Here is a 72,089-nt window from a genome sequence, read left to right as displayed (position 1 = left end):
GAGTAATAACTGAGGAATTTAATCAAGGACTCGTCGACGAATATAGGGGATTTGTCGACGAGGATAACATGTGGTCTCGTTAATGAAGGTATGTTTCGTCAACGAGAAGATACTGAGAGAATATTTGGGGTGACTCTGAATTTCATCGACGAAGGAGAAAGCTCGTCGACGAATTTCCTATTGGCCTCATTGACGAGGTGACGTGGCTCGTCGACGAAGCTACTAGTATAAATTGTGTGAAATTCGGGTTTAAATGTAGAAATTGGAAAAAAAAATCATTTTCTCTCTCTCCTCTACGGTTTCTCTCTCCTCTCTCTTCAATTTCGGCTCCGTCGTTCACCAGATCGACAATCTAAGGCCACCACGACGCTATTGGGGAAGTTCTCTCCAAATCTGTCGGAACGGATCATTGGTGGAAGTAAGTTGAAATTCATCCCTGAGTTGAGGTAAGACTTTTTATTCGAAATTTGATCTTTCCACAGTTGAAGGAAATGATGTACTCGAATAAATACAGAAGTTTAGTTCTGGAAATTATCATTTTCAGGGTACTATCCAGGGTTTTCTACGGGTGTAAGACCAGTACTATAGAGGGGCTTTTCAATTGTCAGGTAAGGGGATAGATTAAAACAGTTATTTTTCATTGAAATTACTATTATTTAATAGTAGAATAATTTTCAGAAAGCATGTGATTATATATGAGTATAATTAAGAAAATGTAAGTTTGGGAAAATACTGCAATTGTATAGGAAATGTGATTTCAGAATGGAATATATGGTTTCATTCAATTCGTGTGGCGTGAATATTATCTTATATATATATATACATATTATACCATGTTAAGTTAGATTTACAAAATAAAGCATGTTTACAAATATTTTTCGGAATAACATGATAAAAATAGTAAATTATGATTTCAGAATATATGATATATTCGGCGCAAGGCCGTAATTGGTGATCTGCGCAAGGCCGCAATTATTCATGTTATTCAGCGCAAGGCCGCTTTTATTTATGTTTTTGGAATGAGGCCATAATTATTATGTCAATGTAGGATTCAGAAAATGTTATTATTTGATTTATGATAAACGGTATACGTTTATGTAGTATATGTTATCAGAACTCATATGTTAGTTTAGTTCAGTTTCAGGAGCACGGTACCGTAGCTTATAGACCAGATATCTATGATCAGATTGGTGCTAACCACCCCACGAGGGGGTGGGAGATGGATAGCCAATGTGGCTTTCAGTGTAAAGTTGTAGACGACCACCTGGCAGTCCGGACCAGGGTGTGGTGGACCCATCGTACTTACAAACATTTTTGACTTGGTAGTGATCGGCCAGCTATTGTCGGGTCCCGCCTTCGGGCTGCACAACCCATCATGGGGGTAATACATGACATCAGCTAACTATACATCCTGGGTAGTTTTCAATATTATAGATTATATCATATAATACATGATTAGTATGATTACTTGGAAGTATGAAATTATATGTCTATCTAACCATTTTACGATTTATGTTTTATGGTATGTGAAATGTACGGTATATGTATTACAACATTAAATATTCATGTTGCCACACAGTTGATTTTAATTTATCTACCCTTACTGAGAGGTGTCTCACCCAATGTTTAAATTATTTCAGGAAACCCAAAGAGACCGGCGAGTGAGGGCTGCCGCTGAGTGAGTTGAGTTTCCCTACTAGAAGGGTAAGTCTTGACCTAGGATTAGGAGATTTTTGTTGTAAGATCCTAGGTCTATTTTGATATTTTGGAGATTGTATATAAATACAGTATCTTTGAGAATATAATAGACTCTGGTATTATGTAATTTATGGTTGATGAATGTAATTTATATTTATTGCTGCCTAGGTTCTGCTATGTATGACAGGTGTCCCCGCTGCCCACGGGTTCGAGTTGACTATTTTATTTATTCCATTTTTATTATTTGAATATCAAAGCAGATCGTTACAAAAATGTTATATCAGCCCTGAGCTCTGTAAGCACGATCACACGAAGGTCCTGAAAAGATGAAATTCAACTATCGGGTGAGACATATCTCAGTAAAGATGGAATACATTAAATCAGCATATGAAAGTCATGAGGTTTAAGTACGACATATATGTATATTCATTATTTTCAAATAAAACCACAATTACGAAATCATTCTCAGTTCCTACTCAAATAGATGCATGATATTTTACCAACGAGAGTTCCCAAGGATATAGGTGATTACTTGCCCATATAAGTAGCAGCCCTCTGCTCTGATACCTTAAGCAACCTACGGTCACAACTGAAGCATATCAGAGCACTTATCTTACTCAGCAAGCCCTCGGGTGGTTAGTTTATCTCGTACTCATGCATTCACACAAAGGTTTACTGGCAAAAGTCCCTCAGAATGGGGAAGATTACCTACCCATACAAGTAGCTTCCTTTTACCCTAATACATTATGCAGCCCATAGCTACATCTAATACCTATCAGAGCACTCGCCTTTCTCAGCAAGCTCTCGGACGAAGAGTATACTCTGCCCCAAATATATGTAATACTACTATATTTAATACTGATAATACTTTACTACAATACTCTTTATGCTGTTATCTCAATTTCATTCATTACATTCACATTCATATTCTATATTTCTCATTTTTGTATTAATGTCTTTTTTCACATATTCTGTTTTCATATCATTTCTATACTTATATCCGTTGCTTCCATATCTTCTATTCCATATATGTTGTTCTCATATTATCCATGGTTAAACTTACAATTATGCCTTTAGAACCCTTTATATCGGTGAAAAATCATAATCATGCTTCCGCCCCATAACGGGTTGTGCAGCCCGAAGGCTGGACTTAACCCTAGTTGGCCCTCCAGAGTTAAATCAACCACATTCTACACTATGTAGGTCCAATTGGTTGTTCCCATACTGGTCTAGACTCCAGGGGGACCATACCCTTCCCAGCACAATCGACTATCACGTATCCACACTCTATCTAAGACGTGTGGGTGCACTAGCGCTACCATACATATCCACAATAGTACTATGCCCTTTTATGGTCCACAGGAGTTCTCAAACCATACATTGTAATTTAACATTACCAAACACATGCAAAATAAATAATATCACATTTTAATTCTCAATACATTTCCAGTATTTTCTGCATCTCATACATATGTCATAGTTTAACATAAAAACTTCATTTTACTCATGTCACACAATTTAAAAACATATTTCATACGTTTACTGCAAAATAAGCCAACCCACATTCATCATTCATATACTGAAAATATACATTTAATTTCTTACACAATTATCTAGAAAATTTGTTGTTTTTAACTTTCCATTTTCACAAATAATGTCTAGTAGCACAACCCTAAGCTTAGAAATTTATAATTCAAATCGTCGGTTTTTCAAAACCCACACGAAAATCATATGCATATATACATAATATTTCCATTTTTCATTGGTTATTTCCTCAAAAATCATGATTCAATATATTCTCCTTACCTGGTTTCTTAAACTACGCCAGTAGGGACCCCAAAATGATGCATGTGGTGCTCACCTAAACCCTGATTCAATAACCCTAGTTTAATCAAATTAACCCTAAATAAAATACTATTTTAACATTTATTAGGCTCATAAATTTCAAATAACAATTAAACTCCCAAAAATAACCAATTTCCTTAATTCCCTAAATCTCACTCTCGCTTTGGAGTGTTGCTTAGGACCCCCAAATTGAAAATTTATTCTGGCCAAAATGACGACGATCAAGACTACGACCCTGTAGTGGTGCCCAATCGTTGATTTAGCTGAAGATTTAAGGAGAAATTAAGGAAAGAGAGGGAGTATACCTTTTCCCAGCAATGGTGCATATGCCGCTCCTACGACAAATTCACTCCAATAGGAACCCAACGGTATCTTCTATTTTCCGATCGACCGAATATTTGCCAAGAAAATTGAGTTGAGAAAGGAGGAGGGACGGAGAGTACAGGGAGAGAGAGAGAGAGAGAGAGAGAGAGAGAGAGAGAGAGAGAGAGAGAGAGAGAGAGAGCACGCAGAGAGTCTCTGGCTTGAAATATAATTCAAATGTCCTGAAGCCTCTAGAGGCTTCAGGATTGATATATGTATATAATACTTATATTATAATAATATACCTTACTATATACCTTTAACATATTTATATACATAAATATAAAACTTATATTATAATATTACATTATATTATAATATATTGTTAATAATAATAATTCTTATTAATTAATGAATTTAATTTAATTTAAAATTTTAATTAATTATTTATTTATTATTATTATTTATTTTTTTTTTTCCTGAATACCATTCTCCCCTCCTTAAAATAATTTCGTCCTTGAAATTCACTAACTGTTCATTTCCACATTTCTACAATTTTCTAATTTATTATATCTCATACAATTCAATATATATATAGCTTCATATAAACTTCTACATCATCTACAATTAAACAAAATCATTATTTATCTTAAATATAAACTCGTACATGTGCTCCTGACAATATCTACCTCAGTCGGGATCATCGAGTACATTCGTGCTGGACCACCTCCACCTCGGGGTACTTGCTAGTTTTCCCAGATCTGGTTTGGTACAAGTGCAATAGGAAAACAGTTTATGACAGTTCCTATAAATGTGCCTCGGTTTACCGTACCTATAGCAGTTAGGAGTCCCGATCTAGTATTCACCCTTATGCCTCTTATTACATTTCTAACATAAAGAGTTAGGCTGATTATCCTGATAACCAGAATAACCCCGCTCTGCTCCTCAGGCCCACAGTATCCTTCTCTCTCTTCCACAATCCCTGACTACCCTCAACTTGAAAACTGGAAGGTGCAGGGCTCTTCCTCTATTCTATCGGCTCTATACCGCCCTGAATGCTCTTCTCCAACACCGAAGCCTTATCTACCAAGTCAAAAAAGTTATGGACCTGGAACCCTACTACAAGCTCATAAACCCTTCATCTCATGCCTTTTTCAAACTTTATGACCTATTGGCCTTACAAGGCTTAATATCCTATTTTGATGCTAACAAACAAGTAGAACTTAACATGTTTTGTTTAAGTGATATATTTTTAGGACTCAAGGATAGAGCGTTAAAGAATTGACGAAAGCTTGTATTTCAAAGAATGAATTCAATATGAAGCTTAAAGCATGGATTCAAAAATGGATTTAAAGTTTAAAGCCTGAAGATCATGAGAGCATTGATATTAAAGAAAAAGCTTCAAGAATAAAAGCCCAAGTGATCAACATGGAAAGCTCAAAGAAAGATGAAGCAAGCATAATGACCTCAAGGAATTCAAGGATTGAAAATTTAAAGTCTAGGAAATTTCATGTAAGTACTTCAAATAATTTCAATATGGATACATGAAACTCTTAGGTTAATATATTAGACCTAGATACCTTTTAACATACTTGGAAAATATTTTTATAAGGTCAAAAATTATTTCAAAAAGGTTAGAATCATTTTTGGAATGAAAAGCATCAAAAAGAGGATTTTCAAAATGCTGTTAATTTTTCTACATCTGCATTGAGATGTATTTTTATATATCAAAAACTCTTTATTTTAAAAAGTGTTCAAAATGAAAGTTTTAGGATTTTCCCTTAGATTTCATTTGACACCAAGATCATCAAATTCAGAATTATACAAAAAAAATTATTATCGAAAAACAGAAGGGTGCTCGAAGGTGACAGCAGCATGTGTGCAATCAGTAGACTGCCTGAACTAGGATAGGCGCCTGGGTGGTCACACCAGGTGACTGGCTTAGTTCTGGCATGCGACTGCAAGGCTACTGCCCCTGTTGTTCCTTTAAAAATAACATGGCAGGCGACTGGAGGATTGGGGCAGGCAACTGCCACGTGGTTGTTTTGATTTTTCTCAAAACAGTCAAATTTTTAAATGGGGTTGTTTGTGGCTCAAAATTTATGGAAACTTGGGGGATATTTCAACACACTTGGGGACCAAGTTACTTACCTTTTAAAGTCTATAAATAAGCCTCAAATATTATTAAATCATACACCAAGAATTAAAATTCAGCAAAAATTCAGCATCTCTCTCAAATTGCTCTCAAACTCTCAAGTCTCTCTCTTGCTCTCAAGCTCACATATTGTGCACGAATTCAATTAAGTTTTTGTTGATCTTCTTCCACCAATCTTGTGCTACAAATTCTCAATCTTTCAATCATTGAAAGAATTAATCGATGATATACTTCATTGAGCTTCAAGTTAAATTCCATATTGTTATTTACTTTGAAGTATATTAGTTTCTAAATTATTGTACTAATCAGCTCTTTGTGTGAGCAAGTTCTTGTACACAAATATTTTATTTTTATCTTGTATATTGATGATTCCAAGGGTTATTTGGATCGTTGGCTAAGCAAGGGGATATTGCTTAGAGAGGAGGGCTCTAGCCTATGTAAGGAGTGACTGAACGAGGGGATATCATTTGGAGAAGGCGGGCTCTAGTCTTAACCAAGGAGTGCTGTAAAGGTTTGTTCCACCCATCAATGGAATAGGTTTAGTGAGTCCTTTGGTGGTTTTGCCAAAGGCGAGGACGTAGGCTGGGTATAAACCGAACCTCGTAAAAATCTCTGTCTCACTCTTTCTTTCCCTATTCTTTATTTTCAGTTCATATACAACTGCGTGGATGTTTTAAATATCTAAATTATACATACTACGTATATTTGGAAATCAAGTAAACTTAAAATCCAATTTTGATTTGGGTTGAGGAAACCGAAAGGGAGTACGTTGGTTACACCATATCTTGTGGAAACCATACGGGAGTACGTTACTTGGTTAACATCCCAAAGATGAATTTACCAAGAGTTTATTTGAGTTCTAAATAATTGGAAAGAGTAATTAGATTCATTTATACAGGGTTTTACATCAGCAAGCATAAATTCTCATTCACTACAGGGCTTGGTTCAAATTGGGCTAATATCAACAAACAACCATTTTGAGTTTTTATATTACATAAGTGTTGTGTATTGGCTTGGTTGTTTGCTTTCTAATTATAGTTGATTGGTTTGATTGAATGATTGAATGTTTTGTATGGTTAAGAATTAAATAAAGAAACTAAGTTCTTGAGTGCTTAACAAATTAAACAAATTAGTTTAAGAATTCTACAAAGGAATTAAAAGAACTTAGCCGCATATTCCCCCACAGTCATATTCCCCTGTGTTAAATTAGTAAATTTCTCAATCTTTTCCTCTCTAATAGATAAGGGGAAATACCTATAGAAGAATAGCTCCTTGAATCGGTCCCATATCAGACCTATCTTTACTAACTTTTGTTCTTCTAGCAACTTCACATAAAGCCACCAGCGTTTCGCATCACCAGTCATCTTAAATGCAGCATAGTGGACCTTCTGCTCATCCGTTCAGCCAAGTACTTCCAGTATCTCATGAATTTGTTGAACCCAATTTTCTGCAGTCACTGGATCAGGTCCTCCCTCAAAAGTAGGATGGTTCAACCTCATAAACTCCTTGGTGCTGCAACCTTGATCTACTACTAGACAGTTCTACCCTCTAGGATCCTTTCTCATTTCTGCCCTAACATGTCAGGCTATATCTCGCATCATCATGGAGGTATCAATGTCCTCTTCACTAGAAATATTTGAATCATCCTTTCCTTCAGCCTCTACATCCTCATCCCTAGGATTCATCTTGAAAATATAACAAAATAGGGATAAGAATTCCATTATCATAACCCTATCAACACAATCATTAATCTAAATTCCAATATACACCCAACTTTTCAATTTAAGACCATTCTCACAGCTTAGAAACGAAATCATCTAAGGTTTATTGTGGCTTTTCTGAGGTCGTCGATTGCTTCAGAAAAATTACGGGGAATCGTCGATGTATTTCCGCCTTCAGGCTACAAGAAAAAATCTTATACTTCTTAACACCTAACCTACCCATTTCCTATCCTCATTATCACCTATTCCTATACTCTAGTATTAATCATCCTTGAGTTTTCAGAATCCCAAAACCTAATGCTCTTATACCAAACTGTAATGCCTCGAACCCGACAAATGGGGCCCGAGTGCCACGTGTTCCATTTACCTAAACCTGGTTCTATATCAGTTACGCAGCGAAAATAATAACAATTCTTCCATAATATACCAGAGTTTCTACTTCCATACAACCTCAAAAGTATAAACCAACATCCAGTATTCACAACCATTCACAACTCTGAAAACATAAATATATTACAACCCCAAAAATTATAACAAAAGTTTATACCTTCTCTTTCAAAAATGCTATATCAGCCCTGAGCTCTTTAAGCTCGATCACGCGAAGGTCTTGAAAAGATGAAATTCAACTATTGGGTGCGACACATCTCAGTAAGGATGGAATACATTAAATCAGCGTGTGACAGTCATAAGGTTTAAGTACAACATATATGTATATTCATTATTTTCAAATGAAACCACAATTATGAAATCATTCTCTATTCCTACTCAAACACATGCATGGTATTTTACCAATGAGAGTTCCCAAGGATAAGAGTGATTACTTGCCCATACAAGTAGCACCCCTCTACTCTGATAGCTTAAGCGAACTACGATCACAATTGAAGCATATCGGGGCACTTATCTTACTCAGTAAGCCCTCGAGTGGTTAGTTTATCTCATACTCACGCATTCACACAAAGGTTTATTGGCAAAAGTTCCCGAGAATAAGGAAGATTACTAGTCCATACAAGTAGCTTCCCTCTGCCCTAATACGTTATGCAGCCCACAGCTACATCTAATACCTATCAGAACACTCGCCTTTCTCAGCAAGCTCTCGAGCAAAAAAGTATACCCCACCCCAAATACATGTAATACTACTATATTTAATACTGATAATATGTTACTACAATACTCTTTATGCTGTTATCTATGTGTCATTCATTACATTCACATTCATATTCTATATTTCTCATTTCTGTATTCAAGTTTATTTTCACATATACTGTTTTCATGTCATTTCCGTCTACTGTTCTTATATCCGTTGCTTCCATATCTGTTGTTCTCATATTATCCATGGTTAAACTTAAAATTATGTGTTTATAACCCTTTATACCGGTGAAAAATCATAATCATGCTTCCACCCCATGACAGGTTGTGCGGCCCAAAGGCTGGACGTAACCCTAGTTGGCCCTCTAGAGTTAAATCAACCACATTCTACACTCTGTAGGTCCGATTGGTTGTTCCCATACTGGTCTAGACTCTAGGGGGACCATACCCTTCCCAGCACAATCGACTATCACGTATCCACACTCTATCTAAGACGTGTGGGTGCACTAGCACTACCATACATATCCGCAATAGTATTATGCCCTTTTCTGGTCCACCGAAGTTCTCAAACCATACATTGTAATTTAACATTACCAAACACATGCAAAATAAATAATATCACATTTTAATTCTCAATACATTTCAAGTATTTCCTGCATCTCATACATATATCATAGTTTAACATAAAAACTTCATTTTACTCATGCCACACAATTTAACAACATATTTCATACGTTTATTGTAAAATAAGTCAACCCACATTCATCATTCATATACTAAAATAAACATTTAATTTCTTACACAATTATCTAAAAAATCTTTTGTTTTTAACTTTCCATTTTCACAAATAATATCTAGTAGCACAACCCTAAGCTCAGAAATTTACAATTCAAATGGTCGGCTTTTCAGAACCCACTCAAAAATCATATACATATATACATAATATTTTTATTTTTCACTGCTTATTTCCTCAAAAATCTAGATTTAATATATTATCCTTACTTGGTTTCCTGAACTACGCCAACAAGGACCTCGAAACGATGCCTGCGGCGCTCACCCGAACCCTGATTCAATAACCCTAATTTAATCAAATCAACCCTAAATAAAATACTATTTTAACATTTCTTAGGCCCATAAATTTCAAATAACAATTAAACTCTCAAAAATAACCAATTTTCTTAATTCCCTAAATCCTACTCTCACTTTGGAGTGGCGCCTAGGACCCCCAGGCTTCGGGATTGATATATGTATATAATACTTATATTATAATAATATACCTTTGACATATATATATATATATATATATATATATATATATATAATATTACATTATATTATATTATATTGTTAATAACCATATTATTAAAATAATAATTCTTATTAATTGTTTAATTTAATTTAATTTAAAATTTTAATTATTTATTTATTTATTATTATTATTATTATTTTCTCGGATGCTACAAGTTACTTAATTCTATTTTGTAGGTATGCTTGAAGGCCACATCCAAGAGGAATAAATTCTTGATAGTGGTTGTCCAAGACACATGATAGGTGATGCTGGTAAATTTGTCTCTCTCACCTACAAAAAGGAAGGATTCATGACATTTGGAGACAATGCCAAAGGTAGAATCATTCGCAAAGGAAAAATAGGTAACTCATCATTTACTATTAATAATGTAGTACTTGTTGATACTTTAAAGCATATCTTATTGAGTATTAGTCAATTATGTGATAAGAGACTTAATATTGTCTTTCAATCTACTCAATGTCTCATAAATGATTTAAATGGAAAAATTGTCCCATTAGAACAACGAGAATCAAATATTTATACCATTGAGTTAGATAATATTGAAACTAGTGATATTAAATGTTTGGCTGCAACTCAAGAATCTAGTTGGCTGTGGCATAGGAGACTTGGTGTAATGACCTACTTATTTTACCATTTTTTTTCTATGATAATAAAAACCGATATAATAAACCTAACAGATCATAATCAACCTGAACCCGTGGGTACTAGGGATACATCATAAATACAACATGGAAGCTTAAACAGTAGGAAACATAAAATTATATGCATCTCATATTACCATTCAACACAATACCAGAGTTTACTACATCCATCGTATACATCCCAAAACAATCAAAACCAGTCCTAGGGTCGTCACCTAAAAATCCATCTGACCCTAACAAAAGACTTACCCTTCAAATAGGGTAGAACTAACGAACTCTCGCGCTGCGGAGCCTTACCCGCTCTCCTATCTGGGGCTCTTGAAATGTTCATATAATTTAGGGTGAGACACCTCTCAGTAAGGGAAGATAAACTAATACCAGTGTGTGGCAACATGAGTATTTTCATGTTATGCATATAACAGTATATAAACATATTTGGTGAAACTGCCTTTATCATATCTGGGAAAAACATATATACAATCATATCATGATAGAACATACTGGATTTCCATAAACATAATTCATCTTATATAATAATAATACAAAAACAACCCTAGAAGGTTAGCTGGCTAGTGTTATGTCTTACCCCCACATGACTGGGTTGTGTGGCTCGAAGGCGGGACCTGACAATGGCTGGCCGACCACTGCCAAGTCAAAAGAAAAAGTCTATAAGTACAATGGGTCTGTCAGACCTAGTCCGTACACCAGGGGTGCCAACACTACAATAAACCACATCGACTATCCATCCTCCCACCACCCCATACGAAAGCGGTAACACTAACATCATAATGATCATGATGACATAGCTATAGTACAGTGCTTGTGTAAGCCTAAACCAAGCCAACCAGGTTCTGATAACATATAACATCTTTCAAATTGTGATACACTGCTATTCCATAATAATAATTGTCAAATCAATATCATCATATCACATTTCATAGCTTAATATGAAAATCTTTGGCCCTACGCCGGCATTTCGTATTTTATCAATCACGGCCCGTACGCCGTATCACATATCAAATAAAAGGCTCGGCTCGTATGCCGGCATATCATATAAAAGGCTCGGCCCGTACGCTGGTATATCATATAAAACTCTCGGCCCGTACCCCGATATACCATATAAAAACTCTCGGCTCGTACGTCGGTATATCTTAGTAAAACTTTATACCATTTAACATTTTCTCAGAAAACAATAATTCATAATAAATTCTACTCATGCCACACAAAATGGGTATTACACATATTTAAAACATATCATCATTTACAACAATATTTTCCCAAACATAATGCTAATATATATATTTATTTTCCTGAAATTAAATGTTGTAAGATTATACATATATTTTCATAAAAGAACTAGCTTAGTTTATCCCCTTACCTGATTCCTAAAGAGCCCCTAAAATATACCAGTCCTGCACCCACATTGTTCCCCGTTCAACACCCTGAAAACAACATCTCCCAGAACAGAAATTTAGCATTTCTTCGACTACTACATTTTCAACAACTGCAAAAAAGTCAAATACTGAATAGAAAGCCTTACCCCGAATTTGGGATGGAATTCAAGCTAGCCCCACCAACGATCCACTCTAGCATATTTGAAGAGAACTCTTCCAAGAGTATGGTGGTGGCCTCAAATCGTCGAACCAGCAAGAATCCAGCCTAGAAACTTAGAGAGAGAGAATTTGTTTTGGGTAAAAAATCTGCTCTAAAATCTGGATTAGAGCTATTTATATACTGGCATTTGTCGACGAGCCACGTCACCTCGTCGTCAAGGTCATGAAGGAAGTTCATCGACGAACATCTGTTTCTTGTTGACGAAATTTAGAGATGGGAAAATAGCCTCTCGGTATTATCTCATCGACAAGTCACGTCCCTGTCGACAAGCCCCTCATATGTACTCATCGACGAACTCCCTGTGTTTGTCGACGAGGCCCCTATTTAAGTATTTCAAATACAATTACTTTTTCTCCTTCTTTCATTATTTAAATACCATAATTCCCCAATTCACTACATTCTCCCCTCCTTATAAAAATTTCTTCCTCGAAATTCGCTATTCATATGATTCATCATCCCTTAAAGGCAAATGGTCTACTTATTTTATTACTTACCCTCACTTATGGCGGAGGAATACTGTGGTTACATTCCAAGTCCTGGGAGATTACATATATAAAATAAAATTCTCCCAAAACTAAAAGGCTACTCACTAACTAAACTGTTGGCTTTATGGGAAGTCAGCAGTCAACCCTGTTGCGAGGGATCGTAGCAGTGGGCCCCATCTCGACAGTGCTTGGCGTGCCAACCCGTCGGCACCCCTGCTTAGAATTGGTGCAACCCCTTATGTCCACCTGACGCTTAGTGCGGGGCTCTGCGCTGCCGTTTAAAGGAAAAGGTTGCGCCCCTTCTACCACCATTTGGTTTTAGAAGAACCGGTAGCGCTTGATCCTGACAAGTGGTATCAGAGCGAGGTCACAGGTTCGAGCGCTCCCAAGGTAGCTACTGAGGGGGTGATTGTTGGCTTTATGGGAAGTCAGCAGTCAACCCTGTTGCGAGGGATCGTAGCAGTGGGCCCCAGCTCGACAATGCTTGGCATGCCAGCCCATCGGCTCCCCTGCTTAGAATTGGTGCAGCCCCTCATGTCCATCCGACGCTTAGTGCGGGGCTCTGCACTGCCATTTAAAGGAAAAGGTTGCGCCCCTTCTACCACCAATTGGTTTTAGAAGAACCGGTAGCGCTTGATCCTGACATAAACTATTACATGCACCTGCAAAAGAAAAATCACCCAACTACTTACATTTACCCGGTTATAACTAAACCTCTTAGAATAATTTCGGATATTTCTACCTTATCTGTTCCTTGAGCTCTCAAGAAGCTTCTTCTATTGCATGATTTCTCTATAAGACTTTCACCAGAGGAATCTTCTTATTACGTAATTCTTGTTCTTTTCTATCCAGAATCTGTACTGGTACCTCCTCAAAAACTAGTGAATCTCTGAGCTCTAATTCACCATAACACCTCATGTGAGAAGGGTCTGCAATGTATTTCCTCAACATGGAAACGTAGAATACATCATGAATCCTGGACAACATAGGTGGCAAAGCTAGCCTATAGGCGACCGTCCCCACTTTCTCTAGAATCTTGAATAGGCCAATGAACCTAGCGCTAAGTTTACCTTTCTTCCCAAATCGCATAACCCCTTTTAACGGAGTTATTTTCAAAAATACATGATTACCGACATCAAACTCCAATTTCTAGCAGCGGGTATCAGTGTAACTCTTATATCGGCTCTGAGCTGCACCGATTCTATCTTTGATAAGCCGAACCTTATCACACGCTTACTGAACAAGCTCTGGTCCCACAACTCGTTGCTCAACCATTTCATCCCAAAATAAAGGAGAACGACATCTCCTACCGTAAAGAGCCTCAAACGGTCCCATGCCAATGCTGGCCCGATAACTGTTATTGTATGCGAATTCCACCAGCGGCATAAACTGAGTCCAACTACCCCCAAAATCTAGCACACACGCTTAAAACATATCTTCTAATATCTGAATCGTCCTCTCAGTATGTCTGTATGACTGAGGATGGAAGGTCGTGCTAAAAGATAACTGAGACTCTAGAGCCTCTTACATGCTCCTCAAAAAACGTGACGTGAAACGCAGGTCTCAATCTGACGCTATAGATACTTGCACTCCGTGAGAACAAACTATCTCCTAAATATAAATCTTGCTAAGTGGTTAAGAGAGTAGCTGATCTTGATAAGAAGGAAATGGGCGGTCTTAGTCAAACAGTTTATAATCAGCCAAATTGCATTCTGGTCATGCAATGCCAATGACAGCCCTGAAATAAAGTCCATAGATATGTGATCCCATTTCCACTATGGGATAAAAAGAGGTTGCAACTGGCCTGCTAGACTCTGGTGCTTAACTTTTATCTGCTGACACGTCAGACACTGGGCTACATACTCAGCAATTTCTTTCTTTATACCACTCCACCAATAAGACTCTCGCAGATCTCAATACATCTTTGTACTGCCGGGATAAACTATGTACAAAGATTTGTGAGCCTCCTCTAAGATGGTCTTCCTGATGTCAACATTAGTAGGAACATGTAATTTGGAATGGAACTGCAAAGCTTTGTCATCTGTAATACAGAATTTCTCCCCTTGACCATTCTGGACTCTGACTAATACCTCTGCTAATTCTGGATCGTCTTTCTGAGCAGCTTTAATCCTTTCCTACAAAGTAGACTGCACCACTAGACTGGCAATACATACTTAAGGACCACTCTCAACCAACTCTATGCCGAGTCTCTCCCGATCCATCATGATTGGATACTAGATCTCTATAGCTGCCAATGCTGGTCCCATAGACTTCCTGCTTAAAGCATCAGCTACCACGTTCACCTTCCCTGGGTGGTAACTGATAGTATAGTCAAAATATTTAATAAGCTCCAACCACCTTATCTGCCTCATATTCAGTTCCTTTTGAGTGAAAAAGTACTTTAAACTCTTGTGGTCGGAGAAAATTTCACATTGCTCGCCGTACAAGTAATGCTTCCAAATTTTCAATGCGTGTACTATTGTAGCCAAATCAAGATCATGGATAGGGTAGTTCTTTTCATACTTTTTCAATTGTCTGGAAGCATACGCTACCACCCTGTCATGTTGCATCAGTACACAGCCAAGTCCTTTCAAGGGCGCAACACTGTAGATAACATAACCCTCACCCCCTGACAAGATGATCAACATTGGTGATATGACAAGTCTTTACTTCAATTCCTGAAAACTCTGCTCACAACTATCATCCCACTCAAACCTGACGTTCTTCCTAGTTAGTCATGTCAGAGGCCCTTATAACGCTGAGAATCCCTCAACGAAACGACAGTAATACCCAGCTAACCCCAAGAAACTCCTAATCTCCTGGACGTTCATCAGTCTAGCCCAATTCACTACCGCCTTAATTTTACTAGGATCTACAGAAATACCATCTCCTGAAATGACATGCCCCAAAAACACAACCTTCTCAAGCTAGAATTCACATTTACTGAACTTAGCATATAACTTCTTTTCCCTAAGCGTCTGTAGAACCTGCCTCAAATGCGTCTCATGCTCCTAATAGCTCCTCGAATAGACCAATACATCATCAATAAAAAGAACAACAAACTGATTTAAATATGGATGGAAGATCTTATTCATCAAATCCATAAATATCGCAAGAGCATTCGTCAGACCAAATGGCATAACAAGAAGCTCATAATGCCCATACCTGGTCCTGAAGGTCGTCCTTGATACATCCTCTAATTTCACTTTCACCTGATGATAGCCTGATCTAAGGTCAATCTTAGAATATAACTGTGTAAAGAAAAATCTCCTAGCATAGCATATTTCCTTTACCTAGTTTCTGAAAAGCCCTCACTGAACTCTGACCCTACACCCACAGGGTTCTCCACTCAACACCCTAAAATCGACATCCCTCAGAACAAAACATCAATATTTTTATACATACAACATTTCCTATAACTGTAGGGAAAGAAGATTCTGAATAAAACACCTTACCCTGAATTTGAGATGAATTTCAAATCAATTCCACCAATGATCAGCTCCAGCAGTCTTGCAGAGAACTTCACTAGGAGCGTCGTGGTGACCCCGAATTTTCGATTCGGCAAGAAACGGGGCCAAAATTGAAGAGAGAAGGAGGGAGAGGCGTTTAAAGAGAGAGAGAGAGAGAGAGAGATGAAGATTTACGCCACTTTTTGCAAATTAACCCGAGTTTTCACTATTTATAGGCCCAGATTCGTCGATGAGACACGTCATCGCGTCAACGAGACACGTCATCGCATCGACGAGTTCTTAAGTGATTTCATCGACGAACCTTACTTCCTCGTCGATGAATTTCAGACTGCCCAAAACCCCTCTCGGTATCTTCTTGTCGACGAGGCCCTGTGTAAATCTTCTGAGTTATTACATCCAAAGTGCAACGTCGTCGACGAACGCTCTGCTACCTCCTTCTGTTTCTGTTTTCATTTCCCTCCCTCTTTATTATTTAAATACCATTATTCTTCGGGCCTTTACATCAATCTTGAGTTTTCATATACATATAGAGATTGTTTTTAACAAGTTCATTACTTGAGAAAGTTTTTCTTTTGCCATTCATTAAAAAGTTATCATTCAAGTGTGTCCTTAGTTAAAGACTTGATATTTTGAATACTTTAAAACCATTTGATTAAATATCCTTAGAAGCTCATAACTATATATATATATATATATATATATATATATTGTGTTGAGGGATATTTTTTTGGAAAACTTTATATTAAGTGTTTTGATCTTTGGAATACATATAATAAGTTGCATATTATAAAGATCATATTGTGGTTGAAAACTTGAGAGAAATATTGTTGTGACAAAGTGTGTTTCAAATCTTTGCAAATCTTCAAAGTTGTTTGTGTTTTCAAAGATTTAACCTAAGTTCTCCAAAGCATTGATTTACATAAATATTTTTGGGAGATTTGATAAAAGGGAAAGTTTAGTGAATTATATTCTTGCATATAACGATTGTATCGTTTCATACATATTGAGCTTCTAGTTTCATCATATGATTATGTATTAGGAATTTCAATTGTAATCACTAGCTTTGTTAGAAGCAACTTTGAGTGTTTTACAGATTTCATTGTAATCATGGTTCAAGTTGTAAACCAGGTTTGAGGAGAGAGTTGTATCTCTTGTAAGCAGCGGATTAGGAGGAAATTGTACCTCTTGTAAGCAGTGGATGTAAGGGAAGATTCGTCCCAATTTAAGGAGTAGGGATTATAGTGGAATCCTTGAGTGGGTTGCTCAAGGTGAGGACGTAGGTCGGGTTGGCTAAACCTCATAAAATCGCGTTTGTATTCTCACTTCCCTTATCTCTTTACTTTCTGCACTTCATTTCATTACTCGTATTGCATGTGTATGTTGAATAACTCTACACGCACTTAATTGGGTAAAAAGAACTCATTGATAAAATAAATTATTCAGTCTTAAATCCATGCAATTGATTTGTTAAATATACAAATAGGGATTAAGTGGTAAATAGTTCCAAATAATTTGAAAATACCCAATTCACCCCCCTCTTGGGATTACACCTAGATCAACAAAGTCAAAATCAGCTCCTATGAGCATAGCAACCAAACTTGACATAGATGAAAAAGGTAAGAAGGTTGATCCAAAACCCTATAAAGGTATTGGTAGTTTACTATACTTAACATTTAGTATGCCAGATATCATATTTAGTGTATGCCTATACACTAGATTCCAATCATGCAAAAAAGAATCTTATTTGAGTGTTGTTAAGAGAATATTCAAATATCTCACTAGAACTTGTGACTTAGGCCTGTTTTACCCCAAAAATGCACCATTTGATCTTATAACCACCCCGAAATGGTCTGGAAGATGGTCCCTGTGTTGACAATCCTTGACATAACCGAAACCTGTGCCCAAGTCTTCCACAACGATAGCAGACGTCCTCTCCCATCCTACATTCAAATGGATGCATCCGGCCACATCTAGGACAAGTTGGAATAGTCCGTCCACCTTGAGGACCACTGCACCCTATCATCTATCCCTGACTACCTCCATATCGGTCTCTTCTCTATGGCCCCCGGCTAGAACCCGCCTAAAAATCCTGAGGCGTGGACCTCATCCTCAAACTCTGAGCTGCGGCACCTCTCTGCATGCCACTTTCAATAACGGCAGCTCTGTCCACCAACCTCCGCGAACGTCTGAGCCCAAAAGCCGATGACTTGCTCAAACAAATTCTGCCTCAGACTTTCATCAAATTTCCTTACTTTCTTCTCCTTGTCGAGTGCCAAGTGTGGGACAAGACGAGACAACTTAATAAACCATGCTGCATACTATAATACTGTCATTTGCCCCTAAGCTAAATGTAGGAATTTCGCTGCCTTTGCACTCCGAGTGATAGCAGGGAAATATCGCTCGAAGAACAGCTCCTTGAATCGACTCCATGTCACTGGCACAGGATCAGGCCTCTGTTCCTCAATCAATCGTGCTGATCTCCACCAGCGTATTGCCTCTCTTGTCAGTTTAAATGATGCAAATGACACCTTCTGTTTGTCTGTGTATGAAAGCAATGCCAAAATCTCCTCAATATCCTGAACCCAATTTTTAGCCACAACTGGGTCAGCTCCTCTAGCAAAAGATGGAGGCTTCATCTGCTTAAACTGCTCGATCGTGCAGCCACGCTCTCTCGCGCTTCTAGCCATATTAGTCATCACCTGTTGGGTGACGCTGCGCAACACTGTATCTATATCTCCACCTCGTATACTGGAGGGTCTTGGTCCATCTCCTCCAGCATTCGTACCACTGCTCCCTAGATCCATCCTGAAAATACAAAGAACACTATTTAAGGATCCTATCTCCCGTACAAATCTAATTTATTTCAGTCAACTTAAACCTCAAATTTACTATTAACTAGTCTCCCTATTCTTAACTCAAAATCCAATCTTGCAACCCAAACACACGACTCGTCAATAGTTTACTATGACTTTCCTGAAATCATAACCCCAAGAAAGACACAGAAACCACCACGAAAATCTTGTACCCAGACCACAGAACAAAACCTAAAATCTTTTTCCTATATTCTAGTATTGTTTCTGCTGCACTCTAGAGTCTATAGAATCGAACAACCTTGGCTCTGATACCAAACTGTAATGGCCTGCTTTTACAAGACATTTTTTTTTTCTGAATACATATATGTATATATAATATATATATATAGCCAATTTCTTTGTATTGCCTGCTGAAAACATCTCAGGCCCAAAGGAGCACTGAGGAAAACTCTGTACGCAATACATTCCTAAGTAGTGGTAAACATAAAACTATACAAAATATTTACAATACCAGAAATCTAAAAAGTCTTAAAATATACATCACAGAATACCTAGTGACATCCATCAAGACCCTGGGATCTACCCTAAACAACCAGAACCTCAAAAACTCTCACCCTTCCTGAAATGGTAGCGCAAGTACTCCTCTACCCGCGAGCCTGATCTGCTCGCCTAACTGGATCACCTGAAAAATTGTAAATCACTGGGATAAGACAATGCTCAATAAGAGGAAATATGCTATTACTAGTGTGTGACAACTGAGTTACACATTTAATCTACTAATATGGTACTTGAAACTGAAAATCTGATAGTTTAATATATTGTATAGATCATATTCATTATAACTTAAAATACAACTAGATATCTGAGTTTTCAAATCACACATAATTCTAATATTATAATAAAACTGCTGCTGCACTGTATATCTGCATATATATATATATATATATAAAGAGACATCTGTGATAATACCATGGGAACTGAATGTTATGATTTAACCCCTCATGACAGGGTTGTGTGGCCCGTAGGAGGGACTTACTTTGGTTGGCCTACCAGGTAAGCCAACTTGAATCTTTATCAATCAACAATCTGACTCATTGTAGTCTCTCCGGGCATGCTACAACTCTACCTCGTCAAATTGGCCACCTCAACTCAATCTTTTAGGGAGAATGCAATCTCTCCTGACACGGTTAGACGGAATCCACACACTATCTAAGATATGTGGTTGCACTCTGATATAAAATAGCAACGGTACCGTGCTCTGCTGTCTGAATCTGATTGAGTATCTCCATAGGGTTTGATACTATTTCGTACTGATATATATATTTATATAATTATCTTATTGTTTTTACCATGATATTGAAATAACCATAACATCTTTAAATTGATCTGCATAGTTTGAATTTCTAACTGAATAACTGAATAAACCGAGTGTTATGGATTTGAAGTTATAGCATTTTGAATAATACTTTAAATCATATTTCATGAAAACTGATATCAATATTTTCCTGCTAATAAACTGTAAAATATGATATTTGTAAAATTGTATAAATACTATACTAAACTGTAATAAACTCATGCCACACAATGGAGTAATTAAATTCCATGCTCTAAAATTTGCATCTCCTGATGTAATAATAAAATTCTAGAAAATTGAATAATAATACTAATACGTACATGAATTTTTGGTAAACTTTCTAAAATTCCTAGCATAGCATATTTCCCTTACCTATCTGACTGAGAGGCTAGCCTCCATTCAAAACTCCACTCTCACACCCCCGGTGCACCAACCTAAAAAACTTGTATTTATATTCACATATCTTCCAATAAATCAATACACTCATAATTCCTAAAATTAGCTATTCATAATTCTCTTAACCCATAATTTACCTGGGTTCCTAAATAGATATTTGTTGGGGTTCTTAACCCATGACTATAGGCACCCAAAACACCCTATTCCTGAAAATATGATACCCCAAATTTATTGCACAAAACACCAGTATATTCTTATAGTATACAAAATCTGGCCTTAAATAATACTCGTAATACTGAAAATACCTAAAAATCTACTTACCCAAATTTTAGGATGGTTTCCAAACAGCTAAAATCAAATTTCTGCTCTAGTTAGGTTGTACAGAATCTCCCCAGGATCATCATGATAGCTTCTAATCGTTGAACCGGGGAGAATCGGAGCCAAAAATCTAGAGAGAAGTGAGAGGGTGCGTTTTAGAGAGAGAAAGAACTGGGGAGAACCGAGTTTTCATATAAAAATATGATTTAGGCTATATATAAAAATGTTGTCCACGTGGCCTCATCGACGAGCCACGACACCTTGTCGAAGAGTCCATGAAGGCAGTTCGTCAACGAAGACGGTGCCCTTGTCCCCGAATTTCAAACCTTAAAAAATAGCCTCTCAGTAAATTCTCGTCGATGAGACACACGTCCACGTCGACAAGCCCAAGAAGACGATTCGTCGACGAACGTTCTGCGTTCGTCGACGAGGCCTTGCCGAATCCCTTTTAAAATCCTTTTCCCCTCTCTTTTATTTATTATTTAATTTCAATAAATATTTGGGTTATTACACTCTGGGTGGCCCTGGAGTGCTACTATACATACATAACATGCATATCTTGGATACCATACATATATATATCTCGCCCAAATAAGGGAAATCGGGTGTTCCATGCTGATCTGCATAATCATACATAACGAAAAACATAAATATACATCATCAAATAAAACTTACCAAAGTTTCTAACTGTTTCCTCACATACATCCATACGAACTAAAAATATAACCTGCTATTACAGTTCCCCAAAAAGACAACCAAGCCAAAGCCCAGTACATATACAAGAACTTACATAGACTAACAAAAAACAACTATGCTTCAGAATCCCTCTAGAACGTTAGGATCGGTTTCCTGTAGGACCTGAAATAAGATTTGTATATTGGGGTGAGACACTTCTCAGTAAGGTAGATCATATTACATCAGTGTGTGACTACATGAATTTATTCCAGTAGAAACCAATTACACATTTAAATCATTAACAAACCTGTAATATAGAAGACATATATATAATTCCTGCATTAGATAATTCGACTCATTACAAGCGAGAGTCCCCGAGGTTCGGGTAGGGTACATGCCCATACGTTGTTCGATCCCTCGGCTTGGTTCTCAAACCTGTAACTTTGCCCATTTTATTTTTAAATCATGTATATGCATAATGAACTCATCTCATTTTTGAAACATCATAACTACACCATTTACTTCCCCCATGACACGGGTTGTGTGTTTATAATGCTTTGATATAAACTTGGGGTTACCAGGCTAGTCATGCTACTTTCTCTAGTTTGACTTGGCCTACACCACCCTGGTCCGTAAGTCAACCAATGGCCCTTCATACCAAGTCGACTATTTAGATACCCACACTCAAGAATAACGTGTGGTTGCACTGTATCTCTCATGCTAGCAATGGTACCGTGCTCTCTTAGTAACAAGCTTTCTCAAGCGGCTCATATATTATATATACAATTTATGTCAAAAGTACAATAACATGTTTTCATTCATAAAGCATTTAAGCAGTTCCGGTATTTTTCACAATTCATTCATTCATTCATTCATTAGTTAATTCATTCTTTCATTCATTGGTATAAATCGGCACACATAGCTCTTGGTTTAACCTTGGTACATACATCTCTCGGTATTTAACCAACATCTTTTTTCTACATTTCCTGATAACAATTTGGAACTCCAGTTCCCATATCTCATAATCATATTTCTCAATTCAGTATATTTCCATTTAACATTTCACGTCACACTCATTTGGTTTAGTAAGCAAAAGTGTAGCATATGGTTCATAAACTATAATTTAAATCGAAAACAAGGGTTTCAAGTACCTCCTACTTTAGGTTTAATACAAAGAAATGAGTTTTAGGAAAAATGGAGACCATACCCCAAAACCCTAGTTTTTACAAAAATCGTAAAACTGACAAATCAGCAATTCCACCCGGTGAAAATTTCCAAATAAGTAGTCATATCATACATAATATCATAACCTATAGTTCTAACGATTTAGATTTCAAAAATAACTGATGTAAACAAATCCCCTTACCTATTTCCGGAAAAACAAACTCGAACGACTTGAAATGGCAAAAACTTAGAACTTCCAACAGGTGAAAACACGCGTACTTGCTCGACTAAGGGTGAGAGAGGCAAACGAGAAGCAAAGAAGAGCTCGGAAAGACTTTATGGTGAAAAAGTTTCAAAACCCTAGGAGAGAGAAGGGATAGATTTGAAATTCTCTAAAGAAATGAGCACACCCTATTTATAAGTGAGCACGTCTAAAGGAAAACCGTCGCCGGTTTTGTGGTTGACCCAAAATTATGGCCGGTTTTCTTCCGGCTCACCAAATCGTCACCAGTTTGGGTCCCCACTTTCCAAATTCCTTCTTTTTCTTTTATTTTTCTTTATTTCTCGCTTTTACATTCATTTTATTTTCTTTTTTGGTTTTGGGTTCCTACAAACGTGGTGTATATGTTTGCCGACTATGTGGAATGATTGATGTGAATGTGTGTGTATACTGGTATGTGAACTTAAATGTATAAATATTTATGGCGAAGTAAATCTCTCCGCCCGAGGGCTTGTTGAGAAAGGCGAGTGCCCTGGTAATTATAGTATGGTACCAGAGCATAGGGAAATTACATGTATAGGCGTGTAAATTTCCCTATTCTTAGAGACTTCGCTTATAAATATAACCCCAAGGGCTTACTAAGTAAGTTGAGTGCCCTGGTAGTTGTAAAGGTGTTAAAGCAGAGGGAAGATACATGTATGGGTGTGTAATCTTTCCAATCCTCGACAACTTTCATTATAAATATTGATTTTATTTGTGTGAATACAGTTTGTAAGTGTCTTGCTACTTGTTGTTAATTAGGTGATGAGTTTATATTTTATATTTATACTAAAACTCTTTTGTCACACACTGTTATAGTTTATTTCTTCCTTACTAAGAGGTGTCTCACCCCGGGGATTTATTGACTTTTCAGGTCCTTCAAGTGATCGAGCTTAGAAAGCTCCAGTGTAGGGTTTCAAATTTTGGAGACTTGTGAGTGGTAGTAGATTTGAAATATGTATAATAATGTTTTAGAATTTCTGCTTATGTAATATATGTGGATGGATACTCCTTTTGGGTTGTATATAGTACTTTGGTATTTTATTTGAGGTTGTTCTTTATTCTTCTGCGTGAATGGTATTAGAGACGATGATTGGTCTCATCACACCTTGGGCCCCACTTGGTGGGTTTGGGGCATGACAGTTGGCATGCAAGGGGTGTGTGTAGACTTAAAGGGAAAAATCAACTGATCAAAAACAACTTGCCAAGAGATAAATTATTTTTTTTACTTGATGGATGAAAACATTTGTAAGCATTGTGTTAGTCATTGTAGCCAACAAAAATGTAAAGAAGTGTTTTAGGATCGAATTTGTGGTGTCGCGTGTCCCAAGTGTAGGGAAAACACTTAGACCCAAAGGTTCGAAGTGAGGAGTAAACTGGATAGGTTCCATGTAATGCAAAATATGGAGTTTCAAAGTTGAGAGCTGATGAGGGCAGCCGATTCATAAGATAAACAACAGTAGTAAAGGTTTCTACCCATAAATATAAAGGTGCACCACAGTGAAATAACATTGTCATACCTAGTTTTCTTATAGTCCTATGGCATCTCTTAACCATACCTGTTTGCTCGGGCGTATATGGTGTTGATACTTGATGCACAATGCTCGTGGAAAGAAAGTGAGTAGACAATTTGGAATTTATGAACTAACCACCTCCATCTAATTGGAAGATTTTTATTTGCTTGTTGAATTGTCTAGTTACATAATTTTCAAAGGCTATATATGCACTGAAAAAATCAAAATTTTGATAAGGAATAATACATGTATACTTAGAGAAATCATCAACCAAACAAGCATAATAATTGAATTTTTCAATAGAAAGAGTCCCCACAAATCACAGTGAATTTTTTCAAATATACTAGTAGTGGAGTAAAGGTAACCAACTAAGTTTTCCTAGTTGACAACTATCACAGAGATGTTGTAGTTTTGTTGTCCCCACAACATCAATTAATCCTTTATTTTTTAGCATTTTTAAAGTTGAAAACTGGGGATGGTCAAGGCGTTGATGCCAAACTTTTGTAGTGCTGGATTTGAATCAATGAGAGGAATATAATTCTAGTGAAGTTGGAAGGACATAAAGGTCACCCTTGCATTTCCCTGTCATCATTGCATGTCCTGTTTCCCATTCCTTAACAAAAAAATCAACATTAGAAAATTCAGAATTAACAGGAAATTAAGTGGTTAACTGACTTACAGAGAGTAAGTTCTTTGTTAGGTTGGGAACTAATAACACATCATTTAGAGGTAAGGCAATATTATTTTTTGTTTTATATAATAGTCTCCAATGGCAAGAATTGACATGGAGCGCCATCTCCAATTAGTACTAAGTCAGAACCAAAATATTTTCAAAGGTTAGTTAACATACCTAACTTACTAGTCATGTGGTTGGAAGCCCCGGTGTCGGTAGTCCATTCTGTGTCTGTAATGGTGTTGTTCATCGTTAATGCTGCAAGTGCTTGTGGAATGTCATCTTGAGAAACTGATTTCTTTGGTACCCACTAGCATATCTTTGCAATATGGCCCATCATGCCACAATATTGACACTGTTTGTCACGATACTTGTCTCTCTTGGAGGGTGTCATGCGGCGTTCACCTGGTGGTGGAGGATGCCTCTATGTATTTGAATGAGGGGTATATTTTGTATAAGCTTGCCTTGAGTCCCTGTTTTGTTGTGCTTGAAATCCGTCCGGTTGACGTGAATTTTTGTATTGATTCATGATAACCTAAATGGTTTGATTGGGGACGTCGCCATTGTTGTCTATAAAATGCCACTTGTTGAGTGAGGGATGTAGTTTGAACATCAGTGTAGGTAGAAAACCAATTACATCTTTGATCGAAGTTTTGGAGTTGAGAGACCAACTCAGAATAGGATGGTCTTAGGGCCTTCAACATAATTGTTATGAAGACTTCATATTGTGGACCAAGACTAGTGAGGAGACAAAATACCTTTTCTTGGTCTGGAGTGGGCTTCCCAATTGATGCTAAATTGTCACAGAGACATTTGAAGGTGTGAATGTGGTCTATGATTGTTGTGTGATCTTCTTTCCAAAGATAGGTAACTTGTTGATGTAAAGTAAATTCATGTTCTTGCGAGTTTTGGGCATATGCATTTTTTAGAGCCTCCCATACTGCATAAGCTGTGTCGAGACCAGTAATGAGTTTGAGAGTCTCCTTAGAGAGTGTCCTAATGATCCACCCTCGAAGGAGACGGTCATAATTTCGCCATGTTATGAAAGCATTTGTTAATTGAGGAGTGTTGTCATTTGCATTCGTGAGAATGCTTGGATTTGGTGTGATATATTTTTTGGGTGCAGGCTCTTCATTTGTGAAATGCTCCACTAATTATTGGCTCTTGGCAAGAGCCAATGCTTGCTCACGCCACAAGGGATAATTGTTTGGGGTGAGTATAAGGGTGATGAAGTTGCCAACATTGAGGGATAATGTAGCCATGGAAAAGGGCAAGAGAGAAAACAAAAAAACAAAAATAAGGAGCGAAAGGTAAGTAAGGAGATTGATTGATGCAGGAACTGTGATTTTTTTCTTTTTTCCTAGTGCTCACAATGGTTCTGATACCATAAAGAGAAAATGAAACAAAGGATTTGGGAGAAATAATGATTTTATTTCAATGAATGGCAACGTGAACACTTAGGCTATACAAAAATTAGTATTTAAAGGAGATACATAATACTGTTGTGATTTTTGAATTCCATAAAATCGGGCCTTTTGGCGATTAGTATTGAATCTTCAATAAATGTACAACAACTGTCAAGTCTTTCGATGAAATTGTTGACGGTTTGCAATTGAGTTCAATTCTGTCTTAAACCGTTGATCTAACCGTGGACAATTTGCTTCGGAATTGCTTACTGTCTAAAACCATCGATGTAACCATCGACGGAATGATCCTCATCAAGTCCAAACCGTTGACGGTTTGATGAAACCGTCGATGGTTTCCGTTGGGCGTCAGGATTGCGTGTTGATTAGTATCTTCCTTCTTTGGTTTGATTTTATTGCCATTGGAGCGATCTTCATGCTGATTGGATTCTTCATTCTTTGGTGAGAGTATAAATCTATTGCCTTGTTGGTGTGAAGTATCCTGATTTGTAGGAGTTACTAAATTATCTTCATGGATTGAATTTATTAACGTGCGAGCTCCAATGCCCCTCAACGACTCTCCACTGATTAGGGCTAGATTGGTGGTTTCAGTGAATGACGCACGTACATTGAGAGGGTCGAGCTATGGTGAATTGCTAATAGGAGTATCTTTTGGATACTCTCTAATGGCAATTGTTGTGTCACCTTTTGATTTGCCAACACGTTTGACTTTGCTATTGTTTATGGAGATAAAGCTACTGCTCCATTTTAGATCCTGAGGTTGAGTTTTCTTTAACAATTTAGGGGAAATTGAGGAAGAACCACCAATGAGAAATATAGATGTTTATCTTGTAACTAGAATTTTTTATTTTAGTTTGTGAATAATTTTTAGAGCTATTTTGAACATTTTAAGTATTTCGGGATTATTTTGTAACTGTAGTTAGGGTTTTTTTAACTTATTTGTTTTAGTTGTATTTTTGGTGTATAAGTAGTTTGTTAATATTGTATTAGTAATCATCTTGAAATCAAAATTTCTAGTTTAGTTTCCTGCTTTCTTTTGTGTAGCTTGTCACTCTCCTTTCCTTTATCCTTCTTCATCTTCCTCCCTTCTCTTCTTTTTGTTTTGCGTCTATTTTTTAATTGTTTCAAATCTTCCTATTATATTTCATACTTTATTCTTTGTTTCAATCCTTGTTTTATGATGTTGCCTCTCTTTATTCTCCCATCTTCTTCTCTTATATTCTCTCTCTCTTTGGGGTTGTTTGTAGCTTCGTTTCCTACATCACATTGTGTACCTAAAAGATCCTCTAAACCTTGAGTAGGCATGTGATTATAGTATAAGTATATGATCCTATGAGAAGTCCGATAAATGCTAGAAAAGGGGTTGGCACCTTTCATCCTTCCCTTTTTAGCTTGCTACCATGTAATTTTTGTTGACAATTATGACAAGTTTAATAGGATTTACATTACGAAACATAAGTTAAAGGTATTTTCCCATTTTCAAGTGTTTTGGGTTGGAGTTAAAAAGTTTTTGATAGACACATAATAATAAGACCTAACAATCAGATGGGAGAGGAGAACACACATCTAACTCTTTCAATGAGCACTTAGGGAATGTCGGTATTGCTTATCTCACACCAAAACCAAATGAAATCATCAAATAATAACATGATCTTTATCCCGTTGGCCAAAAAGAAAATTTTTACCTAAAATTATTGAACAGAAAGAGACAGGAAAAGTGGGTGCAAATTTTCTTCTTATATATATATATATAATTTTTTTTCCAACAAAATCCATGAACAAAAGAGTACAAGAATAGAAAGAGTTGGTGTGATTTTTTCCCCGTATTCACACCCCCACCCTTGACATGGTTTACTACCATACAATTTCTTGTGTGCAATAATCATTCATCCGTCAAACCATCATATACACAATGATATAGATTCCATCAATAAAAAAACTCTATTGTAATTATTTATTGCATTTTTTGTCTATATTTTATATTTTTCAACTATTAACTCTCGTCTAATTTTTAGATGTAATATCTCACAAAGCAATGATTTGATTACTATTTTAGATGTCTTGTCTAAACTTTCTTATTTACTTTCAAAAATTTAAATACTAACAATTATTAAGAGTTTTATCAAATTATTTTAAATTTATTTCTAAATTCTTGTAAGTTGTATTAGTAACACACATTTAAAGTCTAAAATTTTATGTGAATTTGGACAAAACTCAATATACTTTTATATTATAGTTTTTATAATAATATAAATTTAAATTTAGGATTCAAAATATAAGTTACCAAATGTAAAATTAGAGGTTTACATGAAGTGGAAATAAAATTAAATTCTCTTGTAAGGTTGCATTTATTTCAAAAAAATGAAATTCAAAGGATACATTTTTTTGAAAATCATGGTACTAAATAAATAAATAAAAATCTCATAAAAAAGTAATTTCTTTGCTAAAAAAATGGAAACCTTCAAATATATATATATATATATATATATATAGAGAGAGAGAGAGAGAGAGAGAGAGAGATAATTTTCATTATAGTCTTTGCTGGCAAGAAGGAAAAAAATGAAGGAAAAAGTCGATAATTATAATAAAGGAGTTTTGTAGCTTGTTAAAAAAAATTTGAAACTAAGAAAAAAAGATTTTTTATGAGGACAATTGTAAGAGAAAGAAGGAGACAAAATTTTTAGAATTAAATTTCATTTTAAAATTTAAAATATAATTAAATAATTAGTTAATATTTTGATAATAAATATATTTTTAAAATTTTTATAATAAATATTTTAATTTATTTAAAAGTAAGAAAGAAAATAAAATATATAATAAATAAATAACTAGTGAGATCTTAACTTTCACAGCATATTTTGATAAATTTCAAAGTGTGTCAGACACCTTTATTGCAAATTGACAAATAAGTCATACTCGATAGAGTATGAAACTAGTCATACTCGCCCATTTCTATCCTCTCCCACTACCCAATGCTCATGGCAGTCACGTGCATACCACAAGGTCACTCTATGATATTACCAGGTGGATTGACACGTAAGACTCCAGCAAGCCCAATCCTACGGCTGAAAACACATCTGGCGGGCCACTGGCCATTGCCAAACCAATCCAACGGCGGGGAACGAAATATGACGTGGCCGTCCTGTCAAGTCGAAAGTACAATTAGAGTCTGACGTGGCGCGAGTGCTAAAAATCATCCAGCGTGGCGTGTGGCCGTGTACTTTTGCCCGAAGAAAACGTGCCCCCCCTCCCTCCTCCCCGAATCTCTCACATTTTCTCTCTTCTGTGTTTCACGGGCCCCTTCCCTCTCGCCCGAAACTGAACCTCTCTCTCTCTCTCTCTCTCTCTCTCTCTACCTTCCCTCCATTTTCTCTCCCGTTGTTGCTCTTCGTTGCATGCTGCTTCTTCTGGCTTCTCTGCGTCCGTACTCGGAGTTTCCACCATTTTTTGTTGGTGTAGCTCTTCATACTCGGTTCAAAAGCTCTGATTTTTGACCACGAGGGGAATTTTTTTTTTCTTTGGCAGAATCGACGCACATTGTTGGTCTTGTTGAGTAAAGAAGCAAGATCAGAAGGTTTCTTTTGCTTATTCAAGTCACCGAGGTGAATTTTACATTGAATGATGAAAATTCGTTCGATTTTTCAGTTTGTTGGTCTTCTGCTTGTCGTGCTCAGCTGTTTATGTATTTTTGGTTGCGTTTAGTGAAGCCGTGAGATATGGTGTGTTCGTCAATTTAAGTTCGGTTTTTAAAAAAAAAAAAAAAAAAAAATCTGTTTTATGTTTGTGTCGTTTGCCTTGTTCGTTTTCTGAGGTGTTTGAAGTTGGACTGGGCGGGGTTGCTAGGGTTTTTGTGAGTATCGGAAGATTGTGGGGTTTTGCGATGTTGCAACCAGGGCTTTTATGGCACCTTCTTTTTCGAACCTGCACGGTTTAGCCTTTCATTTCCACAAATTGTGTCCGAAGTTTTATTTGGAGACTGGGGACAGCTCTGTCATTGAGGCTTGTACTCGATAGTCTTCGCCTTATAGAGTGTGCTCTTCAACATATCAGCCAAAGCGAACTCCCACTTTTTAAAATTCCTCATGAACTGCAACTGCCAGCCTAATGAGCCCGAACACAAATCCCTACGCGTCCGCAAGCAACTCTAGAAATCTGACAGTAGAATGCAAAACCAAATCCATCGTCTCCATTTTCTTCGATCCTGAATTTCTCAAGCTAGAAAATTAAGAAATTCCAATTTACATCGTCTGATGCTTGTCACGATCACGTTTGCAGATAATCACTGAGCACCCGCATCTTATTCTACAATCCGAACACTCATTTGCAAGCGTTTTTAGAATCAGGGATCAAGCCCCGAAAACTATTTCAAACTATTCACTGGCACTGTCTCAAAAACTTTATAAACTCCCCCAACTAAATTGATTGATTTGCAATCCTTATATTCTTTTTTTTTTTATAAGACGGGTTTCCTGGGTTCGCCAGACTAATCCACCCTACGCCAGCCGTGCCCACAGCCAATACGTAGGAGGTAAATCCAGATGTGCGCTGGAAGTGTGTTGTAAGCGGCCTTCTGAGGAGCCTCCTTACCACCTGAGCTTATCCCCGGTGGCACAATCCTTATATTCTTTTTTTTTTGGATTAGGCACCGGGTACAATCCTTATATTCTTGCCCCTGCCTTCGGAGGGTTAAGAGCAATAAAAGAAGCATTTGAACTTTTCTCAAAGCACAACTCTTATAGAGCTGTTGATAGAAAATTGAAAACATCTTCCTCCACCATCTTCCCAATATTTCTAAATAATGCTGTTGTAAAACAATCCAGTTCTGGCCTAGGAGCTTTCACCTTATTTCTTGTGTTTTCAGTGTTGTACTAAGTCATTTGCATTAAGGACTTAAGTATTGTCATTTTCTTTGATATTTTTCATTGTAAATAATTGGCTCTTCTTGGCTGTTACTTATTTTTTTTTTTATTACATATCTTGAACAGCTGGGGTCCTTGGGAACCTTTGCTCAGGCCAATCCAAGGCTTCCAGAGAAATGGTACTGTTCCTTTTGCATTTTTATTTATAAAAAATATGCATTTATTTTGCTATCCCCTTTTTACTTGCATTATTTTTTGTTTTTATTTTTTTAAAATAATTAAATGGTTTTTCTTGGTATCTGGCAGTAAACAGGCTAAGCAATGGGAAGGAAAGTCATACTATTTCTGTTTATTCTCTATTTGTGAATTTGTTTTTTTTTTTTAATAATTTCTGTAGGATGGGAATAGCTCTGGTGAAGCAAGTATTGATTGGGACACTGAAGATGAGCTAGAAATTAAAGACTCATCTTTTTCATCTTGTTCAAGTGTGACAATTCCTGCTGGAGAAGTTAATAGAGGCTCTGGGGAGGTAACAGAAGGGGATCTGTTTTATTTGTTTGTACCAAAATAGTTGAGTACAAAATGGAAAATATTGTATTCTTTTCTCAGTAAAGAAGTGATTGAATGTTATGTTTCTAAATCATGTGACTACAATTTAATGTTATATTTTAGGGTATAATTGAAATAGTGGTGTCTGAAAGTTTTGCATTCCATGTTTTTATACTGTTTTAGCAGGAAGTTAGGTAGAGGTTGCAGCCAATTGTTCATATTTCATTTTGTTCTCAGACCACGTTGTTATCACATGCTAAATCAGTTCTCAATAAACTAGGTCCAGATTAACGCTAATTTGTTTTCTGAGTAAATAATTTTCTTCACAGCAGCCCTCCTAGGAAAATTATGAATGTTGATAGCAGACATTATTAAGCTTATTGGGTAAATTTGATTATGTTAAAATTGAGTAGCAATATAAGGACAGTTGATAGCATTACTAGTGAAAGTCATATTAGTCATGATAGGAAAATTTGTTTATCATCCTTTCATCCTTATATTTCTAGACTGATTGAAGAGGATGGGGTAGTTGTTACTTACTGTTTGTGTTTGTGCTGTTTACCCTGTACTAAATTTTTTTTTCTTGCCCAAAAATGTATGTAATTTTCTTGAGATTTTTTTTCAGTTGCAATGGATTTGTGCATGTTTGGTTCTTGGCATTTTTTTGTTATACATTTGAGATGAAGAACCATCAGTGGGTTTAGTTGTTTGGGCAGGGAAATTGTTCTGGTAACATTTGAAATTGAAATGAAAATGGATTTAGATGAATAGGTATGAGAGATTGAGTAAGATGTTGTGTCTCTGACACAAAAGCAAGCCCAACCAGGCCTCGATACTTGATGTTCCTGTTGTAATTGAATTGGAAATTGAAATATATTCAATTTAGCCCAAGTGAAAATGAAAATTGTAGATTAATTTTGACCAGATGAAACTGAATCCCAAGTACTTAAGAAAATTCCTTCTCATTGAAGAAATAAAATTGGTAATTTTCAACCTTAATGGTAGCGCCTTGACCATGTTATTCTTTCTGATTGTGCACCAGAGGCTAATCGTTTTCTTTGGAAACAAATTGAAATAAACCATTGCACCATTTTTTAGGTTGGGCAATTTTATCCACAAGCCAAATTGACTTACAAAAGAGCACCTTATGTGGTATTCATACAGTTCAATTACACTCAATGTTGTTGATTATCTGGGGAATTATAGTATGTAATTGCAATAGGAATTTCCTCCTTTAATAAAACTGTAGTTAATCTCTCCAGTCTCTACCATCATATCACCTTTTGATTATTGATGGACTGACAACATATAATTTTCCTTAATATCAATTTTCTCTTATCTTATCACCTCAGTGGAGTACATGGACTTATTTGGCGAATCTCAATAGGCTTTCTTACATTTCTTTTCCTTGCATTCTTCAAACACTGAAATGTGTACTTTAGTTCCTATTTGTGTATTTCCTAGGCAATTACTTTTTTCTTACTTTGGCAGTTTGGTTTGCATGCACTTACATACCTAAGTAGCTGATGAGTCCTTACTTTTTTCCTCTTTTTAAAGGCATGCTCATCATCTGGTCCTTCAAACTCCAACTTAATTCAACATTTCGTAGGGATGGGTTTTTCTGAAAAAATGGTTGTGAAAGCAATTGAGGAAAATGGTAAATGTACAGTGTTCATTTAAGCATTAGCTTTTATCTCAAAAGCTGTTAACACTTTTTTGTTAACCCGATATGCATACAGGAAAAGGAAGTACAGAATCAATACTGGAGACTCTCCTTACATACTCGGTGAGTTAGCATCTGCCTTACTCTGAGATGCTCTTCTTGGCATTTTTGTTTTGATTCTGTAGTAGTTTGATTGACTTTATTGTTTTACTGCAAGATAGCAAGCGTATTGGAGATCAGTGTCAACTGTAAATAACCCAGCAAAAAAAAAAGGGCCTTTCTTCTCTTGTGAATAATTATATTGTCAACATTGAGTTTGGTTTGCAGCAAGAAAAGGAGAAGACTATCTAAATCTGTAGGAAAAACTAGCGAATCATGAATCCATTTATTTAGTTATGCCTTAGAAACTACATGCATCTTTGCATGAACTAAGAAAAAAAATTATGTGCACAGTGATTATCATATAGTTCTCTGCAATATTTGTCCTGATGTATAAACAAACATGTATTGTATTCACAGTCCATCTCCTAGGAAACATCAAAGCTTGGGACTTCCATGTAGGAGCTCTCTGATTTGAATTTTAGGGGGGTGGGAAGGGATAGGAGATGGGCTACTTCCCGTTCTTCACTAGTTGAAATAGGCACCTTTATTCACTATAATGCATAATACGCCAAGTGTCGAGTAAATATTTTGTGTTTTGCTCTGTGAATTACGACTGGTTGGGTTTCGTTATAAGTTATTTGGAAAAGGCGGAGATAATTTGGATAGTGCAAATCCAATAGGTGGTTCATGTTACGAAGTTTATTGAAAATGGAAATTATTAACAACATACGTAGAGATGAGCTGTTGAACGCACTGACTCCCTAAATCCAAACGGGAAACATGGATATATGGGTGCATATTTGTATGTCTTACTATGCTAAACATTTGTTTTGATGTGTTTGACATCGAACAATAATATATTTGGGGCATCAATAGTTGTGGTGGTAGGCATATGCATCTATGTGTATGTTTTTGGGTTGGAATGCCCATGTTCCGCCTGCCTCTTTGCCACCTTGGTAGCACACAGCCTGTAAAATTTGGCAATACTATTAAATTTGATCTTGGGCGTGTTGTTTTAGGAGAGTAAGATAAGATATTTAGTGTAGGAGGGAGAATACAAGGGAAGGGTGAGAAAGCTTAAGAAAAGAAGAAATTAAAAATGAACCCATCATAAACTGGACAGCCAGAGCATCTTGATTTAGTGTAAAACACAAAGTTTGAACAATAGAATTAACAAAAGGAGGATTCAAAAAACAAAAGATTAATGGCCTTTTCAATGATGGATCTTGGACATTTTGTTATTATGTATATTAATATCTATAAAATTATTTGACTTTTCCAATTCCAATTCTTTGATGGTGATGTGGGGCCAGAATTTCACATTTGTGAAATTGTTCTGTTGAGAAGGAACTTTAGCTTTAGTGAGGTATAAATATCTGTACATAGAGGGAAAAAGTCTTGGCTTTGATTTCTCTAACCATTAAATTGAAGAGCCTTTGAAGTAGTTGAGGCATAACGTTTAAAGCTCAAAAGATCGGTGGTTTAAGATTTCTATTCTGTATGGTGAACAACACTCCTTGGACAAGAACATTGCCTCACATTTTTGGATATCTTATCATGGATGATGATTTTTTGTTGCTTCATCTGACACCTTCTTTGTGCCTTTTAATGATTTTTTCTCATATCAAACAGAACCATTTGTAATTGTGTTAAATTGGTGACTTGAGGAATTTGTATCTATAATATTAGTAGGGGTAAGACTGCATACACTGTGACAACCCTTCCTGTACCCTCTCAATGCAGGGAGCCTTGTGGCCTGAGGACTCCCTTTATATTAGTATGCGTTGGGTGGTGTGCTTCCTGTACAGCTAATGTCAAAAAGTAGGCAATAATAAATGCTTTAAATCTTGTAATTCTAGTGAAAAACAACATAAGATAAGTGGCTGACTTGGATTTGTTGCAGGATCATGTTTTATTAATTCCATGAGTGTGATAATTCTTTTCCAAAACACAAAGCTCTGGAAAACATACTGCAAGCTTATTGTCGCCGTTTTTTTAGTTACCAGAGAAAAAGGTTGTTGATAACCTTCCTGAGAAACACTAAATATTTTTTCTGTATTCATAAAAGGCTTAATTTGTTCCTGTTTTCAGTCTGTTCCAGTTGGCCTTGTGCACTTATGTGAAATTTATTTATTAGCAATTTGATATGATGAAGAGTACTGCTGCATGTATTTTATATATATATATATATAATGCTGCTGCATGCACGTGTCCTGGTCACATCTTGTGTTTTTATGTTTGATTACTGCCAGAGGTGTCACCATTACAGTTTTTACATTTGGTTATTGGAATATCTACTCCTAGGAATAAATAGGAAGGGGATGGAAAACAATGACAGCATAGGATAGGGGTGTAATAATTATAAATGAAGTCACTCTTGCAAAAGTTTGTGTTATTCCATACAACATTGGAATGTGATAGGAATATACGTCCCCATGGTGAAATTTGGGAATAATTATTTATTATCTATTCCTTGCTATGGACTCCAAAAAAAAATTGTTTTATTATTTGCTTTATTGGTGATAGCACATTTTATTGTATGAAATGTCAAATCCTTCTATTATAACCACTCTATTCTTTGACATAGATATTCCCAAGAAACATACTTAATATTTTACGTGTTGATCCTAATAATTTTGTTGTAAATTGGGGTGAATCTTCTCAATTCCTGTTTTCGCATGCCTTCCAATTAGTCTGATTGATTTGCTTGATCAGTGGACTACAAATGCGTAGTCCATAATTCTAAAAGTTCAAGATACCATTATGCCTTAAATCAGTAGCTGCCTTTATGAAATATTGTTTTCCCTATTTAAGGAACAATTTCGTTGGAATTTACTTTTTGTTGGTCATTTTCAGGCTCTTGAAGACACACCTCAAGAAAAGCAGGATGTTGATTCTGATAACTATTCAGAGTATGATGGGAGCTTGCTAGGTGATCTGTCTGATACAGATAGTTGTGCTGAAAATGAGGTAATGGAATTTTTCCACTCACTTTTTGCATATGTATTTGTTTTATATAAAGAGCAGTCAGTTTAGTTTATCTTATGTCATCCTATCAGCTTAATTATTTATACTATATATAAAGCTAATGATAGTGTAAATCATTTTATCCTTATCTTTTAAAATTAGGACAAAACATTCCTAAAAACAATGAAATTCAACCAAAATTAGATAAAATTATACTATCCTTAAGAGAAATGATCAATTTAAATTCTAAAAAATAGCGATTAATAATAAAATCTTAGATCTAACTACAAATACCTTTTAGATTACAAAAATCAAGTTTATTGATTTTTTGAATTAAAAAATCAAATTAAATTATCAACCAATCAAATTTTTTTTGGTACAATTAAATAAATAATAAATAATATATTTATTATTATGCCCCATGCAATTTAAGATTTGGATTTTAATAAATCATTTCCCATGCATCTATATTGGGCTCTTGTGAAAAAGGAAACACATTCATAAAATTAAATATGTGGGTAGAAAGATAGATTGATTGCATGTTTTGTTTGAAAGATATCCTAAATTGATCAATTTAATTTTTTATTCTTCATTCAAAGTCACATGCATCAACGTACAGACTATTAGTTGATAGCATGATAACAACATTTTTTAGTAATTCGTTTACATATTAACTTGTTACTGTGGGGGGGCAATAGAAGGGGTAGGGGTAGACCTAAAATAACTTGGGAGGAGATAGTGAGTAAGGATTTAATATCTTTGAATCTATCAAAAGAAATGGTCCATGATCGCATAAATTGGTGGAAAAGGATTCATATAGCCGACCCCACTTAGTGGGACTAAGGCTTGGTTTTGTTGTTGTTGTTGTTGTTTACATATTAACTTGTCAAATTGAATTGAGCTCTTGAGATGGAAAAAGAAATAGCAAAAAAAAAAAAAAAAATGATGTTTACAATTTATTTTTGTTGTATTGTAAATTCTATATTTTATAGTAATATTTTATGGATAATGTTGAAAACATAGATACTAAACAACGCTTAAAAAAATAAAAAGTCAAATATCCTGTGCCTCACCCGAGTTTGTACTAGTTAACAATTAACTAAATAAAAAATGACAGTTACAAAGATGATAGTTAAAGAATCACAATCTAAATAAATGTTTAACTGTTGATACATAAAGGAATTGTACATTAAAAAAAAATATTGAATTCTACAAGTGGGTCTTTTTATATCATATTGTATATAAATTAAAAAATATTCCAATATTCTGTAAATCAAAAGTATGACTCATAAGGCATAAAAAAACTTTTATAAAACAATAATTAATTTGGACATTTTTGAAACTTTATACACATGGGTTATCATGTAACAACTGACTATGTTAATTTATGTTTTTTAAAACACTGTATTTATGCATACATATTTCTGAGCCTAACATATTTTTATATACTATTACATAGCAACTTGATACTAAATTTATTTAATTTTCTTTACATCAATGAGAATAATCTCATATGAAATATTCATTTACACGGTATATCTTCCTTTTACATATTTAATTCTAAGAGCAACATGATCTATTAGCAAACATATTATAAATATCAAATAAAAAAAAAGTATAATTGTGAAAAAGTATTATCAATTTGTTTAAATATATATAGACTAGCACGTTGTAATTATTTTGAAAGTCTATGCCCTTAGTGTATCCAAAACACTGACTCTCTTTAGATGCTTCTCTGATATCCATCCAATAGTTCATTGAGTTTACAATTTTTTTAAAAAATATTTTCTTTTATGTTTGAGACCTTTCTAATGCTTCTTGAAGCATTCCTTGGACACTAATTTTTTTTTTTTTGGTACATTATAAACATATTATGATGCATTATAATATAATTTTATTTTAGTTTATTCATAAAACATCATGATTACAAAAGAAGCACACAACTTTGAGTTTTTCTTAAGAAGGTACTAAAATATGATTAACATTTTCAATAGAAGATGCATTAAAAATGTATTTTTTATTTGTTATATTTTTTGCAGTGTCATATAAATATTAGAATGTAATATTTATCATGTGCAATATATTTATATATAATATCATATATTTGTCTTGTAAATTGGTGGAAAAGGATTCTTATAGTTGACCTCACCTAGTGGGACACAAGGCTTGGTTTTTTATTGTTGTTGTTTCTGTCCTTGTTTTGGCATTCCTTTATAACAAATTTATTGTATTATTGTATCTATGTTGTGTCGTACTGTTATCCCTTGTTCATGTGCATACTCATATTTTATAGTTGTAAAGAAAATATAAATTGTTTATTAAGTAACTTTGAATATTTGTAGTGATAATAATATAATATAATATTAGAGGAGCAGAGAGAAAATTCTGGTACAACTGGGACAAAGCTTTTAAGGAGACTCTAGAGGAGAACTTAGCATTGTGGAAGACTCTCTGCCAAAGGAGGTTGGGTACAGCAATGGGGAAAGGAAAGAAAATGAGGCTAAGAAATGGGGGGATATTTTGGATTTAGAAAGTGATGGTTTTAGTGAATTTGACTGTGGTGGGGGGTTATTGTTGGATGAGATTCGGAAACAATATGGGTACGCTTTTTATCTTATGTTCATCCTGCCCCATTGGAAGGTTTGGAGGGAGTGTCTGTTTTTGGAAATGATGATTTAGTCAACAATTCACTTCATGGATGATGGAATATTGTCCGCTCCTGAGGAGAAAATTCCCAAGGATTAGAAACTCAAGATCTTTTGGATAAGTTGGATCTATAGTTGAGTGATATTGGAGAAAATGAGGTTCGCTTTGATGGTGGTAAAATTCGTAAATTGAGGGTCATAGACAGGGCCGGCTCTTCACAATATGGGACCCTAGGCGAATCATTTAATAAAAAACCTTTAATATTTTATTTAATTTTTATTTTTATTTGAAATTAATTTTTCTAACTTTTTGAGATGCAAAATCACTAATTAAAGTTTTATATTCAAAATTAGGGTTGATGAAAATTACAAATTGGAGGCCCGAAAATAATGAACACAAGAGCCGGAGCAAAAATTATAGAGAGACTGAGAGATGAGAGTAATAGATAGTTAGAAATATAATAAAGTTATTAGTTAGGAAGTTAATGAGACTTGAAAAAAGAAAAAGAATGAAATTGCATTTATTTTACATTTTAAAATACAATTTCATTTATTTGTTAGTTGGGAAGTCAATGTATGGGAAGAGAGCATAATAAATAATGTTAACATTATTTAATTAAAAAAAATAAGGTTCCCAAAAATATATTATTTTATTAAAAAAAAAAAATTTGGGGGCCCCAAAATTTTTGGGGCCATAGGTGAGCACCTCAATTGCCTAATGGAAGAGCCGGCCATGGTCATAGAGAATTGGCAAATTTGAAGCGTTTGGTAAATTATGATGGAAAGGGTATGAATATGAAAAGAGGTTTTCTTGGTTAATTTTATCTAGTTTCATGGTGTGATCTCCATTTTTTTTTTTGTTTTTAATTTTTCTTTCTTTTCTATTTTATTGGCAGGCCTCCTTGCCCCCGCACGTTATACCTTTTTTTTTCCCTGTCTAATATTCTTTCTTTTATTATTAAAAATATTAGTTTATTTTTTAGAATAAATCAAAACTTTATTATAAATCATTTAAATATTACCTGAACTCACTTGTAATTACATGCAATGCTTGTGACATATTTACTAGCGCTTGCAATATGACCAATCCATTATGGCTTGCACTTAAGAAGTTGGAATATTGGCAATTTGGATCGTTATCTATATTTAAATTATATGAAGGTGCATTAATATTAATGCGTTTAGTATGCAAATCTAATTTGTATTAGAACTGCTAATGAGTTTACACAGTTAGTGATATGATGAAATGATAGTTGAGAATTACTTTAGGGCTCTTCATTTGCTTGTGATGTTCATATGACCATGTCATGCACTGAAAGTTTATTGTAAAGTTTTGGCCATTAATTGCTGAAACTGTTTACCATAACTAATATTCTCATATTGGAAGTGTTATAAAATTAAGCGGTAAGTACTAAAAACTAAATTAGTTCTAAGGGGCTTTTTGATTAAAATTAAGTTCTGAGCCTTCAATCAACTTCTGAACTCGTGCACCATTTCAGGAACTAATATCTAGATTAGTTTAGAGTTGTTTGATAATTGATTGGTTTAAACATCTGAATATGCATATATTTTATCATTTTAACCCTTAAAAATATGTGAACTAATTTGATTGGTGGAGAATCTAAACAGCTATACTGTAAATGGTGGAAATAAAATTAAAAAATGTAAAAAATCTGAAAAATGGAAAATATGGGGAACAAAAAAGGTGAAGAATATGAAATATGTGCAAGAAAATCAACTCCCAAGAATAAAAAGAATAATCCAAAAATGAAGAAAAATGAAAACAAAAGAAGGTCAGATCTTTGCCATTGCGATCCACTATGTCATCTCCATCCATGAAGAATGAAGGATCTTCACCATGAAAGAAAATGAAGAAATGCTGCATAAGATGGCTTTACATTTGGAAATGTTAGTAAGGGACAGGGATTATGCATTGGGATTGTTGTCGATATTTTCTCTGCCTTGGTGGGCATTTCATCTGGAACTTTCCATTCCCAAAATCAGCAACAATTCATAGAGTACGACTGTCACTTTGACATTGTGGATATTTAAAAGTTCAATTTCTATATAGAAGTCCCAAAATTCCTCTTGATTTCATGGGTAGCCATTTTCTCTTTGTAGTTATTGTTCTGGTATGGGTATTGAGCATCTGACTGACAAAGGGTGCACAACTTGTCAAATACAAGAACAGCTTGGTTCTTTAATGGGTCTGAAAAAATTGAAGGTTATTTCTGTCCATATGGCTTTGAATGAGGCTTTTATTGATTAAGCGTGGAAAGATAAAGTATTATGAGGTTTGTACTTTTAAATAGCAGTAGCAGGTAGAGTGTAGGGTAACGGTAAAGGGTGTAGCGGGAAGCAGGGACAACAGTTGTTACACAGTGGGAAGCTGGTCTAACAGCCATGAATTCTTTTCAAGCACACATAACCTAATGTATATTGGTATATTTGCATGTTTTAAGCTCTTAACCCATTCTTAAACAGATTTTTAGCATATTTTTGGACTTCCAATTCAATGTAATAACATTGTTTAGCAAGGCAATAAATTTTACATTTGGTTTTAAATTGCTACTAGTAGAAAAAATATTCTTTTTCACTTTTTATTAATCATGTGTGTGATAAATTAACCAATGAAACGAAATGCATCAAATACTCCAGTAATCTATTAGGCTCATAAGACATACAATAAATTGAACAAGTTGTATTATTTTATAACAACAATAACAACAAAACCAAGCCTTAGTTCCACTAAGTGGGTCGACTATATGAAGTATTATTTTATAAGACAAAGTAAAAACATAATAAATTTAGACCAACAAATTGTATTGTATAACCTAAGCTTTAAAATTATAATAGTATAATCATAAAATATATCATTGAAAAAATAAAGTATTGACAACTTGAACAAGACAATAACTAGATATGTAAAGAAGGTTGAAGTCGAACTATATAGAAAAGAAATATCAAATTACTGATATTATCAAAAATAAATATTTTTTTTTTCATGAAACAAGATTAATAGCAAGTTGTTCTTTAATGCATATCTTGTGACGATTACAGAAAATATATAATTTTGTAACATTATCATCCATATTATAATCTTCACCCCCTCTCTTTGCATAGAAGAGGTTGGTTCATGAAAGGGAAAATAAGAAAAAAGAGTGTTGAGAGTTATACAAAAAAAAAAAAAATGTATATATTTTTTTGTCATAACAGTTTTGGGGCAACTTCTGTAACTATGATTATGATTTTTATTCCCAATTTCCCAGCAATTTGGTATGTAACTATACTGAGGATCCAAAAATCCATTATGTAATGGAATGATCATGTTGTTATGTAATGGTCACAGTAGCTTCTATTAAAACCATGATTAAGCCATGAACCAAACAAGTCTGGTTTTCTTGATAATAAACTGATTAAGAGACCACCTCATTTAAGCTGTTAATTAAGTTGTGAACCGAACATGTTTGGTTCACTTTAAAATAAACTAATTAAGAGACCACCTCTTTTATTTAGAGCAAGCCCTGTCAACCTTGTAAGATAGGATTTGGGAGATGAGGAGGGCTACACTGCAAAAGTTATGGACATTTGTGAAATAACAATTTTTTAGGAGAATAAGGCTCCTAAATGGACCTCTTATTGAATCAGCAATCTGAAGATCTTTGTTTTGGGCTGAGGTAATTCAGAACCAATTAAGATGTTTACGAAAAAGGGTTGAATCACTGAATTTTTGACATTAAGAGCCAGCCTCTATTTAGAGGCTATCAAGTGCAAGCAGATGGGGCTTTTATCAGCACTTTCCAATTTAACACTACAAAAAAGCAGGTTCAGTATTTTTGAGAAGAAAATAATCACAGTAGAGGAGAGACATCGGCATTGTTGTTTCACCCATAATGGTCAGTTTTCTGAAACAATTAGGGGGTACCTTCTTGCATCTCATGCAAGTTCAAGTCCTACACCCTCATTCCTATAAATTGGGATATCTACCATCTCATTTACACGAATTACTTGAAATTTTCTTAGTAATAATGTATAATTATTTCTACCAAAAAAAAAAAAACTATTATTCTGCTGTACATTACCTTTTAAGAAAATAAGCATTTTTTGTATGACAATTTAATTATTTTTTATTGTGAGAGATTTTATCAATGTAAAATAATGCAATGAATACAATTTGAAAGACAAATTGAAATAACAATTGCTTTAGGATGAGATAACCCTCAAATTTTATGAAAAATAGAAAATGCTATATTCTTGTGAGCTACGAGACACTAATCCAGCAATCTGAAGCTTTAATTTAATATTTTCCGGATGACTTGTTTTTATTATTAAAAATGGAGCTTTGTTGGATTATAACTTTCTTTGCAATCATTTTGAATTTCTTCACTAAAGAAAATCTATTTTGAATTTAAAAACACCCCAACATCATCTTTGAAATATGTAAATGTCATTAGTTATTACACATTTTTTCTCCTATGTATCTATACAAGTATACCCCTCATGTACTGCATTTTTTAAAGCATGTGCATACTTTCGATCTTGTTCTCGCTCCACAAATCAGAACATTCTTTGCTTAATGTAACATTGGCACTGATTGTAAGCTTCTTGGCAATATCTATAAAAGCTTTTATCAATCTTTTGAATTTAATAATCTCTCTTTAGATAGGAGGTTGATCATCAGAGGTTTAGGACTTTTAGTGCCTCAACACACCATTATTTAAGTTGTCTGTTTTTATCATAATTAGGTGACTACATTCTTGAATCATTGTATTTTGTTATATCCTTTTCACAAGTTTATGGCCCTTGATAAAAGGTTGTTTTCCAGTAAAGTAAATTTTGATTCATTAAGTGGTTGGAGTTTTGAGAGTGGTGTATACGATATGTTGTGACATATATTTGAACATGGCTTGTCACGAGCCAAGCTTGTTTAGGGCATTATGCTTGCCTATGACTGCTTGTTTCGTGTGCATGGGATGGGTTGCCATCATGTAAATACTAATATAAGTTTATTGCTTTAAGGGTATTTTTGTTCTAGTGAAAAAATGCTAGTATGATTCTTCAAATAGTTTGATGTTTCCTAGCAGTAGAACTAGAATAGCATAGAAGCTCTTTTACAAGAGGGTGAGTTTTCATCAATCTTGTAAAATTCACTAGCTATTGTAATTATGTTTGGCCTACTTGCCGCCTTCACTAGACACACGTTGCTTATGGGAGTGTTGCTTAATGAATTATGTTGTTTTGATTTTTATCGTTTGTATGCCATTACTTTTGTGAATTGCTTAGTGCTTTTGCTTACATTTCATTAAACTGCTATGAATGTGTTTTGTTGGTAAACTGTGGTAAACTTTGGCTGTCTAGTTAAGCAAGAGTGCTTTAGCTAGTGCCGCACAATCCTTCACAAGATTTGGAATACTCCGCCCATGATAGTTGGTATCAGAGCTTGGTTAATTGCTAAGTGAATTCTGTTGCTTTCATTGTGGGATTGTGTTAAGCTTGTTGGAGATATAATAGAAGGAAAAATATTTACTAAAAAAATTAATATTAAATAAAAACACAAATACTTATCCGAAATTGAGGCATGCAAGGACCACTATCTTTAAAGTCGATTTCGTACCTACAAAGAACATTTCTTGGTGCATATAGTTTTTATGCACACGACCTTCAGGATTACTCAGCTGACTTGGTTTTGTGTGCACTCACAAACACTAGAGCTATAGGGGATTAGTGTCATTTAGTTACCCAACAGAATATAAATCTCAAGAAAGATTAGAAGATAGAGTTGTTTTAAAGAAGAAAAACATATCTTGAAAATAAAGCTGAATTATGGTTTATATAGGTAAAATTAAGTATAACTTTTAGCATAATAAGTATGAAACTGTTAAAGTTGTAGTTAATATTTTAAAAACGTTGAAAATAATATATTAAATTTTTATGTATGCTTAATTAAAATAAAAGCGATGATTGTCAATATAATTTTTATTAAATAGATATTTTTTTTTTAATTTGAAATATATGACATTAATGTCAACAAAGCATTGGTAGAGACCATGCTGACCAATATTGAAAGAATTGAAGTGCTAGAGGCATGAACTGAGATAACCAATAGTGTGGCCATAGATATGACTTGACTTGCTGAACATATGGATGATTTGAAGGGATCACAAAAATCAACAGAGTTCCATGGTAGAAATGTTAGAGGACCACCACCATACGGTAAAGAATCTAACTACAAAGGTGAACTTGATGTTTCTTGATATGGGAAATTGCTATACTCCGCAGTTTAGTAGAACCAAGGTGCCAGAACCTAAAATGTTTGCGTGTGCTTGTGATGCCAAGAAATTTGAGAATTTCTCGTTTGATATGGAATAGTGCTTTCCCACAATGAGGAGAGACTCAAAATAGGTGAAAGTAAATACCGCAACCATGTACTTGGTCAGTGATGCTAAACTATGTAGCATACCAAGTATGATGAGATTGAGACGAGACGCTGTGTCATTGATTGTTGGGCAGACTTGAAGAGAGGTCAAAGCACAATTCTTTCCTGAGAATGTTGGGTATAATGCTCGATGCAAACTAAGAGACCTCAAGCACAATGGGTCAATCAGAGAGTAAGTGAATTTGTTCTTTGCTTTGATGTTGGATATCTAGGACATGTCAAAGAAAGACAAGCTGTTCTATTTTCTTAAGGGGTTGAAATTGTGGGCAAGGACAGAACTTCATTGACAAAGAGTTCAAGACTTGTCTAATACACAAGCTGTTGTGGAACACTTGACTAATTATGTTGGAGAGAGTTTCCTAACGTCCAAAGAGAGTGGCATGGGTGGAAACGACAGAAATTTTTTTCGAAAAGGGCTAACCCAAAAGTGGGGGAGCCAACAACAACGTGCAAACTTCAAAAGAAGCTTCATTGTCTTGGTCATCCAACACACCCAATGGTAAGGGTAAGATGACCTGCTTTTTATGTTGAGGCCCTCACAGAGTTGTTGAGTTCCCTCGTAAGTCATCGCTCAATGCTTTACAAGCTTCCATCGTGGAGGTGGCATTAAAGGATGATGAAAATGAGGAGGATACCTTGTGGATGGGTGTAATGCAGTTAGTGAACACATTGGAGAGGCAAATGAAAGGATTGAAGGTTACACAGGCAAGAGGGTTAATGTCTGTTGACTTGCGGATCAATGGGAAGAGTATTTGTGCTATGGGGTGGATACTGGGACTACCCATAACCTTGTTTCACATGAAGAAGTGAAGAGACTCAACTTATCCTTGGAGAAGGATTTAGGATGCATGAAAGTGGTTAATTTGTAGCTTAGCCTACTTTGGGGAGTAGCCAAGTAAGTCACTGTGAAGTTTGACAGTGGGTAGGACATGTGAATTTCATAGCTGTGTCGTTGGATGATTTTCAAGTGATTTGTGGAATGGAATTCTGAGGGATACTAAGGTGGTATCGATGCCGTTTACTAGTTTCCTTTTTCTGATGCAAAACTACCCTTGCATGGTGCAAGCCATTGTAATGAAAGGATTGAGGAGGGGTGAATAGATATATCTAGTGACGTTGTTGGCTCGTAACTTTCCTCCACAACAGGGTGTGGAGAATGAGATCGAGTTGTTCCTAAGAATGAAGTCGCCTACTGAAGGGCTATATTGGATGGTGCCTTTAGAGCTAGTGAAGCTAAGGAAATAGCTTGATGAATCGTTGAAAGCGGGATATATATGCCTTTCCAAAGTACCATTTGGAGCACTAGCCTTGTTTTAGAGAAAATATGATGGGAGAATGTGGATGTGTGTGGATTACCGCTTGCTTAATTAGGTGATAGTACTTGACAAGTACCCTATTCCTCTGATTGTCGATTTGTTTGATCAGTTGAGTCATACGAAGTACTTCACCAAACTTAATTTGAGGTCAGGCTACTATTAAGTGAGGATAGCAAATGGGGATGTACCAAAGGCATCCTATGTGACATAGTACGGGGTATATGAAATTTTGGTGACGCCATTCAAGCTGATCAATGCGCCTGTGACATTCTGCACCTTGATGAAATAGGTATTTCATAAGTACCTCGACAAGTTTGTCGTAATATACCTAGATGACATAGTTGTCTACAGTTCCACTCTAGAGGAACACATATCATTTATGGAAGGTGTTTGATAGGCTGAAGGAGAACAGTCAGTATGTGAAGAAAGAGAAGTTTTCTTTCGCTCAACAAAGTATATGTCAACAGAACAGCAAACAACAAAGCAAAAGATATCTTTCCTTGCTTCAGCCCACATTTATTTCCTTATATTTCAATTCATTATTTTGTACAATTGGCACATATTTAGTTTACATGTATAGGGCTTGACAGATTATAGTTTACTTGTATAGGGCTAGAATCATGCTAGATCTTATTTACTTTCCATGTGTAGCATTCTCGTAAAGTCTATATATAATATACATGACTCAATGCCAATTCATTCGGCCATTCACAAAATATTTGACATGGTATCAGAGCCAGCTGACTGCTAGGTTTTTTTTCCCTTCGATTTTTTGTGTTCTCGGTTTTGTGGCTGTTGTGGTTTTGTTTTCTCTTCTGGAATTTTTCTCTGTTCTTTCAGTACTTCTGTGGCTGCGTGGCTGTCGGCACAGCAGGTTTTTGGGTTGCCATTTATTCCTCTAGGTTATGTCCTTGTGATTCTCGACAAGTAGGCAACAATTTTCTGTTGCTTTTTGTGACTTTCGGCAAGCAAGCACAGCAGGTTTTTGGTTTGCCACTTATTTCTCCAATTTTTGTTGCTGTTTGTGACTCTCGGCAAGTAGGCTTGTGACTTTCGGCAAGCAGGCACAACAGGTTTCTAGTTTGCCACTTATTTCTCCAGTTTTTGTTGCTGTTTGTGACTTTCGGAAAGCAAGAAACAACTTTCTGTTGCCGTTTTTGGCACTTATCTTCTCGGCACGACAGGTCTTTGGTTCAAGATTTAATTTTTAGTGCAGTTTTTTGGTTCAAGATTTAATTTTTTAGTGTAGGGAGGTTGTTCTTGGCTTTTCTTTGTACCTGCGTTGTTTATTTTGGGCTTCTAGATTTTATGGTGGTCTGTTTCTTTCGGCACAACCTCTTTTTTGGGGCTTCTTGATTTTCTCCTTTATTTAGAATGGACTCCGCACCTATGTGTGCCAAGTTTACAGGCAACACTTTTTCTACGTGGGCTTTTCAGTTTGAACTTTTCCTGAAGGGAAAAGATCTTTGGGGTCATATAGATGGCACAGATTGTGCACCCAATCCTGATAAATCCAAGGAGTCTGCAGCTTGTCCTTCATGGGTTGTGCTTGATGCTCGGATTATGTCTTGGTTTCTGGGCTCAGTTGAGCCACATATTGTCCCCAACTTGCGACCTTATCGCATCGCTCAATCCATGTGGACTTATTTAAAAACAGTATTTTATCAAGATAACGGTGCCTGTCGTTTTCAGTTAGAGCATGCAATTGCCATGCTTCAACATGGCAGTCGTTCCATCCAAGACTATTATTCGGGGTTTCTAACTCTTTGGAATGAATATTCTGATCTGGTTACTGCGGATGTTCCTATGGCTTCTCTTCCCATTATTCAAACGAGACTAATCGTCGTGATTAGTTTCTTATGAAACTCCGCCCTGAGTATGAATCTGTTCGCTCGTCTCTATTAAATCGCTTTCCCATTCCTTCTGTGGACGTTTGTTTTAGTGAGTTACTTTGTGAAGAACAACAACTTAGTACTCAAGTTACTCTAGCACAATCTCATGGTAAATCCAGGTCTATCCCTGTGGCTTATGTTGCTCAACGACAAGGACCACCTGTGCATTCTAGCACTTTGCAGTGTTTTTGCTGCAAAGAATTTTGACATATCGCTGCTAATTGTTCTAAGAAGTTCTGTTCTTGTTGCAAGAAGGGTCACATTATCAAATAATGTCATGTCCCCCTGCAGAATCGTCAGGCCCAGGAATTACAGACTTCTGTTAGTGTACCCCCCCACAGTGACTTTTGCGGCCCCTGGCTCTTCTTTAGGTGACTTCTTTGTTCTTGCACCTTCTCCAGCGAATTACTGCACACTTGAAATGGTGCAACAGATGCTAATTTCGGCATTATCAGCAATGGGGCTCCAAGGTAACAATTCTACTAATCTCTAGTATGTGTACTTGGGTGCCTCTAATCACATGACGAATAATACGACTACCTTGTGTCATGTTCGGCCCTACGCTAGTCAATCTGCTATTTAGACTGCCAATGGCAATTCTTTGCCAATAGCTGCTGTCGGAGATGCCTCTTCTAAGTTCACTAATGTGTTTCTTGCTCCTCAGCTTTCCACAAATTTTAATTCTGTTGGTCAATTAGTTGATAACAATTGTGCTGATAATTTTTTTGGTAATGGTTGTGTTGTACAGGACCAGGTAACGGGGAGCCGATTGCAAAGGGACCTAAAGTGGGGCGCTTGTTTCCACTACTTTTGTCTATTCCAGCACGTTCTCCAGTTTCTTCTATTAAGTCTTTCGCTTGTAATAATGTTTCAAATCTTAGTATGGTGTGACATCGTCGTTTCGGCCATCCCATTACTCAGTTCTTATCTTATGTATTGAACTTTGGTTTACTTGGTAATAAAGAACGTTCTTCTTTATCCCTTCAATGTGCCTCTTGCAAACTTGGTAAAAGCAAAACTCTTCTCTTCTCTTTGCATGCTAGTAGAGCTTCTCAATGTTTTGAGCTTATCCATAGTGATGTTTGGGGACCTTCCCCGGTTAGTTCACATGAAAAATTTAAATACTATGTGACTTTCATTGATGATCATAGCAGATTTACTTGGGTCTACTTTCTTTGCTCTAAATCTGAGGTTTTTCGTACTTTCACTGAGTTTTTAGCTTATGTTGACAATCAATTTTTTGCTTCTATTAAGACATTACACACAAATTCTGGTCGTGAATACGTGTCTACCGAGGTTCAGGCATTTTTGGTTTCTAAAGGCATTATTCATCAACATTCATGTCCTGCTTCTCCCCAACATAATGGAGTAGTCGAACGGAAAAATGGTCATCTCCTAGATGTGGTCCGTGCTCTCTTGCTAGAATCCTCTGTTCCATCCTTGTTCTGTGTCGAGGCTCTGAAAACTACTACTTGATTAATCGTTTACCTTCTCAAGTTCTACTCATGGAGTCTCCCTATTCCGTTTATTTGCTAAGCAACCTAGTTACGATAACCTCTGTACCTTTGGTTGTGTATGTTTTGTTCATTTACCTTGTCAAGAGCGACATAAATTATCTGCTCAATCTGTTCGATGTGTATTCTTGGGATATAATGTGTGTCAAAAGGGATTTGTTTGCTATGATCCTACATTACATCGTACACACATTTCTAGGAATGTTATTTTCTTTGAAAATCAACATTTCTTTCCTGTGTCCTTTGTACCCTCCTCTCCTACTGTGATTCTCCCCTCCTTTGAGGAGCAGTTCTCGAATCCTCATCTAGTCAGTTCTTCTTTTAAACCAAGTATTGTGTATACGCGGCGCCCCCTCCTACAGTCTCGTTCGGTAGCTCATCTGATATCTGATCCTACCACACTCCAGATTCATTCAGTTGCAACACCTCCAGAACCTTTGGTATGTCGCTCTTCTCGAGTGTTTGTACCCCCAAATAGGTATGGGTTTCCCTCTTCAAGTTCTAGTAGCTCTGTCTCAGCTTTTATTGCTGCATTGTACAATTTAGATATTCTCACTTCCTACTCACACGCTGCCAAGCATGATTGTTGGAGACAAGCTATGTTGGAAGAAATTGTTGCTCTAAAGGCTAATCACGCCTAGGACATTGAGCCTTGTCCTCCCACCATTGTTCCTCTGGGTTGTAAATGGGTTTACTCAGTCAAGGTCCGATCTAATGGAAGTCTAGATCGTTACAAAGCTCGCCTTGTTGCACTTGGGAATAATCAGGAATATGGTTTCAATTATGAAGAGACCTTTGCTCCTGTGGCTAAGATGACTACTGTTCATACGATTGTGGCTATTGCTGTTTCGAGTGAGTGGCCACTACATTAGGTGGATGTCAAGAATGCTTTTCTTCATTGGGATCTTAAAGAGTGTATTTATGTGAAGCCACCCTTAGGCTTGTTTCCCTCTCTGACTTCACATGTGTGTAAGCTTCGTCGTTCTCTTTATGATCTCAAACAAGCTCCGAGTGCCTAGTTTGATAAATTCCACACCACTTTATTACAATTTTCATTCAAGCAGAGCAAGTATGGCACTTCATTGTTTCTTCTAAAATCAAACATGGGTATTGTTGTTCTTTTGGTTTATGTTGATGATATTGTGATTACTGGTTCCGATTTTGCTTTACTTGCTCAGCTCAAGACTCATCTCTCATAGTCTTTTCATATGAAAGATCTTGGGTCTCTCATATATTTTATTGGTCTTGAGGTGAATCGTAGTCCCACAGGTATTTCACTGAATCAACATTAGTATGCTAGTGACTTGGTGGCCACAGTTGGCCTTCAGAAGGGTACTTCGGTTGATAATCTCATGGAATTAAATGTCAAGCTTCGCAAAGAGGAGGGTGACTTATTTGTTGATCCCAGTTTATACCAGAAGTTGGTGGGTAGTCTTGTCTATCTCACCATTACTAGACTAGACATTTCTTTTGCTGTACAACAAGTCAGCCAGTTTCTTCAGACCCCTCATAATCTTCATTTGGCTATTGTCTGTAGGATCATACGCTGTGTTCAGGGCACTTCTGCCCTTGGTTTATTCTTCCCTGCAGGCAATTCTACTCGCCTTGCGGCTTATAGCGATGCTGATTGGGCTGGTTGTGCGAATACACATCGCTCCATCATTGGTTGGTGTGTGTTCTTAGGTGATACATTGATCTCTTGGAAGAGTAAGAAGCAAGACAGAGTTTCTAAGTCATTGACGGAATATGAATACCGGGCAAAGTCTCTTGCTTCTTCTGAAATTATTTCGCTTCGAGGCTTGCTTGCTGAGGTAGATTTTTCTAAGACTGATCCTGCACCTTTACATGCCGATAATGCGAGTGCTATCTAGGTCATGGCCAATTCTGTCTATCATGAGCGCATGAAGCATATTGAAGTCGATTGTCACTCCATTCGTGAAGCATTTGACACTCGTGTTATCACTCTTCCACACATTTCCACTGAATTACAAATTGCAGATATCTTCAGCAAGGCTCTCACTCGTCATCGACATTGCTTCCTAAGTAGCAAATTGATTCTTGTTGATCAACCCGCATCAATTTGAGGGGGGCTATCAATGGAACAGCAAACAACAAAGCAAGAGATTTACTTCTATAGGGCTTGACAGATTATAGTTTACTTGTATAGGGCTAGAATCATGCTAGATCTTATTTACTTTCCATATATAGCATTCTTGTAAAGTCTATATATAATATACAGAACTCAAGGCCAATTCATTTGGCCATTCACAAAATATTTGATAGTATAAAATTCCTTGGTCATGTGATTGAGAAAGGTCATATTAGGATGGATATGCTGAAGATAAGAGCTACTCAACACTAGAAGATCCTTACGATAGTAAAGGAGTTGTGTTCCTTGGACTTGGCAATTACTATCGAAAGTTTGTAGAAGGGTATTTAAGGAGAGCTGCTCCTTTAACAGAACTATTGAAGAAGGGTTACGGGTGGAATTGGATAGAGAAGTATGAAGTAGCCTTTGACAACTTGAAGGATGCCATGATGCGAGATCCGATACTTGCACTTCTAGACATCATGAAACCGTTCAAGGTACAGACAGATGCATCGGACTATGCCCTTGGAGGAGTCTTGTTACAGGAGGGACATCCTGTTGCGTATGAGAGCTATAAGCTTAGTGAAGTTGAACGGAGGTGTACAACTCAAGAGAAGGAGATGCTAGCAGTGATGCATAGTCTTTGTGCATGGTGACATTATCTACTAGGGTCAAAATTCTTGATGAAATAACTTGGCCGTTAGTCACTTCTTAAACAGCCAAATCACCCAAGCAGGGCCATTGGCAAGATTTCCTAACAAATTTTAATTTCTCATTTGAGCACAAGGCGAGGCGGATGAACCAAGTTGCAGATGTACTAAGCAGGAAGGCTGAGCTAGCGGCGTTATAGATGGTAACACACTTGAAGATAAGTACAGTTACCACGACAATGAGGAAGAGCATCAAGGAAAACCTTGCCAAAGATCTAATTGCCTAAAACCTCATAAAGTTGACGAAAGAGGGCAAAGCATGCCAGTTTTGGATTGAAGATGTATTGCAGATGACCCATGGTAGTTGGATCTTTGTGCCCCGAGCTAGAGGTTTGAGGAAGACGATATTGAGAGAGTGTCATGATGCCATGTGGGCTGGACATCTTGGATGGTATCACACTGACATTGCTGAAATAAAGGTATTATTGGCTGCATGTGTGATGATGTAGTCGATTATACCTAAACTTGTCTTACCTGCCAACATGAAAAGGTGGAGCGGAAGAAGATTGCTTTGCAGGATTGCTGGAGCCCCTACCAGTACCAACTAGACCGTGGGAATGTGTCTCACTAGATGTCATCACAACTTGCCTATAGTGGGAGATGCAGGGTCTAAACTTGTGGTCATAGATAAGACTTTCGAAGTATGGTGCCTTCATACCCACACCAAAATATTGTCAAGAGGAGATGGCACAATTGTTTGTAGTGTTCCCCACAACATAATCAGTGATCAAAACTCATGATTCACTAGCAACTTGGGGATAGAACTTCTCTGAATCCTCAATTCGTAGCTTGACATCTCTTTGAGTTACCATCAATAGGCAAACAGACAGACAAAGAGGTTCAAGAGGCTATAAGAAGAGTACTTGAGCCATTTCGTTGATGCCAACCAAAAGATTTGGGTGCAACTACTTGATGCCAACAAGAGTCCTTTTTTTAGCTTGTTGCATGCCAACAACCATTGTTACCTCACACAATGGACAAGCTTTATAGAGGAAAGAGTCCTAGAGCATACATGTTCATCAAAGAATGGGGACAGAATGCAAAGATTGCTCGAGCCTACCTGGAAAAAGCTTCCAAGGTGATGATGAAGTGGGTGAATTAGAGGAGAAGACCATTGCACTTCAATGTGGATGACTTGGTGCTTGTTATGCTCAATTTTGAATAGATCAGGTCACTACGAGGTTAAGATAGGAGACTACTTCGCAAATGTAAAGGACTAGTCCCCATCTTGGCCAAAGTTGAAGGCCTCTTACAAGGTTGATCCTTCAATTTGGATGAAAGTGTATCTTGTGTTTCACGTCAACTGCCTTATGCCATTCAACATTGACATCGAAGATCCAAGTAGAAGTCAGTTAACCAGAGCACCAATGAAAACACCACAACCTGATAGAAGAAAAATTGAAGCCATCCTTGTGGACAAAGAGTCCACATCATCAAGAAAAAAACGACAAGTTCTTAGTGAAGTGAAATTGCCTTGGAGACGAAGAAATTAATTGGATTTCAACTAAAGACATGCAATCATTCGTGGACAAAGTTGAAGAGTACTTAGCATCAAAGTCTACTAGAATGTCAACCACACAAGTGGGAAAGCGTCATAAGCCAAGATTTTTTTGGGCATTATGCTTGCCTATAACCGCTTGTCTCATGTGCGTAGGAGGAGTTACCTTCATGTACATGACTCCTCTGATAGTTTGATGTTTTTCAGTGCTAGAATTAGAATAGCATAGAAAGCTCTTTAGGAGAGGGCGAGTTTCATAAACCTTGTAAAACTCACTAGTCATTGTAATCATGTTTAGCCTACTTCCCTCCCTCGCTAGACATATGTTGCTTACGAAGATGTTGCTTAATGAATTACATTGCTTTGATGTTTACCGCTTGCCTGTCATTACTTTCATGAATTGCTTACTGCTTCCGCTTATATTTCGTTCAACTGCTATGAATGTGTTTTGTTGGTAAAATGTGGTAAACTTTGGTTGACTAGTTAAGCAAGAGTGCTTTAGTGCTGCACGACCCTTCACAAGGCGTGAAATACTCAGCCCATGACTCTTAAGGCAGTATTCTTTTGAAATTCTTGCTCCCTATAATTTTGGTTCTATAAGTAGAGATGGTGGATTTGAATGCATTTTTTCATTTCTATTTCTTCAATGCTTCTGAAGGGAGCTAATTGTAGTCCTTTATTTCTTTGACTTGAATTAGGAAAAGCAGCTTCATTTTCCTTTATTCCCTTGTATTTAATAGTGCATTTAATTGAAGATGTTGTCCTATTTTGGGTTGAATGGAGTGAAGGGATCCACATATATGTGTGTAGCTGATCGTAAATGGCTTGGGTATGGACTTTGTTGTTGCTGATGATTGTTGTGGAAAATTTTCCAGCTTTATCATATCAACTACTAAATTGCACACTGAGGTGCTATTAGAAAGTATCAAAATTGAGGGTTTATTTTGTAGTGTTTCTAGGTGTTTCATTAGAAAAAGAAAAAAAAATCTTTGCCGTAGTTCCCACATTGTAAATTGTTTCCTATTTGCTTCTAGGTCTGCCTCTGTTTTCTAATCTTGAACCCCTTCATTGTTTTCTTAAGAGGATGGATAGAATTTAGATTGGTATCCTTTAGGCTAGGAAAATTATGGAGTGTAAGCACTAACAATGGTCGGTGTGTTTTGAAATCATTTGAGATCCTTTTGGGGGAGTTATCCTATGCTTTTGTGGGGACTTGTTCTATGAATAGAAGGCAATTGATATGCATAGAACTGTTCTCTGTGATCCTATTAAGTCGCACTTTGCCTTTCTTTGCAGGCACTAGTGAGACCTCATTTCGCATGAACTTTATTTGGAAAGTGTGTCTATTTCCTTTAGTTCTTCTACTTTGGATGCATTAGTTGATAAAACCTTGATGTCAGATAATATATTTTGTGATATTTGAGAGATTCTTGACCATTGTGCTCAGCAAAGTATAGAGGAGTCAATAAACCATTTATTGATGCATTTTTGTTTGTGTGGTTGTGTGCACGAAATTCTTAAATAAAGTTGGTTTGTTTGGGCTGTGCCTTCTCTTTCAAAACTTGATGGGACATTTCTTGATTTTGCAAGCACAATCTGTGCTAGAGTCATATTCTTGGGATGTACCCCCCCTCGCCCCTCCTCATGGTGATCTGATATCTTTAGAAAGGAGAAATAAGAGGATACTTTAGGGTCTTGAATGAGAAGGCTTTAATGTGAACTGTAGGATTGTATCTAAATACCTGTAGAGAGGTTCAAGTGATTTCCATGGAATTTCAAACTTCATCCCTTCACTCTATTTCTTTGTCACAACCACTATTTCAATATTTCATTAAGTGGGGTTCAATTCCTTTTTTTTGATTGAGGTGCAGGACTTGCTTTACATTCTTCAAGACAAGGTTTTTCAAAGCGGGATTGCTTTTAGCGACTATCGTATTGGTGCATCACAGCATTTTTGCCTTTTGGTGATTGGCTCCTGTCACAGAGCTACTCCACAATTGACATGCTCCCAAGATTTAGAGTATGTTGAATCACTATTTAGTGGGATGACTAGGACTTGGGTTTTTTCTTGGGGGAGGGGGACATCATTTACATGTATCTTTGCCAATTAGTCAATTTCTAAATGCCGGAGTAGAGCCTAAAGAGGTACCACTTCTTCATAAGTTTATTTTGAGGGTTTGTATTAACAAGAACCTCTGTTTTTTGGTTATTCTTCTCAATTGTAGAGTTCTAGTAGTGGGGATTGTGAGTTTGTTGCTTCTTATGGTTGGGGCTGATGGAGAACATTATGTTTCTATTGGTTGCTAGTGGACATTTGCGTCCATATTACAAAATGTGTTCTCATGTTAAACACCTGTGCATCAAATCTTCTGGTGATGGTTGCTTTGCCATTGTTTATATTAGTAGTTTTTGACCATTAACAGTTTTATCTTGCAGGAAAATTCAAAGCCTTTTTCTGACGAAGAGAAGAAATTGTTGTTCTTGGCAGACATGGGATACACAGTAGAAGAGGCTTCAATAGCCTTAAAGAGATGTGGTGTGTATGCCTCGCTATGCTGTCTTTCAAAATTTTTGCATGTTCCTATGCACAATATGCGTTTATTTTTTATATGTATAATGAGTGTTTCCTTTTCCTTGTGCAAGGCATGAGTAACTTTCCTTGCTGACTTTTGTTTAGGCTATGATTTGTCAGTCACTGTGCATTGGTTGGACATGGTCTAGATTTTTGGTAATTAAAATTTGTATTATAAAATTTCAATTTGCAACATCTTTGGCCACAATTTGTTACATATCTCATTAAAGAAAGGTCTGCATATTATACTTTGGGATGTTTGCATTTCATATGCTTAATTGTCTATCAAAATAGTGGTTGATACTTGCAACATATTGCACATGGTGACTTATTTTTTTTCCCTTTTTCTTTCCCTTTTGTGGTTTATTTATCTGTTTCTTCTTTCCTTATTCATCTCCATTTTTATCTTATTCTTCTTTAATCGTGTTATGGTTACAGGACAGTGGTTTCTGAGTTGCTTAGTTGATACCTTTATCAGGACATCTGTACTTGATATATCTAGTCATTCGTGTTTCTTGTCATTGATGTCTCTAGCTATATGAAAGCAGAAAGTTGTAGACCCCATACTACTTTAGTGGAGGTCTTAAGTAGCAATATGTGGTCGCTTTTAACTGAAGCTGGAGTGCTGGATTCATTTGGAATATACCCTGATAAGTTTATTACCCCAGATGGGCATTCTTAATCGTCCGATAAGATGCCTGCCATGGATGGTGGAGTTGTCTAATAAATTGTTTATAGGTCCAAACTCATGATTGTGTATGCCATAGTTTGACTTGGTTATATACCATATGTTGCCTGCTATTTGATTAACCAGAACTAGCAAAAATTTATGGTAGGGAGTATGGGTGTGTAGTAAGTACAGCTCTATCCTCATGTTTCTCAGTTTCTCCTCCTATTCTTATTGGTGCTTTTGCTGGTGAAATCTTGGAAGGGTATAGTTGATGGCCTAACCAAGAGAAACTACTCCTTCAGAGGGTTTACATATAACTATGGGGTAATGTTCCTCTATGTGCATGAAGACTGGCATCAAATTTTCTCATTTGAGCAGGTAGCTACTAGCTATCCAAACATTCACTTTTTTAGTTACGCATCCTCTGACATATTTATATTTTACAAGTGCAAGCTGAGGTTGCCCCTCCCATATGGCGAGGAATTCTGTGACCGTAGAAGGACCATGTGCTAGACAGAGCATAATGTTTCAAGGGAAAGTTTTTTCTTTCCCTGCTAGAAGTTGATGATAACAGAGAGGCCCATATGATATTTAGTGGGAACTGTTTTTGTTGTGGCTTTGCTTTTAACTCCTAGGCTCATCATTTGGTTAGGGTATCAAATCGAACTACATGGAAAAACACTTGGAAGGCACAAAGAATTGACTGTTTCAATTCACTTTTTAATAGAGTTATTGTGGTCACATTTTTCAGTGATGAGCTGTTTGAGTCAACTGATGGCACCTTGCACTGATTTGTAAGGTAATGTAGGGAAAAAAAACCCTTGTTGTTACTGAGAGTGGCAGTCACTCTTCATTTTCTGATTGAACCCAAGCCTAAAATATAATCAAAAGATTAATGAAGTCAGTCTTTTGATAACTGCGTTTCTTGTTGCTTTCAAAACTCAATGATCATGAACATTTGTGGACTTTTTGGATCCTAATATTAACATATTGTATAAGCTGCCTCTTTTTCTTGAAGTTATAGATGTAAAAAATGTTTTAGAGGCTATTCCTGTGTTTATTTATCATGCCCCCTTAAAACATGGCAGGGCCAGACTCCTCAATTGTAGAGTTAACAGATTTTATTAGTGCTGCTCAAATGGCAAGGGCAGCAGATGCCCATCTACCCCAGGAAGACAAGGTGATGTTAATTCGCCTTTCTAGGATTTGACTATTAAAAGCTTTCTGAATATTCATATGGATTTTTTTGTTATATCTAAAGTTTTAATGCGTGGTCATTTTAACTATGCTGCTTTTTCATCATGCTGCTTGCAATGATTAATTTTTCTTTCCTGCTCCATTTCTCCAGCCAAGAGCAAAGCACATATTTGATGAATTTTCCAAGCACCGAAAGAGGAAATATTTAGATTATGAATTGTGGAAACAAAAAAAACAGAGGGGCTGTCCAAGGAAGGAATTGGATGAAGATGATGCGGCAATCCGCCTTCCAAATCCTATGATTGGATTTGGAGTTCCTAATGATACATGTCCAGTGGTTCATAGGACACTTTCAGAAGCAGCCATTGGACCTCCCTATTTTTATTATGAGAATGTGGCGCTTGCTCCCAAAGGTGTTTGGGAAACTATTTCACGGTTCCTGTTTGATACTGAGCCTGAATTCGTTGATTCAAAGTATTTTTGTGCTACAGCAAGGAAGAGAGGTTATGTTCACAATCTTCCTATTCATGACAGGTTTCCTCTTCTTCCACTTCCCCCACGGACCATACATGAGGCATTGCCGTTAACCCGGAAATGGTGGCCATCATGGGACACAAGAACAAAGCTAAATTGCTTACAAACTTGTATAGGGAGTGCTAAATTGACTGATAGGATTAGAAAGGCCCTTGAAGATTGGGAGGATGTGCCACCTCCAAAAGTCCAGAAATATGTTCTTGATGAATGCCGAAAATGGAATTTGGTTTGGGTTGGAAGAAACAAAGTTGCCCCTCTTGAACCTGATGAAGTGGAGATGTTGTTAGGGTTCCCGAAGAACCACACCAGGGGAGGTGGAATAAGTAGGACTGACAGATATAAATCACTTGGCAACTCATTCCAGGTGGGATTTTGTCTTTCTTCTTTGATGAAATATTCTCAATGCCAATTTGTCACATTACTAACGAGATGATCTTATTTTAGGTTGATACAGTGGCATATCATTTGTCAGTCTTAAAGAACATCTTCCCAGGTGGGATGACTGTATTGTCCCTTTTTTCTGGGATTGGAGGTGCTGAAGTTGCACTCCATCGGCTGGGTATCCCTCTGAAGGCTGTTGTGTCGGTTGAAATTTCAGAAACAAACAGAAACATTGTGAGGAGTTGGTGGGAACAAACTAATCAGAGGGGAAATTTGATTGATATTACAGATGTGCAGAATCTGACTGCTGACAAGTTGGAGCACCTGATCAAATCCGTAGGTGGATTTGATCTCGTCATTGGTGGGAGTCCTTGCAACAATCTCGCTGGCAGCAACCGAGTAAGCCGAGATGGATTGGAGGGCAAAGAATCAGCTCTTTTTTATGATTTTTACCGTATTTTAGACTCAGTTAAATATATGATGGGGAAAAGACCATGATTTAGAAGAGCATAATTCAAGATGCTTGGATTAATTTCTAGACTTTTGAATCTAATTGTTGTTTTTTCCTTTGTTCTTTTTTTTTTTTTTTTTTTCTCCATGGTTAATTATTCATTGTAAGGCTGACAATTTTTTTTCACATTTCCGTTTTTCCCAATGGAAAATTCATTGTTGGAAAATGGTATGGTTGCCCTTGGATTACTCCATTTTGGAAGGTTTTACTGTGAACTGTGTGACAGGCTCTTTGGTGCATGGCCCGTCCTTTAGGAATTGATTGTTTTCAAATGAGATCGAGTCTGGTATTTTTGCTCTAGAATCCTCTCTGTCTGCTTGAAACCATTCCATTTAAAAAAGCTAATGTCATCCGTTTAAGTCATTAAAATGCTTCTGTTTCTTGCTTCAATTATTAATACCTCTGGGTTTTTAACCTGTACAGTATTGCTTTAATACATATTAGCTTTATGTACTAGTCAAGCTTCCTGTGCCATCATCTTCTCTCATAGCTGTTTTGTTAGTGATACTGTTGCTTCTTTGTTGGTATTAGCGGATTAATTATAGATGTTTGAAATTTTTCAAAAGAATCTGTTCGATGAATATTGTATGACAGTTGTCACTTTTTATTTTAATTCAGTATAGGATAAAATTCAGTAATACCTCCTAAGTTTTTGGATAATGATACTTCACCGTCTATTTTTTAAAACTATCAAAAGAGCTCTCGAGGTTTAAATTTAGTGACAATTTGAACTTTTGGTTAGTTGATCGATAGTTAATCGTTAAGTATATGTGGAAAAATGAATAAATTGATAATTTTGCCTTTTTTATTCACTTATGATCGATAACTTAAGAAAATGATATTAATTTAATAAATTAAGTTGAAAAAATTGTTCAAGTAAAATATGTTTTGAAAATTGAACTCGTAAATGAATTGGACATCTAGTTTTTGAGTTAACTAGTCTGATTGGTTCGGGTCAATCAATTGACATAAGCATAATAATACAATTAAAATATTATTTTAAAAATTAAAAATATATATAAAATAAATAATATTATAATTTATAAAAAAATATTTAAATAATATTGTTGTTTCAAGATTTGTTATATACAATTTACATGCAAATTAAATGACTAATTGTCTTTAAAATTAAATTATAGTTTAAAAGTAAACTCTTATCAACTGGTTGGTTGAATTGCCTCTTGATTTTTGAGTTTAATTGTATCTTATATTTAATAACATAACAACTTGGATAAAATATAAAAAGATTGGTGAATTGATTAGATCAAAGGTCAATAAATTAATATAAATTTGATTATTCTTTATTTATTTAATACTTATATTTTACACAAAGAATAACTAAAATTCAACTTTATAATTTTAATTTGTGAAATATAAATTTTGAAATTTTAGTGTATGTTTTTTTTTTAGCATTATGTTTGATAGATAATTTTGATTTATGAACTATGAATTTTTTAAATCTAGTTTATGTTATTTTTTAGCATTGTTTGATAGGTTACTTGAATCTAAAATTATTCAATTATGTTTTATTTGTTTTATGATGTGTTTAGTCATTAAATTTTTATGAAATTACATCCAACCAACATTTTGTAATACCATAATTACCATGCATTTGTTATGATTTATTAGTAATTTTTATTTTTTTTTATATATTTTAAAATTTTGAAATAATAATAAACTTTTTTATGTCATGCATATGTTATTTGATTGATCCAAAACGATTGGACCAATAAACTATTTAATTTGAGAATCGGTTAGATTCCCAATTCATTTATTTAGTTTTCAAAATATTACACTAATCAATTTTTTTTTTAATTTCATTTTTTAAAGTTGATATCATTTTTTTTTTGTTTTTAGATATTTTTTTAAAAAAAGTTAAAATAATAAAATTATTTTGTAATAGTTATTTCAATTGATTGATGGAAAGCGACTGGAACCATTAAATTGTTCAATTCAAGAATCGGTTAAGTTTTCAATTCGGTTATTTAGGGTCTGTTCAGTATTATTGTTGTTTTTTGTTTCTATTTCACCACAATGAAAAAAACATATTATAAAAACGTGTTTGTTTATATTGTTAGTTTTTGTTTCTATTGTCGATTTTCAACTATTTGCTAAACACCTGAAAATTAGATTTTATGATTTTTCTTGAAATTTACATTTTTTTTGAGTAACTAAGTGACAGTACATCTCCTATAGTTTTGGTATTTGTGAGTGCACGCAAAATCAAGCCAACTGAGTAATCTTGGTGGTCATGCATGCAGTGACTATATGTACTTTGAAGTTCTCTTTAGGTGTAAAATCGACTTTAGGAATAGTGATCCTTCCATACTTTAGCTTCTGATAAGTATTTGTATTTTTATTTAATATTAATTTTATTAGTAAATATTCTTTATTTTATTATATTTTCGACAATCTTAAAGTCGAACGGTATTATCTATTTTAGAAAATAAATAAATAAATAAATAATTTATATTGAAAATTTTGGATTTTTTTTTATTCCATTAAGGTTGGTTTGAGTTGTTGGTATTACTTTATATTTTACAATAAGCACAAGCATGAATCCATTTATTTAGTTAATTGTTTAAAGATTTGAATTTTAAATACTTAAATTTGAGGCTATTATAATGTCCTATTTGTAGATCATGAATCTAATGATAAATGATTTTCAGAATATAATTTTCAAGTTAAATTATTATTACTTTAAAAAAAAAAAAAAAAAAGAAGCCAAATTCAATGGCATTGTTACTTTTTTTTTTTTTTAAGTATTGATTATGTCTATTTTCTAAGTTTTCTTACTTTCATGATGAGTGCATGCTTGAAATGAGATTTCCTAGACACAGACAAGCCTAAGAGAGGTCGTGACATCTTGGAGGGGGTCAACTCCCATAAATATGAGAATCGAATCTTCATGTCACCTTGACTAGATGGCGGACTCAAGATTATATAAAAGGTAGAATATATGTGGTGAGAAATAGATCATAATATAGTTCAATGAAGTCATCACTAACCTATTCTTGGTATAGGTGAGGTTAGAACACCTATTTAAAATACTACCAATTCGTTGGTCTCAAACCTATTCCTAAGCCCAAGAATATTGATAGTCAATGGTCTAGGTTAACGATTTTCCTAGCTAAACCTTTAAATATCAAGAGGTCTCACAAAAGACAAAATCCCCATGCCTCTAACTTATTGAGGGCATGCGAAAACAAAACCCCCATTTTCAGAGGAAGATTTATTATGAAATTGCTTTTGACACATGCAATCCATAGAGCAGGAATTTATTAAAAGCATGTAAATCACTAGGCATGCAAAAAATGCACATAAATCAATGGGTCTAATAGAATCATAATCGTGCAAGTCCAAAGTGATTCTTTTAGACTCCTCGCTCCTCAAGTGATAACTAGGGATTACATAACCCAATTCAACATGTTCCTCGTCATGGGTGTGCACATACATGTAGGGCACGCACAAAAGAAAGGGCCTCACACATTCATGTAGAATAGTAGAATAGGCAAATCACACAAGTAAAACCATTAAATGACCAACTTTTGAGCAAAAAGAGCCCAAGAATTTTTCTAGAATTTTCTTCCATTTTTATGGATTTTTATACCATTTAAAAAAAAAAACATTTAAGGATTTTTCTCAATTTAATGTGTTTTTGGGGCTTTAAAAATATTTACTTATTAATTTTTTTGGCTCTTTAAGTCAAAATAACTCACAAATTTTTTTCAAATTTTTTTGTTATTTTTTGAATTTTTCCTAATTTGTTTTGAATTTTTAATGATTTAATATAAATTTAAAAATATTTTTTTATTAAAGGAAAAAGGCAGTGATTCAAACGAACTGAATCAAATCAAACGGGTTCAATCGAATTGATCAAGTCAACTGGATCGACCTAATTCAAGAGAGGGGAGGCGGGAAACTGCACGAACCCGCCACATGTCCCTAGAGGTGGCAAAACGAGTTAACGAGCCGAGTTCAGGAGGATCATAAATGGATAGGGACTAAACAGGTTCGGGTTGACTCATTTATAAATGGGTGACTAATATATAAATTCAAACCCGCCTATTTAATAAACGGGTCACAAATGGGTAACCCACTTAAAAATATAGTTTATTTATTTTAAGTTTTTTAAACATTTAATATAAAAATATAATTTTATTTTTTTAAGGTTTTTTGGGTGCAGATTGCCATCGCCAAACAGGGTTTGGGGGAAATGGAGAATGAGGTTGAGTGTTTCTTCCAATCTGTCATTTGCGTAGTGGGCACCAACTGCCGACTGTGTAGGGTTTCACTGAATGCCGACTGTCGAGTGGAGAGTGAAGTTACTGGAGCGGCCGCAGTGGGTAATTCCGAAAAGCAAAAAACAGTAAAGTGTGAACTTGCCAAACTGCAACTGCTATTCTGCAAAGACTGCAATTTAGATTGAACATTGGGATTTTGAAATTAATTAGGGAGATCAACTCATTAGGTTGATTTTTAAAACCTGAGAAGTCTGATTACTAAAGCCATGAGAGAAGCAATTTTGTGAAATTGATTGAATCATAGCAACATTTTGGTTCACAAATGCATGACCGCGCTCGCGTGCATGAGAGAGAAAGAGAGGGAGGGAGAGAGAGATGAGGCCGTGTGTGTTAGGACCAAAAATAATATTAATTAATTAATTAATTAAATAATTAAAGAAATAAACTAATAAAAGGAATAATGTAGAAAAAAAATTGAAATAAGGATATATGTTAAGTTATATATATACATGTAAAGTTATTATATAATAATGGATAAAGTAAAAAAAGAAAAAAGAAAAAAATGATTAAAGCTCCTTACAGAAGCTTCACTGAAATTCATTCAGTTGGGAAATTACAGAGCCTTGGGCTCTGCGTCTCTCTTCCTCGCCTCTCACTCCTTCGTCCTCTTCACTCTCTCTCCTCAAATTTTTGGCAATTATTCGACCGATCAAAAATCAGAAAATATCACTGAACTACATTCTCTACCATCGATATTTCTACCGGAGTGGATTTGTCATAAAAGCGACGTAGGCATATCTCCTGAAATGAGATAAATTCTCACTCTTACCTCAATTTTTTTTAAATATTAAGTCAAATTAACGACCGGGAACCACCATAGGATTCTTGGAACAATTCTCTACAAATCTAGAAGAGTGGAATTTTGGTTTGAGGCTCTGGGGCATAACTCCAAAATTAGGGTAAGGTTGTATTTTTGGGTTTTAATGATTATTTAAGAGAAATAGGTTAAGGAATATTATTAGGAAGTATTCTGGGATTGAGATGATTGGTTTGGAATTTATGGATACAGGGGCTTTTGCACGGACGCCGCAGGATCGGTGTAGGGTCCCTGCGAGTTTATTTTTGAGGGTTAGGTAAGGAGGAATAAAATTATATCAATATTTTATTAAGGTGAATCGGTTATTTACGAGCATATGAAACCTAGTATTTATTTATATGATTTTCAGAATAGCCTGAGTACTAGAAAATGATGATTTTGTTTAAGGTTTCTATTTAGGATAATTGCATATGATATTAAATCCGTGTGGCATGAGAATAATTTTTCCTAATAAATTGAATATGATATACTGTGGTATTTGGGCTTGCATATGGGGATGTTTGTAATAATTATGACATGATGAATGAATTTTTATGTTTAATTTCTATGTGCAAATGTATTGATATATTGAGATCCTGTGTGGATATGTAATGATGCGTCTATGTGAATTACCTGGTGTGGTTATGCATATGCATCATAATATAACGTTGGCATGAGGAGATTGTTATATTGTTTAGATATAAATCATGATATGACGTTGGCAGGCTAAAGAGCTCGTCATATTGTCATTTATATAGGGTAGGACATTGGCAAGCCTGAGGAGCTTGTTCTACTGATGTACTATAGGTAGGTCATGGGGATTGGATACTGGTGAATAGTGGTGCCTGTGTGGGCCACGTGTCGTAGTAGCTAGAGTGGTGCCTATGTGGACCATGTTATATCCTGTGTGGATGATGGCTCCTATGTGGGCCATGTTATGTACTCTGTGTGGATAGTGGTGCTTGTGTGGGCCACGTGTAGATAAGAAGTACGTAGGTGCCTGTGTGGGCCATCTACTGATATGTACGCAGTTGTCTGTGTGGGCCACGTACTGAGGACATTGGAAGACAAAGTATAAGATGCATGATTCTTGTGTGGATGTGTTGTGCGCATGTGAATTTAATTATAGCATAATAATAATGGTATAGTATATTGTGAATGCATATGTGTGCATGCGGCGAAGTAAACATACCGTCGGGAGCTTGTTGAGAAAGGCAAGTGCTCTGATAAGTAATTTCTTGGTATCATTGCAAATGGATGCTACTTGTATAGGTGGTTAATCATCCCGATCCTCGAAAACCTTTGCCTTTAAAAATAAAAATAAAGATATGTACACTGGCGGTGAGGTAATTCTTTGCCCGAAGGCTTACTGAGTAAGGTGAGCGCTCTAGTAGGTATCTTTTAGGTACTAGAGCAGAGGGAAGTTAATTTTATGGGTGGGTAATCTTCCCTATCCTCAGGGACTTTCGCCTGTATAAAAATTATGTACTTGTGCACATTAGATGTATGTATGATATCAGGTGTCAGTGATGTTATTAACGATGCGTTTTCTTAGCTGTTATTGATATTATATGATAAACAGTTTATTTTGATATATGTGTATTAAAACTCATCTGCCATACATTGTTATAATTTACTTCCACCCTTACTGAGAAGTGTCTCACCTTAGTAGATTATCAACTTTTCAGGTTCTTCTGGAGATCGAGCTTGAAGGCTTGGGCTGGGATTGTTTTTGCTAGTTTTCTTTTTGAGATATTGTGAGATACTAGTAAATATACAGATATATTTGTACGGGGTTATGTTTTAAATGCTGGTTGTAGATATGGATATCAGGATGTTGTAGTGTTCATTTTTGGGATGTTATATAGAACTCTAGTATTTATTTGAGGTTATTTATTTTTATTCCGCTGCGTGTATGTTAATTATGGTATCAGAGATAGAGGATTGAACCGTGTGGCACTCGAGTCCCACCTAGTGGGTTCGGGGCGTCGCAGTGTGTCTAGGCGCCTAAAACTACCTCTTCTTAAGAGACTGAATGGAATGGAAATGGGTGCGTAGGGTTAGGTTATATTTTATTATATTATATATATATATATACACACACACATTATGATAAACGGGTCACCCGACAGGTACCCAACCCAAACCCGCCCAACACGTTTATAAAATGGGTCGGGTTCAGGTTGACCCATTTATAAACGAGTCATCTTGTATTAAATCCAAATCTAATTTAAATAGACAAGTCACAGCTCACTTGTAGTGACCCAAAGAATTTATAATATTTAAATAATAAAAAGGAAGAGAGAAAAGGAAATTAAAAAGGGGACACAACAGGTCCTTGTCGATGAGGGTGTGCTTCGTTGACGAGAAAATACCGAGAAAGGTTCTGGGTAATTCTAAATTTCGTTGACGAGGAGAGATTTCGACGACGAACTGTCTTCTTGACCTTGTCGACGAGGTGATGTGGCTCGTCAACGAAGGCCAGTGTATAAATAGTATTAAACACAATTTTTTAGCTTAATTTTACCGCAGAAACTTTATCTCTTACTCACTTCGGTTTCCCTCTCTTCTCTCTCAATTTTTGGGCCGGATTTCTGCCAGTTCGACGATCTGAAGCAACCACGACACTCCTGGGAGAGTTCTCTTCAAATTTGATGGAGTGGATCATTGGTGGGGCTGAGTTGGAAACCATCCCAAATTCAAGGTAAGGCTTTTATTTGGTATTTGGCCATCCCTGTAGTGGTAGAGAACGAAGTACGCATAGAAATACTAAAGTTTAGTTTTGGGAAATGTTATTTTTAGGGTGTTGAACGGGGAACCCAGTGGGTATTGAGTTGATTGTTTTAGGGGTTTTTTTAGGAATCAGGTAAGGGGATAAACTAAGCTAATTATTTTATAAAAATGTATGTTTGTTATTATAGCATTTGATTTTAGGAACATAAATATATATATATATATATATATATATATATATATACGCTTTATGTTGCTATAAAAGATGATATGGTTATATATATATGAAACCTAATTCGTGTGGCATGACTAGAACTTATAATGAAATACTGTTTTTTAGGAATATGATAAAGATATGGATTTTTATAATGAAAAATCAGCATACGGGCCGATATTTTTATATGATTTGCCGGCATATGGGCTGACCTATGGATATGTTTGTCGGCGTACGGGCTGAGCTATGGATATGATTTGCCAGCGTACAGACCGAGTTATGGTAAAATATGAAATACCGGCGTACGGGCTAATGATTTTCATGATATACGTATTTATGCAAAATGACATGATGATATTGATTTGGTAAATTAATGGTATGAAATATTCATGTATCACGGTTTCATTATATGTAATATGTTATCAGAACCTGGTTGGCTTGGTCTAGGCTAGCACTTGCACGGTACTGATGCTATGTGTTCATGATTCATCATGATATTTGTGTTAACACTGTTGTACGGAGTAACGTGAGGTTGGATGGTCGATGTGGTTTTAAGAAGTGTGAGTGCCCCTAGTGTACGAGTTAGGTCTGGCATACCCATCAGACTTACAGACTGTACTTTTGACTTGGTAGTGGTCGGCCAACCATTTTTAGGTCCTGCCTTCGGGCTACACTATAATGACTCAAAAAATTAAATAATTAGGAAATACAATAAATGAAATGGATTAATGGGTAATAAGGGAGAAGGAAGGATTTTAAAAAGGAAAAGTAGGCCTCGTTGACAAATGTCCAGTCCTCGTCGATGAGTGTCCTTCTAAAGCTCATCGACGAATCCAGTTCCTTGTCGATGAAGGAATCTCGAGAGAGTATATTTTGGAACTATGAATTTCATCGACGAAGGTATCTTATCTTCGGCAAAGTCTCTATAGTGCCTCATAGACGAATCCACGTGCCTCGTCGATGAAGCCCTGCTTATAAATAGGTTGTTCTTCATTTTTCAACGTGAATTTCGCGAACTCTCTCTCCTCTCTCTCTCTCTCTCTAAAATGAACCTCCAGCCTCCTCTCTTTGATTTTGGGCCGCTTTTGACTCTATTTGATTATTCGGAACCGCCACGAGGTTCGTAGGATCGTTCTCTGCAAGGCTGTAGGAGCTAATCATTGGTTTGAGAGGTTTATGAAACATCTCAAAATCAAGGTAAGTGAGTTATTTTGGGATTTCCTTAACGAATGTTATTATATAGAGCCTAGGAAATAGTAAATAAGTATTTTTCTTAAGATTTAAGTTAATTGAAATTTATTTTAATTAAGTTAGGATTTTTGATTCAGGGTCCAAGAAAACGCTATGGGTATCAGTTCGAGGATCCTACAGGCATAGTTTGAAAGTCAGGTAAGGGGGAAATTTATATATTAAATAAGGTTTTTCATGAATTAAAATGAATTATGTGTTATTTATCTACATATGTTTATATGTGGGTTTAAAATGTCAACCATGAAATTTATGTTTTCTGAGCCTAAGAATGCTTATATAGTTATGTATATGTGAAAGTAAACGAATGAAAGTGAAGGAATTTTCTGAGGAATTATGTAAGAAATGAAATGTATTTTCAGCATATAAATGTTAAATATGGGTTGACTTATTTTGTAAGGAATGTATATGAATTTTACTGTTAAAATTGTGTGGCATGAGATTTCGTGCAAATATATGATAAATGTATGAGATACAGGCTAAGTAAGTAAAGTATTGAGAATAAAATATGATATGGACAATGTTGCTTGTGTATGTTAAATGCAATCATGTAAATGTAAAACAGTTGAAAGACAGCCATGTTAGCAGATTCTAACCCATTTCTATGTAGACTAACTGTAGCAGATTCTAGCGCATTTCTATGTGGACTAACAAATGATGGCTAAAGACCAGCTGCAGTACAAAGGAATGAAATGAAAATGTTATGCAATGAAATGAAATGACAAATGTGAACGATGTAAATGGGAAAGAGTCACTTAAAGTGAAAAGAAATGCAATGTTTAAGCTATGAACATGAACAGATGTGTCTGGATGAATAATGACAGAAATGAATAAAGTATTATGATATTAGAAGTATTTATGTACGTAGAACATGTTATGATTGGGCGGGGCGTACTTTTCGCCTAAGGGCTTGCTGAGAAAGGTGAGTGCACTAGTAGCTTTAGATATGGCAGTAGCTGCATAACGTACTAGAGCAGAGGGAACTTATTTGTATGAGCGGGTAGATTTCCCTATCCTTAAGGACTTTGCTGGTAAGCTATTGTTGAACTGTGTGAGTACGAGATCAATTTGACACTTAAGGGCTTACTGAGTAAGGTGAGTGCCCTGGTATGTTTTAGTTGTGACCTTAGGGTTACCTAAATATCATAGCAGAGGGGTGCTACTTGTATGAGCGGGTAATCACCCCTATCCTTGGGTAATCTCGTGGGTTAAATATTTGCATGAGATTGTTTAGGTTCAGAAAATGATTTCAATGTTATGAGATGATTTGCAAATGTAATTAAAATGATATTTATTTACCTCATGTTGGCCACACGCTGTTTTAATATGTATGTTTCTTCCCTTACTGAGATGTGTCTCACCCGAATATGAATGTTTCTTTTTCAGGATATCCTCGAGGTCAGGCTTAGGAGATCAAGGGTTTATAGTTTTTTGAGGGTTGTAAAGAGAAAAGGGTATATTTTTTATATACTGAGGAGTAGTATAAAGTTTAAGTTTAAGTTTATGTTTTATGTCTTTATGTTTTAAGTCTGTTGAGAAAGTATGGTTGTGAAAATACTGAAATGTTCTGGAGATGTATGTATTTATGGAAATGCAGGTGATGGTTGGATTTTATGGATTTCTAGATAGGATATAGCAAACTCTGGTATTATGGAATGTTGGTATTATAAAACTATGTTTATGGAGATTATGATTATATTTTCCGCTGCGTATGTATGTAAAGATTATGATTTATCAGGATATTATTAGGTATAACGCACTAGACCCGGGTT

General features: G+C 35.7%; 1 protein-coding gene across 1 annotated transcript; it reads left to right on the top strand.

Annotated features, from left to right (window-relative positions):
• The first annotated feature begins 30,174 nt into the window (after window positions 1–30,174).
• Window positions 30,175–61,188, top strand: LOC131168470 (DNA (cytosine-5)-methyltransferase DRM2). The gene is made up of 10 exons (XM_058127915.1): window positions 30,175–30,519; window positions 31,903–31,955; window positions 32,174–32,305; window positions 33,883–33,982; window positions 34,065–34,111; window positions 36,947–37,060; window positions 57,594–57,693; window positions 59,488–59,579; window positions 59,748–60,494; window positions 60,575–61,188. Exons 2-10 carry the CDS (start codon window positions 31,953–31,955, stop codon window positions 61,007–61,009), a joined length of 1,770 nt encoding a protein of 589 aa, XP_057983898.1. The 5' UTR covers window positions 30,175–30,519; window positions 31,903–31,952; the 3' UTR covers window positions 61,010–61,188.
• Window positions 61,189–72,089: the final 10,901 nt, after the last annotated feature.

The sequence above is a fragment of the Malania oleifera genome, chromosome 11 (assembly GCF_029873635.1).
Source record: "Malania oleifera isolate guangnan ecotype guangnan chromosome 11, ASM2987363v1, whole genome shotgun sequence".
Lineage (NCBI taxonomy): Eukaryota > Viridiplantae > Streptophyta > Magnoliopsida > Santalales > Ximeniaceae > Malania > Malania oleifera.
The sequence above is the reverse complement of the archived record's forward strand: the minus strand, read 5'-3'. Positions and strand labels throughout refer to the sequence as shown.

What these genes read in the sequence shown, in the direction of transcription:
- LOC131168470 (XM_058127915.1), top strand. An exon ending in GAAAGCAATTGAGGAAAATG is followed by an intron (nt 33,983 to 34,064) that starts GTAAATGTACAG and finishes ATATGCATACAG; the next exon opens with GAAAAGGAAGTACAGAATCA. An exon ending in CACTTGGCAACTCATTCCAG is followed by an intron (nt 60,495 to 60,574) that starts GTGGGATTTTGT and finishes ATCTTATTTTAG; the next exon opens with GTTGATACAGTGGCATATCA.